The sequence below is a fragment of the Eutrigla gurnardus genome (assembly GCF_963514095.1).
Source record: "Eutrigla gurnardus genome assembly, chromosome: 16".
Classification (NCBI taxonomy): domain Eukaryota; kingdom Metazoa; phylum Chordata; class Actinopteri; order Perciformes; family Triglidae; genus Eutrigla; species Eutrigla gurnardus.
Window position 1 is genome coordinate 22,464,714 of NC_139927.1, and position 72,089 is coordinate 22,536,802.

The window sequence follows — 72,089 nt, forward strand, 5'->3', positions numbered from 1 at the left end:
GCTGTGATACAGTAACAATGCAGCTTCATCAGCCATCTCGTCCTCCCTTTTGTGAACACAGCAGTCTCTGATTGGAACAACGTGTTGTGCTCTATGGAGGCACCCTTATCTTTTGAATGCAGTCATGTATCTGATAGAATGCATGCCAGTTCCTCTGGATTCCTTGTGAACAGTATGTTAAGGACCTGTGTTTGACTGTGACCTGATATTAGTTTTACACAATTCATATCCCCGTCCTAAAAGCATCTCTGCCTATGTCCATTAAGTGTGACAACAATAATTACTCCAGTTATTTCATCAATGTCAGTATTGTGGTAAGATGATTCTAGTAATGTGACGCCATCATTTACAGTTGCTCTCCTTTTTTCTCTGCTCTCAACAGTTTCTACCGACATGGTTGGCTCCCAACCTCATTACATTCACAGGCTTTATGTTCCTCGTGTTAAACTTCCTCATGTTGGCCTTCTATGATTTTGACTTCACTGCCTCGGGTAAGTCCTCCATACTACTGTTCATTTTAGAAACTGTATGGTGCTATTTGATTCCATCCACTGATCTAGAAGGTGCTGAATACACCAGAAGCTTGTATGTTGATGGGTTAGTTTATTAAAGACAAATAAGCAAGGCTCAACCAATCAGATTTGATTAGACAAGGGGTTTTTGGGTCCTGGTTCGATACAGGTTTTTGGGTCCTGGTTTGATACAGGTTTTTGGGTCCTGGTTCGATATGGGTTTTTGGGTCCCGGTTCAATATGGGTTTTTGGGTCCCGGTTCGATATGGGTTTTTGAGTCCCGGTTTGGTATGTTTCCGATGCAATAGGGAAAACAAAGAAAATGCAGACAATAACTTATTTTTTGTTAATTTAGTTTGAAAATGTCGGCATACTGTTTGATGCAAATCGTTGTCCATTGAGCTCGATAAACCCAGCGAGCCAACATCATGTTACAGCTGACTATCATTGAGTCATTCACTCTGTGAGAGTAGTAGACAGGAAGACAAGTCTGGGTCACGGCGTCCCGACCGGATGTCTCATACGGTACGTCCTGTACTGAAAACCTTCAACACCAATATGTGTACCGTTACACCCTGAGATCGTTTAGAGATTTCTTTAGATTCTTAGCCGGGAACAACCTGGCTTCAGTTTGAGGTCAGTTTGTCTGATGGCTGGCCCCCAGGTCCTCTGTTTATGTGTGTGTGTCGGTGTGTCGTGCTACATATCATTGCTTTATTTGTGTCTCAGCTGCAGGACATGAACACGTGCCTAGTTGGGTCTGGGTTGCTGCAGGGATCTTCAACTTCTTGGCTTATACACTCGGTGAGTCCGCATCCCTGTTTGTTGTTCTTTCTGACTGTGGAGAGGCACGGGGGGGGGAATTCTTCTTCATGGAATGTATTCTTTACCACTCTGTTTATAACCAGTACCATATGTCTTCTGCTAGAATATACGGCACCTCTTATGAATATATTTAATTTTGCATCATTACCTTTTTTGACTGTTTAAGAGAAATCTGTAATCCTGGCTTCAGTGAAAATTCATGAACTCAGAATACTCATTAAACTTACATTAAACTCTTGCTTTGTTGCTGAGGTAACTTAAACTCTGGCTCAGTTACTGTGGTCACTTAAACTCTGGCTCAGTTATTGTGGTCACTTAAACTCTGGCTCAGTTATTGTGGTCACTTAAACTCTGGCTCAGTTATTTTGGTGACTTAAACTAGGGATGTCCCGATCCGATATTTGGATCGGATCGGCCGCCGATATTAGCAAAAAAATGCATATCGATATCGGATTGGCCTGCACGGGAAAATCCTGATCCGGACTCCCGATCCAGTTTTTTTTTTTTTTTTCAAAACTCCGGTCCGTGTTTTCCAGCGCACCAATGTAGGTAATCCATTGCAGTTTTTTTTCAGTTTTTTCCCCAAAATCCGGTCCGCGTTTTCCAACACACCTAGCGCACACCTAGCGACCTGTCCAGCATCCCCTAAACAACGACAAGACGGACTTGTCTGTGCATGTCCCACTAAGAATTTAAAGTTATCAATAAAAATGTCAGCTGTGTGGGATATTTTACCCTAAAAGACGAAAAAGACGAAGAGGTGGAGTGCAATACTTGCCACAATAAAGTCAAGCGTGCTGGTGTGGTAATTTGACTATTTTCTACTCAGGTTTTCTGTGTGTTTTGCTTTTTTTATACAGTTTACAATATTTGCACTTATGGCTTTTTAAGCCTTGGTTTACACTCTTGTTGTTCAAGAGCAGAGCACTGATGCCAATTCAGTTTGTGTGGTTAATTGACTATTTATTATTTTGTCTATTTTGTGTTTATTTAACCCTGTTAAGAATAAACAGGTCAGCTTCTCATTACCAACCATTGTGGATTATTCAAACTAACCTAATTAAGTTGGCTAGTTGTTCTTAAGAGTAAAACCCTTTTCAACACGAGTCTGACAACAAAATAAGTAAATATCTCTAATCTTTAATACATGCTTGGATCGGCCGGTATCGGCCGATACTAAAAGCTACAATATCGGTATCGGATTGGAAGTGCAAAAAGCTGGATCGGGACATCCCTAACTTAAACTCTGGCTCAGATATTGTGGTCACTTAAACTCTGGCTCAGTTATTTTGGTAACTTAAACTCTGGCTCAGTTATTTTGGTAACTTAAACTCTGGCGCAGTTACTGTGGTAACGTAAAGTCTGGCTCAGTTACTGTGGTAACTTAAACTCTGGCTCAGTTACTGTGGTAACTTAAACTCTGGCTCAGTTATTTTGGTAACTTAAACTCTGGCGCAGTTACTGTGGTAACTTAAACTCTGGCTCAGTTATTTTGGTAACTTAAACTCTGGCGCAGTTACTGTGGTAACGTAAACTCTGGCTCAGTTACTGTGGTAATGTAAACTCTGGCCCAGTTACTGTGGTAACTTAAACTCTGGCTCAGTTACTGTGGTACAGAAAAACTCTGGCTCAGTTACTGTGGTAACTTAAACTCTGGCTCAGTTATTTTGGTAACTTAAACTCTGGCTCAGTTACTGTGGTAACTTAAACTCTGACTCTGTTGCTGAGGTAACTTAAACTCTGGCTCAGTTGCTGAGGTAACTTAAACTCTGGCTCAGTTGCTGAGGTAACCTGAGACTGAGGTGTTTGTATACAGACATGTGAACTACGCTGAAGTCCGTTCAAATCTTGCTGACCATTTTGTGAACCAGTAAAATGAAGTGAATGTCCATGGCAGATCGGTGGCTTGTGTGTTCGGGAAGCAGGTGAACCTGTGTTGCTGTGTTGCTGTATAAACATGAACTGTCCTTGACCAACTGACTGACCGTGTCTTTTGTCTTATTGGTGGGTATAGATGGTGTTGATGGTAAACAGGCACGTCGCACCAATTCCTCCACACCATTAGGGGAGCTGTTTGACCACGGCTTGGACAGTTGGGCCTGCATCTTCTTCGTGGCCACCGTGTACTCGATATTTGGCCGTGGTGAAAGTGGCGTGGGCGTGGCAACACTCTATTACATCCTGTGGGTGGTGCTGTTCTCCTTCATTCTATCTCACTGGGAGAAATACAACACTGGCATCTTGTTTCTACCCTGGGGATACGACATCAGCCAAGTGGTGAGGACACACACACACACATGCTCACACACACACACACACATGCGCACAAACAAGCGCATGCACGCACACAGACACAGGAGGTAGCAGGTTGACAAGCAGACGTTTTGTGTCTAATATCCTTCCAGACCATCTCCCTCGTTTATTTGGTCACTGCTGTGGTCGGCGTGGAAACGTGGTACCTGCCAATCCTGTGGCGCTTCCTCTACAGAGACCTTTTCACCTTTATGATCATTGGTAAGTTGTGTTCGGTCACTCTTGAGTAGTGTTGGGACGATATAGGTTTATCATAAATTACTTGAAAACTTGAATAAGCTGTCTATCTTGCTATCATGGCAGAGAAGTGAACAATAGAGCTAGAAAATATAGGCTACAAAATTAAAAGGGAGCAAGTAACGTGGAATAAAGGAAATAGAAGGCCACTCAGAGTATGACTGACATTCACCCATTCATACACACATTCACACACCGACGGCGGAGTCAACCACACAGGGCGACAGCCAGCTCGTCAGGAGCAATTAGGGTTAGGTGTCTTGCTCAGGACACCAGGCACTCAGCTAGAAGGAGCCGGGGATTCGAACCGGCAATTTTGCGGTTGCCAGCCAACCCGCTCTACCTCCTGAGCCAAACCCCCCCAGGTATGTCCATTCATTTGTCTTTTCATAACAGAACAAGACACTTTTCACATAGATTACACTAGAAGAAGATGATTTTCAGGGTCAATTAATTTCAGTTGTTTCAAATTTGAACAAAAGTGATACAGACTTGGTAGATCCCTCCGTGATTCAGATCCACTGGGTCCTTGGCCAATGCTGCACCCTTCCACAACTTTTCATGAACATTGGGCCAGTAGTTTCTTTGTCAACCTGGGTGGGTACAGACAGACAGACAGACAGACAGACAGACAGACAACCTCATCCACGCAGGTAGAAATGAAACACAAGGTGGTTTGGTTGCAGTATTACCACTAACCACAAGGTGGCACTGCGATGAGGACATTTCTATACTGCTGCAGCTCTACCATTGGCTGCGGTCATCTGAGGCGACTGTAACTTTGATACTTTGAACACTGTACTGTGTCAGACTGCTGACTAATGAACACAGCACCATGCCAACTGTTTCCCATCTCATCAGAAACGCCACCAATAATGACTGTGTTTGATTTCCAGCCTGTTCCTTCACTGTGACCTTGCCCATGAGCCTCTACAATGTCTTGAAGTAAGTCTAGTGGTGTCTTCATGTTTTATTCGATTGGAGCACAATAACTTCACAGCGCTCTGATCTGTGGTTTTGCAGAGGTCACCGTGGTAACACTCTGAAGCACAGCAGCCTGTATGAAGCCTTCTTGCCCTTCCTTTCTCCCGTCCTCCTCTTCGTCCTGTCCACCGTTTGGGTGGTCTTCTCTCCATCCAACATCCTGGAGCTGCAGCCCAGGATCTACTACCTCATGGTGGGGACGGCCTTTGCAAATGTCACGGTGAGTGTCTTACTTGAATACCAAAATGTGCTGCTGTTTCAGGACATTCCTGCTAACTTTGACATATCTTCTAACTTTGAGCTACAGATACCACCACGTTAAGCAGTTACAAGACTATCACACTTATGTTTAGAAGTTCAATATTTCTTACAGTAGTTTAAATTCCACAGAATGGAACAGGGCCATTCATGTTATTAAGTACATATATGTTGACCCAGCTGTGAAAAAGGCCTCTTGCAGCAGTTTTAGCTTACTTTCATTGGCTACCTGTCCATGTAGATCAGAATTTCCTGTCCCGTCCGACAATTGAGGCAAGTAGTATGAAAACACCACATGCACTGTTGTTGCAGGGATTTTGCTCTGCAAGGGAGGAGTCTAAAACACTCCTCCTGTTGCATACTTGGAATTGTATTTTCTCATTGTGCGAGGCAACTGGGCAAGGAAGGTAAAGTGAAGACAGAAAAGTGTAGGGTCCCACCCAACCCCCCTCCAAGATCCTAGGGGTATATGCGGTGAGACACAGGATGACAGGTAGGCGTCATGGATGGATCCCCACAAGATCACCAGCGTCCCGACTGGGACCTACAATGACAGGGGCACCACCCAAGCCCCATGCAGGAGGTCCACCGATAGCTCTCCAAACCGCCCCACACGGTGGCAGAGATGGGGAAGCCGAGGCCCACCACCCCCCACGAGGGGTGGGCCCAGAGGAGCGCCAAGCCCCAGCAGCACACAAACAGGGCCCAAACCCCAAATGACTTGTAATGGGAATCAGTCACACAAAGGTGTTAAGGCACACTTAAAGTCCCAGTCGGCAAGTCCGGCGGATCGAGGGCACTCAGATCTTAGATCACGCCACCTTTGAAACGTGGGTCCGATGTTGACTCTGGTTTTATCACGGGCACCATCGCCATCTTTCTTTTTTTCCTTCTTTTCCACCGGTGTTTTCTTTTCCTTGGTTGTTTTGGACCTCCTCGTTTTGGTTTTTAACCAAGGAATTGGAAGATTGTTGCTACTTCCCTCAGTCCCCCCCCTGTGATAGTGGTACGACCCAAGGGAATAGGAGCTCTATGCAGGCTCTACGTGCACGTAGAGGCGCACTTTTTTTCTAAAACTGGACGATTTATGTTGTTCTAATGGAGCATAGTGTCGGCTTCGGTGAATATGATCAAAAAAATGTTGCCGACTGGGAATTTAACGTTTTTGGCTTCAAGATTAAATTTTTTTCAGTAATGTTTCGCAATTAATTTGAGCTGAGTCAATTAATTTGACACATATTCTGCACAAAGTCAAAAGTCAAATGTATTTATATCGCGCAATATCATACACTGTTGTCATTCATAGTGCTTTAAAAAAATAAATAAAATGTAATCAAATTTAGATCAAATAAAACAATAATAATAATTTTAATAACAATAACACCTACAGAAACAAAACAAAAAGGTTCATGTAAGAAGAGAATAAAACAAAACTTAAAAAGGACAAGATTAATTAAAAGCAATAGAAAATAGGTGGGTTTTCAATGTCTTTTTGAAAGAAGCTACAGTCAGGGCAGATTTAATTTCTGTTAATGCCATTTCACCCTGCTTAGACTTGACTCTCGGTACAACCAGCTGACCAGTATCAGTAGATCTATATGAACTTACTTAAGTAACTTAATCATTTCGATTTTAAGGTTCTTTTACTGATTTTTAAATGTCTTAATGGCCTTGCGCCCTCTTACTTATCTGAACTGCTTTTACCATATCAACCCTCGCGGACCTTGAGGTCCTCCGGCACTAGCCTTTTATCCATACCAAAACCAAGAACTAAAACCCACGGTGAGGTAGCATTTAGCCACTACGGCCCCCACCTGTGGAACAGCCTGCCGGAGAACCTAAGGTCTGCAGAGACTGTTGACATTTTTAAAGGCAAGTTAAAGACACACCTTTTTTAATCAGGCTTTTAACTAATATTTACATTTTTATTCCATTCTTATGTGGTTCTATCATATTGTATGTTGTTCCTTCTAGCTTGCTTTTTAAGACAATACTAATCTTAAATAATTGCAGGGTTCGACAATAACGGTTGCCCGATTGCCCGGGGCAAGTAAAAATAACCGGCGGGCAGGTAGAACCTGTTCAGACTTGCCCGGTCGGGCAAGCACAAACTCCGACAAATTCGTATCATCTGTCTGCTGCTGTGGAGGCGGCAGTTGCAGTGTGCTGCTTTTTTTCTTTTTTTTTTTGTGTGTGTGCTTCGATTGGCTATGGTACAGACACACCAACTCCGGCAGCGACGCAACGGACGGTCGAACGCACCCGCGAGTGGGCAGTTCTGTGTTCAAGTTGGATCAATTGGATAGACGTCCTGCGAAGTGGGCGGGACTTGAGTTTTGCTCTGCCGTTTCCAACATGGCGGCCGGGCCACAAACGATCTCATTTTACAGTTAAACTACACGCTAAAGCATGTTTCTGAAAACATTTGAGGCGGGAAATGTGTAGTGCAGTAACAGAATCTGGATTCATATTTGATCAACACTGCCTAGTTTGATAGTTTGAACGAAGTTTCTGGAGCCGGCGGCACTGCGTTGGACGGACGGCATTTGCATAAAGTTCAATCCATCGAACTTTATGCAAATTCACGTACGGCGACAGGGCCGTCAATTCGACGTGCCGTATCCATCATGCGGAGCTCCTGCTCTACATAGACAATGAATGGGATCCGTTGACTTGACGTCTGCTGCCGGAGTTGGTGTGTCTGTACGAGCCTCTGTGCTGACGTACCGACGCAGACGTACGGTGACGTTGTTTCACTTCCGCGGGAACGACAGCTATCGCAAACAAAATTTAGACAGCCATAGCAAGTCACTTCCTCACCTGGCCTGCGTACAGGCTAAAAAACACCGAAATGTTCCCGGACCGATGGACCGTTGTGTCCAAAGACTCTACCTGGAGAGCCACAACCAGATAAAAAAATGTCTAACGACAGCTTATCATGTCGCCAAAACGGAGCAGCCGTTCACGCAGTATGCATCTCTTCTAAATCTCCAGACGACAAATGGAGTGGACGTCGGGTCAAGATACAATGTCACAACATTTCTTTCATTGGTTGGAAGAGAGCAGGGAGAAGTTTCATATGAAATGTAATGACAAATGAAAAATAAAAACAGCTTTCTGACAGAAGAAGTGTTGTGTAGTGTCGTCTACAGTCAACAGATAATGGATTTTAGTAAGATATAAGTCTTGAAGAAAATTTGCACAACACCGCGGCGCCACAAAAAGAACCTCTTAGGCAGGGCAAGTAAGAATTTAGGCAGGGCAAGTAGATTTGAAAAGTACTTGCCCGACGGGCAAGTAGGAAAAAACCTTAACGTCGGACCCTGAATTGTATTTGTTTTATTTACAATTATAGGTACAATTTTATTTTATTTATTATCTTACGTATTCTTATCCTTTTAACCGTTCACTCCATTTATTTATCTTTTGTCAAGGTTTTTATCCTATCTTATGTCTTTAGTTTTTAAGGTTTAACTCCAGAGTTTCCTCAGGGGGGTCCTCCATGCTGGGAGCAGAGTCCAGGCTGCTGCTGGGGGTGCTGTCCTTGGGTCCCTTCGGCCCGACCAGCTGTTGTCTGTCAGGGTCGGAGGGCCTGGGCACTGGTGCCCCCCATGGCACAGCCTGTGACTCCTCCCAGCGTGGATGGCCCCAACGACAGCGCTTCCACTTTGTGCTGCACACCCAGTGTATGAAAAGTGCTCTATAAATAAAGTTTGATTTTGATTTCATTTCATTTCATTTAGTGAAGCTAAAGATGTACATAGATGTGCATATTCAGGTGGAAATGAACGTTTCTTCATGTGAATGACTTTGTTTTGCAGTGTAAGCTGATCGTGTGTCAGATGAGTAACACACGCTGCCAGGCACTGAGCTGGCTGCTGCTGCCCATGACCCTGGTGGTGATGTCAGCGGTGAGCGGGGCGGTCGCCAACGAGACCCGGCTGCTCTACCTGTGGACGGCTGCTGTCATCTTAGCACACATACACTACGGTGTTTCAGTGGTACGAACAGTCATATACTTCATACATCAAATCGATTTGTCAAGTAAATGTGAAGTTTACACCTGCTTAGCTTAGCATAACCACCAGAATCAGGGGGAAATGGCTAGCTTGGCTCTGTCTCCAAACTCAACCTAATTACTATCACAGCTTGTTGGTTAGATTCAGTTCAACAGCTGACATGTGAAAGTGTCAATTTGAAATTGAACAGGGTGTCATGTGTCAAACTATTCTCTTTCCTGGAGTAAAGTAGGAACTTACTGCATTCTCGCTGGTTGCCTGGCAACTGGTCTGGTAGATAACCTGTGATAATCACAGGTGATTAATAGATCACAACAGCAGATTTGTGCTGACTAACCAAACAAGATCATCAACTCTTTGGGTTTCTGCTCTGGTGATAACACGCAGACAGATTGACAAAAAGATTGGAAATTAACTGAACTGATATCTTTGAATGCTTTTAAATCCAGGCTGAGAGCACTCGAGACGACCTCCTTTACTTGTAACTGTTTTTTATCATTTTATTTGTTTTATTTGTCTGTATATTGTAACTTTGTAACTTTTGCTGCCTCTTGGCCAGGACTCTCTTGAAAAAGAGGTTTTAAATCTCAATGCGACTTTCCTTGTAAAATAAAGGTTAAATAAAAATAATGAAAATAAATAACGCTGTCCAATCATTTCATTCAGCTGAGTGAAATGATTGGTGGAGGCTTGAAGAGACGGCTGTTAGTGTTGCTGATTTAGATGGAAGGACATCAAATGAAATGCAGCCTGGTTGGCTTTGAGATAAAAGACAGACTTGCATGTTGAGGTCCTGTATTACTAAATGTTTTTTCATTGAATGAATACATGGATGTAGTAGAAAATAATGTTGTTTTCCATTGCTAGGTGCAACAGCTCAGCAACCACTTCAACATTCTGGCCTTCTCCCTGAAGAAGTCCAGCAGTGACTGACAGGAAGAGGAACGCATCTGCTTGAAAGAAGCTGAGGTTTAGGCTCCTCCTATCCTCGGGTTATTGAAACCTCATTCTCATCACCACGGAAACCGCATCCCCTCCCCTCCACCCATGATGACACTGCAAGTGGAACGCACTTCCACTGTCCCCAAACACACACACACACACACACACACGTACACACATATACACACACATACACACACACATTCCCAACTAACTCTGGTCTCTGCAATGGGGCGAGCCCAGGGGCTCTGGCTTCCGTCACTGGTGATTGGCTGACTTGAGCCAATGAGGTGCAATTGTTTCCTACGGAAATGTGCTTCAGTCGTGAGGACAGGAGCCATGCAAACACAAACACACGTATATATGTATTCTGCTTTCATGCAGATCATTTATATCTCGTGTCAGGTATTTCAAATCCAAACACAGCCACACACACTCACATAGTATTATGAATGTATAATAAGCCTTGGGGAAAGTCCATTTTAGTTTTATTAATAGGAATGCCTCAAATAGTGCTGTTTCAAATTTGACCAAGCCTCTAAATCGTGGCTATCCACAGTTTAAAGGTTCAGTCACCTTTAACACACACACACACACACACTTTATGTGTTAACTGGTTTGGGGCATTTTTTTCCCTTCAAACTGAGATAAAACTTAAAAAGGATAATCCTGTAAACATTGTATACATTTGTCTCTGATGGAGTCTGCTCTGTGATGACTTGTCATGAGTAACCAGAGCTGGCTATCCTCTTTAACCAGGACAAGATTATGACCTTTTGATTTGTACTGACCTTCAACGTGAGCCTCTTACAGAGCACCGGCCTCCCGGCTCTCCCTCCCTTCTGAGGTGTGGTGTCTTCATGTTTTTTTTTTTTTTTACATTTTTGTATACATATTTGGTAGTATTTTTCAAATCTGTTGCCATGGCAATGGCCTGTGGTGTAGTTGCGCAGCACTTGAATGAAGAGTGCGTTCCAAAGCCGCTACCGGAGCGGACTCACTCTGAGGGAATGAGCCGTCGCACAGGACACCACCGCCGCCACAGCGCCTGGCATCACCTGGCATCACCCTGCTCACACACCACACGTCACCTTTTATACCGTCACGCCACTGCTGTGAACGTTGTTTATCTGTACGATTCAAACAATGTTTCCATGTTGAAATAGCATATTCAGTAGCTGCAGAGTGGACTTGGGTTTTCATCAAACTGGTTTTCACAGCCAAGTGTGATTGGACGGGGCTCGCTGATCATCAATGTAACCTCTCATTGCAAAAATGTTACATCATAGTCTGTGTGGCTATATTTCAGAGGAAATACATTTTGTTGTGTGCAACTTGACCCTGTGGAATCTTGTCTGTATGCAGGGGGTTTCAGACTGCCACTATTTGTTGACATAGGACGAGTCCCAGCTCTGCTCCAGAGTCTCACACTGCAAGAAGAAGTTCCAGTTTGTCTTCTTCACCAACATGTTCAAACTGTGCTCTGCAACGAGACCATGTTAGCCCACTTTGAAGTGTACTTGTTCGACCTGTCAAAAAGGTGCATCCAGTCAGCTGAACCACAGGTCCCAGGTCAGATCTGAAATGTAAAAGGAAATACAATAACAACTGTCATTGTATTGCCTGTGAAAGGCACTTAACAGTCTGTCTGTTGTGTGAGTCTGAACGTGAACTCACAATAATCGTCATCTACAGTAACCGCGTGATGATATTTTATGAATAAAATGTACAAGGAAACATGATACACTGGGCATGAAAATTATATTTTGAGCTTAACTTTACTTTGACATTTTACCTCTCGCAGACGTTTTGTATATAAACTATTACTGGGCAGCACTGAACACTCAGACGGCAGCCCTGTAGCGTGACTGGGAGATTCAACTCTACTGCCATAAAACCCAGTAAAGGACCCATGTTGGTGTGCAGCACCTCTGCACTGCAGCTTCCAGTCATAAGCACATAATAGTTGACATTTCATTTTGCCCACATCTGTGACTTTGGAGACTTTAGACTGTGATTAGGGACGTGAGAACAACTGACTGAGATTTTGCCACCAAAGAGGAGGTGAAGTGTTTTTTCTGGTGGGAACATGCATGTCTGGGTATGTGCATATCCACGTCTGACAATGTGTGGATGTATACTCTGTATGTGTGGATATCTGTGTAAATACATATATTAATTTTTCATTCTAATTTAATTTTAAAAATGGGATCCGGTTGGCCGATTTCTCCAACGAGGGGCTCCAAACCCCGTTGGTTAAAAACAAATAACACTGTCTAGGTATCACTTCCTAGAAGTTTTTAAAATCCTCACCTCTGCTGCTCTCCTGGCTGATGGGGGGCAAACACTGGATTTCATATGTTAATAGGAAAATGTTTGCCCTTGAAAAAAGTGTATCAAGCCATGAAACTAAAATTCTAATCAGCTGACAGGTGAATCTGTCACTTTCTTTGGAATACATGTAACATTTTTGGAGTGTGCTCTTCAGCTTTACCCTCTACGTTTGAGGAAAACACTCTTCCCCTGGATCAATGAACCAAGCTGTTGAAATTGTGATGAAGTTGTTGTATGCTTCGGTGTGGCTTCTTCTTGTGACGTTGTATTTAACCACTGAAAGACAGGACGGTCCAGAACAAATAAAAGAACATTTTCTTTAACCACTTGACTGCGTTGTCGCCACAAACCTGAACTTCTAGGGTCATTTTTACAAGGTCAAGTCGATCTAAACGTCCTCTCACATCCACCAGCAGAGGGCAGCATTGGCTCTTATGTACTCAAAGTGTAAATGAATACATGAATGCTGTGTAGACGGTCCATCAGCTGTTCCTCCTGTTTCCAGAGACTCATTAGTTGCTAAGGAGGTTTCACCTTCAGTCACTGCTGACACACATATCGTGCTTTCACTAAAACTTCCTCAACCATCAGATAATGCGCTGCTGTCAGGACACGCTCCCAGAATGTTAAAGCTCTCCTCATCAGAGCAACTCACCTTTTCTATTCACACACACACACACACAGAAGAACCCACCACAAGCTCAACACTGCACTCTTTCATCCAAAACACGACTCAAACATGGGCACTTCTGAGGTTGCACTGCAGTATTTGTGTTTTGAAACTTTCGAATATTATGTGTATTCTCGTCAGTCATCGCCTTCATCTGAAGTTTCCCTCTCATGGCTCCTTTAGACAGCAGGTTTCCACGGCTCAGTAGTTCTCTAACATCAGGGAGGGTTTTCCAGACAGAGGACATCATTTTTTAGGGCCAAGTCATGCAATAGCAATTAATTTTGTTTGTCGCATTTTTTAATTTTAGTTTCCATTCATAAAAAAATTTAGTATTTTCCATACTTTAATTTTCTCTACCGGGTTACATGGATCCAGATTAATGGATTTAAAATACTGGGGCTGTTTTTTGTTGCTCAACACAAAGGGGGCATGTTTTATGGGTCATTATAGGTCCTGGAAATTCAGATTTTTAGTCAGTGAATATGGGGAAACAATCGGGGAGTCTGATATTTGACTTAGACCATTCAATTTCACACCATTAATGGCAAATTCCATACAGTTAAAGGGTTATACTTTGATGCGTATTTTAATTGAACTTTTTGCAGTACATAAAACGTGTTGTAGAGATGAACCACAACAGGTTTGCGTTCAAGCAACACAGACTACTTTTAATGGAAAAGAGCCTGCACTATGCAGAACCTCCAGCAGATGGAGGTGCAGAACCACTTTTCTGTTGATGGTTGCAAGAGTTGAGGACAAGTGGAGAATGACAATAGCACTGGTTCTATACCCATTTTGCTGTAAAATGACTTTTGACAGAGCAGAGCAGGTCTCATGTTTACAGCGTATTATGTGTGTGCTGAATTGGACACCTCCTTGCCAGCATGTTGGTCTGGCACTCAACGCTCATGCAAGTGTTGTTTTTATCATGTTCGCCGTGAGCAACTCTTAAACTCCACAGGGAGACGGACGCTCGGGAGGGAGTGTTGACTCAGAGTGAGAAATTAGAAATCCTCCAGTAATCAGGGAACCAGCAGACCTTCAAAACGAAGTAAATGCTTGCGATGATGGGTTGGCTTTGAACGCGGAGGCCCAGCAATGTCATCTTGGATCGGCTCTCTGAGAGTGTTTAGGAGTTCTGTCTGTCAAAACAGCTGGCAGCCGCTGGGCGCTTATCTGACCAGATGTTTTTCATCCAGAAATGTGATGCTGATCAAGCAATGATTCATCCAAACAACGTGCTGGCAGCAAGTCAATGGTTCACTTGTGTTTTGAATATGTGATCCACCTCATTAAGATCAGCATACTGAAGTAAAGGTATCAAATCTGTTCAAACATATTTCTACCTGCACATTTTGGTTTCTCTCATTCCACCATTGTCCAACATGAAAGTACATTACTCCAGTTATTAATAACTGGATGTTGTAAGCGATTTTACAACATAAAAAGCAACAGCAGTGTCATAATACAATAATGAGAAACTAAATTAAATGAAGTGATTTGGAACATTAAAGCAAATAACTAAATTGAAAAGTACCTCAAGATAAATAGTAGTTATTATAACAACAGTTTGAAAAGCAGAAAAAGTAAACAAAACAAAAAAAGAAAAGAGAGAGAATAAAACAATGCAACAAGCTAAAAAAACAACAACTGGATAAATAGATCAAATAAGGAGGAGCTGAACAAAAATTAGGGTCAACTATTATATCTAAATAAAGTGTGATTTAAGAAGTGATTTAAAGGAGGAAACTGATTTAGCTCAGCAGATCATCTCTTCCTGTCTAAAATCCCTTAACCATTAACCATTAATTACTTCTACTTAACAAATAATAAGAATGTGTAATCTAATTGGAGAATTGATATTATCACTTTTAAAAGGCTGGTTCAGTAGTGGGGTTGTGGTATTCATCCACAGTCGGAGTCGTACCTCCAGTAGAAACAGACAGGAGTCCATCAGGATACAGTGATGTAGAACAAACCCTTTATCCACAGCAGTGTACACTAGATTTAGAATATCTGAGGTGAAAATTAAACTTTACTGTTGTTACATCTGGTGGAGAGAGTATATGTCCAGTTCCCTGTCTGACAGCAAGACTGTGTACTGACTGACGTCTACTCGAGGTAATACACTATGGAGAACATACACAGTTCAACTGAAGTATCCCTTTATAAAGGTCATATTACCACTTGTGTATTAAACAGAATGTTGGAGTTTAGTTTACAATGTGTGATTTTGAGCATTAAATGAACCGTAAGGAGGTACAGGGTTCCTCTGTGTAAACATAACAGGTACAAACACTCGTTCATTCCTCTCTCAGTCAAGCTCATCAATGAAAAACGGTGATCATGACTGTGTGGAGGAAACAATGTAGTAAAATGTGGATCTAACTGCACTCTGTGTATGACCGAATTGGAGAATGCAATGTTTTTGATGACTGAATGTATATGCGCAGAGATGGAGTACTGTATAGGTAACTAGGACTAAATGTATAGGGAGTTGTGGAGGGATAATTATGCATACTGTAGTGAATAGGACCTGATGGATGTGTATGTAAGGATGAATGAATGAGACTAGAATGAATAACTGTATGTTGGGTGGGATTGCTACTTTGCACAGGTATAGATGTATGAATGGAGGGACAGTATGCTCAGGATGAATGTTGGGTGGTGTGATTGCTGTTTTGCAAATGTATGAGACAGTGAATGTACAGAATGAATGGGAATGGAATGGCTGGTTAATTGCGTTCTTTGCACAATATCATGTACAACAATTTTTTGCACTGTTGTTCAAATGTTGTTACTTCTCTTTCTTATGTTTTTAATTGTCCTTCCCATACGGCTAACTAGCTGTATGTTGTGTGTTGTATGTTGTATGTCATGTGATATCCTACTGTGATGCAGCAACTAACCCAAAACCGAAACAAATTTCTCCCCTGGGAGACACAATAAAGTGAATCTTGAATCTTGTAAAAACCTGTAAGATGACTTTAACATTTAGCTGTAAAGTTGACTTTTGATGAGTTACTGATGGATTTACCATGTATGCATGGCCGAGTCCTCCACGAGTCTTACATGAGCTCTACATTCACTCAGGAGGAACTGGGCATTAGTTAAGCATCAGTTCATGCTGATGACTGTCTACTTAATATAAAGTCTAACCCATTTGTTAAAGTTTATTTTTTCAATCAAAATAAAACACATTTTCAAGATGTTGATTTCTTTAAATGTGTTCAAGGTTCACTATTGCAATTACTGTTTAAAGTTCATGCAGCATCATATTTTATAACTTTGAGGCGATTCATAAAAAACGTAACTTTCTCTCCTGAGATAACCATTTCCTGATCACCTCACTTCCTTGTCGCTGCCGTGTGTTGCCGTTAAGGTGGCTCCTCTGTGTGGAGGTTAAAGGACACAGTGTCCCTCTGGTCCAGGTGTCTTTTAGTGAATTAGCTGGTGTTGATCCTGAACGGACAGTTAATCAGTGGTGGCATCAATTAAACAGAGTCCGCCTCGGGTTGCTGCTCTGCACTGGACGTTTTGTGTGCTGCTGACCCCTGTGACTCATACCACACTGTCATGGCGAGCAGCCACAGCCCAGTTAACCCCCCCACCCCCCCACCCCCACCTGGGACACTCAATTATGGATGACCATCATTAGAAACCAGACACGCCAGAACACAGATCTACCCAGACTGTCACACACACAAACAGTGTGATGGGCATGGCGATTATTCTCAGAGACACCCAAGACCATTGAAGTGCTAACGGAGTAACACCATCCACTTCACTGGCCTCCAGCTGACCACCAGCATGCATTTTTCATATCAGTATTAGAAGCTCATGAAATCAGTACCACATTATGATATTACCCCAAATGAATCACATTTCATGGCAAAAATTAAAGTTTTTCAGGAAACATTCCGGTTCGTCGTACAATAACAATACAGTATTCCTGTGTTTTATGTGTAGAAGTTGATGTTTGGGGCAGCTGCATATTCCTTCTTATGTCTCGGCTCGTAATCCTGTGATTGTTCTGTGAAAAACACACAATCAGCCCTTAAACCAGGGATTAAGCTGCAATATATCAAATGATGGTCACAAGGTCCACACACACACACACACATACACACACACACACACACACACACACAGTTTCCAGTATATATTTTTGCTGCCACTCTATCCACAACTCTATTGTCTCCGTTGACTTTATCTAAGCCAGGACGGCTTCACGGCTCCCGGCTGGTAAAATATCTCAAAGTCTACTGGATCCGTGACCAAGACATCTTTACATGTACATGTCTCAGTGAGTATTATTTCTAAAAGGTTTGGTGATCCTTGAACCCCCCTGATCCCTGATGTTTTGTCACACAGATAGACAGAGACTAAAGTATGGTGCTCAGAGGCCTACTCAGTGAGTTCAACATACACAGGGTATCTTTCAGTTATCCAGCTTAAGTAACCCTAACAAAGGCAATCAGAGATAAGCGGTCGCACGACGCTGGTTATCAACTCGTTAAGTCAACCCAGGGTTTACCTGTCCAGCTATTAATAGTCATATAATATGACTGCCCATCATAAGGGAACTACTAGATCTGACTGATTAAATTAACATGTTAACTGTGCTTATAGCTCAGTGGTAGAGTCACCGCCCCATGTACCGAGGCTCCCTGCAGCGGTCCCGGGTTCAAATCCGCTGTGCGGTCCTCTTCTAAATCATGTTGTCGCTCTCTCTCGCCCCTCTAACTCTCACGCTGTCCTCCCGCAATAAAAGGCCATAAATATAACTTTAAACAAATGAATGTGTCGCTTAGATGTATTCCTATAGCGTGGTGTACACAATATCAGCCTCATTCTTTCAGCTGCAATCCCGGCGGTGTAAAATTGACTTGGGAGCAAATAAAATAAATATAAAAACATAATTCAAAGTGGTCAGTAGGCTGTACGCTGACACAGAAAAGTCATGCTCTCCGATGAGAATCTGTATCTCTCATATAAAACATTGTCAGGGACAGACAAAGGGTTTTGCAGGTCTCTGAACACTCTAGTTCTCCTAAGAGACCTGATCCACGATCCACCGAGCTTCTTTTTTTTTCTGCAGTGTAAGTTACCATGGCGATGTAAGAAGTGAAACAGCATCGTAGGACGGAAAACCTAGAGTTGACGCTGAAGTTACCTCGCTAAGCCCAAATCCTGCTTCGTAGTACAGGCCTCAGGTGTCTTTAATGAAGATTTCAGAATTGGTACACAGGTATTCAGTCAGAAAGGCAACAGGTCAAAAATCTACAAGGCAGAGGCAAACCAGACCAGGTGAAACCTTGTACCTGGCTCAACCATGTTGGTCAATGTGCTTAACTGCAGACAAGCTCAACTTCATAACCTCAACGATTATCTTTTTAAACACACAAAATAAAATCCATCTCTCTCTCAACTCAAAGCGTCTCTACAACCTGCAGCCTGCCAGTCAGTCACCAGGACAACACTGTTGTTGATGACGCAGACTAAGTTCAAGTTCCTTCCTGTCTTTGTTATTGTGGCGTTAGCAGCACCGCTGCATTAGGATACTGTGATATGGGGAACCATTCATAGTCTGCGTTGTACGGATACTTGTTTCATACGAAGGTCCGACTAATAAATATCACAAAGTGTTGTGATGATTAAATATCATGTTGCTGAAGAGTTTCAGGACTTGGCTAATGGGGGAGACTGTTATCACAGTAAACCGCCCAGTTACCTCCAACAACAGAAACGAGCCGATGAATCACGTAAACATGTGTCTGGGTATAATTGTCCTCAGGGGTATTCTACCAAACTCGCTAATTAAGGCGGCGCTTACCTGGTTAAGCCTGGTTAGAACTAAAGCCAACTTCCACTTGCGGCTAAACCCATTCCATTAACGCATTTCAGCCGCGCCTTGTTAAGGCTAATTCAAGCCAGGTTAACATTGGCTGCGTTTCCGATCGCATGCATTTGCGCCTATGCATGCACGAGACTTGAGAGGATCCGCCGGAACTCGTCATAAACACGTCAAGTTCCCACCACGTCAAGCCGGACACAGGTGCACTTCACGGACTTTGCACAAAGAATATGGCCTACCCAGTGGCGCTGGCTTTTTTCGTCGCGGAAAAATTCAAGGCATTGGAACTCCCCTTGTTGATGGAGGCTGAGGAGCAAAGGTGAGGAATTTTCTCACGTGGGAAATTCCACGTGGTAATTCTAACCGACTAGGGCAACGTTGAGGGAGTGTCTTACGTCCGCACTTATTTGAGACCATCTGCACAGAAAAGCATGCGGAGGGAGGTACCCTGGAGATCCTGCGAGTTTTTAAAGCCATGTGACATGTCGCAAAGGTAAGTTATCACCAGCATTTCTGACATTTTTATCCCAGAATCCCTGGTCATGCGAGGCAAATGCATGCGCATGCATGATTTGAAACGCGCCTATTGTCGTGTGTTACGCACATTCACTGGATATAAAGCCAGCCCAGAACCGTGAATGTCGAATCATCGAGAAAATGGAAAAAAATATTGATGGAACTGTACGAGGAGTACAAACCCATCATAACCAAAAAAGGGAATACTGTAGTGATAAATAAAAATTGCGAGGCTGCTGGGGCAAGAATTGCCGAGTGATTAAATGCGCAAGTACTGTCAAGAGTAACATGTTCTAATATAATACTGACAAGGACTTCCTGAGCGTGAGAATAGTGTAGAGGTAACGTGCCGGCCAGGGTTCAATTCCTGACTATGGAAGTTTGTGAAACTTCTTTCTAAAACAGAGTTTTAGTGTGAAGTATTTCTCTCTCTCTCTCTCTCTCTCTCTGAGAATGGCGGAGGGTGTGTGGAGCTGAGAGCGTGGTGTGTGAGTTTGTTGGCGGTGTGAATTTTCTCTCAATCTTTTCTATCTTTATGTGTACGTGTTTTCTTTACAGTTAGTAGTGTGTCTAAGTGTTTTTTGTGTGTTTTTGTGTGTTGGTGTTTGGTGGAGGCCGAGCGGAGGGCCTGGTTGGCACCATGCCAGTGGCGGAAGCCGCTGCCGCCGAGTTTGAACGGCTGACTCGGCGGCATGCCATCAAGCTTGTCCCGGCGATGCGGTGCTCGGTTGGAGGAGGCGGGTTTAGCGGTGGGAGAGGTGGTCGGGTACGGCAGCGTGAAGTCTGCCTCCCGAATGAACGGAGCAATCGTTATCTTCCTGGATAGTACGGATAAAGTCAGCGCGGTGGTGGAGAGCGGGGTCGTGATACAGGACACCTTCACCCCCGTTCTCCCGCTGGTTAGTCCGGCTACCAGGATAACGATCTCCAACGCTCCTCCGTTCATTAAAAACGAAGTGCTGGCCAAAGAGTTGTCGCGATTTGGCCAGTTGGTCTCACCCATAAAAATGGTGTCTTTGGGCTGCAAGGCCCCGCAGCTGAAGCACGTCGTGTGTCACCGGAGACAGGTGTACATGATCCTCAAAGACACAACAAGCGATCTCAACCTGTCGTTTTCCTTCAAGGTAGAGGGTTTTAATTACATGGTCTTCGTCTCATCGGAGACCATGAAATGTTTTGGCTGCGGAGCGGAGGGGCACCTGGTCCGGTCCTGGCCGGAAGGGGGTGCCGGGAGGCAGGCTGGCGCTGCCGCGGCGGCGGCGCCCGGGGCTACCCCTGCCGTGGTCCCCGCGGCGGGCCCGCCGGCGGTGGCCGCGGCTGTGCCGGTGGCCGTCGTGGCGGCCCCGGCCGGCGCCGCGGCGATCCCCCGCGGTGGTGCCGCGGCGGTCACTGTGGTGGTGGCTGTGCCGGTGGCCGTCGTGGCGGCCCCGGTCGGCGATCCCCCGCGGTGGTGCGGCGGCGGTCCCTGCGGTGGTGGCTGTGCCGGTGGCCGTCGTGGCGGCCCCGGCCGGCGCCGCGGCGATCCCCCGCGGTAGTGCGTCGGCGGTCCCTGCGGTGGTGGCTGTGCCGGTGGCCGTCGTGGCGGCCCCGGCCGGCGCCGCGGCGATCCCCCGCGGTAGTGCCGCGGCGGTCCCTGCGGTGGTGGCTGTGCCGGTGGCCGTCGCGGTGGCCGCGGTGGCGGGTCCTGCGGTGGCGGGTCCCGCCACCGCGGTGTCAGTACCGGTGGTCGTGGCCGAAAAAGTTGCACCGTTTCAAAATAATGACGAAAATGAAACTATTGACACAAACGCAAATGAGCATGTTTCAATGTGCGTGGATCTGATGGATGATGACATGTCTGATGATGATCTGTTAAGAGTTTCAGAAAAAAGAAAAACATCTGAATCAGGGAGCCTGGAGTCAGCATCTAAAAGAACAGCCGAGTCGGAGAGTGATTTCTGCCTGACTCAGGAGGAGCAGCAGACTCCATACTCTATGGAAAAAATTAAAACGTTTTTAGGGATTACAAAAGGAGCCAGGCTTCCTGTTGTAGAGGAGCACTTTTCCGACCTGAAACTGTTCATTTAGTCAGCTCGCCCTCTCACCAGGAAGTCTGACAAGTCCAAAGACGGTCCTCCCGGGCTCTCGGACCGGGAGGTCTTCCGGCTCAGAAAACTTGTTTCTAAGGTAAAAGCACAAATCAGTAATGAAGGACAAGAGTGTTAATCACAACATCCTGTGTTTTTATTTACTGACATGTTTTATCACTGTCATCCCCTTTTTAAGCTTCTCTCCATCAATGTGTGATTTTAACATCAGCATTTTAAACTTGAACGGAGCCAGCTCTGATTTTAAAAGAGCATCTCTTTTTAAGTTGATGGAGTTGAACAGGATAGACATGATGATGGTGCAGGAGACCCACAGCACAGCAGACAATGAGAGTGACTGGAGGAGGGCTTTTAATGGGGAGGTCGTTTTAAGCCACAAATCCAGTCTGAGCGGAGGGGTGGGGATTTTATTCACCAAAAACTTTTTACCCATTTCCTGTATCACTGAGGAAATAATCCCAGGTGTTTTATTGAAAGTTCAGGCACAATATGAGAACATAAAACTTGTGTTTTTAAATGTCTATGCGCCCACCAGTGGGGTGGATAGGGTGGCATTTTTAAACATTTTAAGTGATACTGTTAGAGACTGTGGAGGGGATGACTTTCTGTTTTTAGGGGGGGATTTTAACTGCACAGTTGATCCAAACCTGGACAGGAATCATCCTGAGCCACATGCTGCTTCATCCCACAGGATCAGACAGCTAATAGAAACCCACGAGCTGTCTGACCTGTGGAGGTTTTTTAACAGAGACCACCGGCAGTACACCTGGAGCCACACAAGGGGGAACCTTTTATCTCTGGCCAGACTGGACCGCATCTATTGTTTTAAACACCATTTAAATATTTTTAAGGGGTGTTTTATTCAGCCTGTGGGTTTCACTGACCATTGTCTCGTCTCCTGCTCTGTTTTTATAAAAAATGTTCGTGTAAAAAGCGCCTATTGGCATTTTAACACGGCTCTTTTAAAAGACCAGGCTTTTAGAACTGCTTTTAAGTATTTTTGGTTTTCCCACAGGGAGAGCAGACCTGCCTTCACCAACATTCAGCAGTGGTGGGACTTCGGAAAGACCCAAACCAAGCAGCTCTGCATGCAGTTCACTCGCAATGTCACGAGGGACTTAACCCGGTCTATGAAGGATCTGGAGAGTCAGGTAGAAGAACTACAGTCTCTAGCAGCTTCTACAGGAGATCGAGGGCATTTAAACTCCCTCAAGTCCAAACAGTCGGCCATTGCCAACCTGCTGGGTTTTTCAGCACAGGGGGCGCTGGTCAGGTCGAGGTTCCTGAATATATCACAGATGGACGCCCCCTCCCAGTTCTTCTTCGGGTTGGAGCAGAAAAATGGACAAAGGAAGATCATTCACTCTTTACGAACGGGTAGCGGCTCTGAAGTCTCAGACTTGTCTGGGATCAGGAAGTTTGCTGCCGGTTTCTACAGAAACCTCTTTAAGAGTGAATGGTCAGATAATCCAGATGTGCACAGCAGTTTCCTCAGTGGTCTCCCTCAGGTCAGCACAGAGGCCAACTCGCAGCTGGCAGCAGGGTTGACCCCACAGGAGCTGCTCTCTGCAGTAAACAGCTTGGAGAGTGGCAGAGCTCCAGGGATAGACGGCCTTCCTGCCGAATTCTATAAGTCCTTCTGGTCCATCATAGGACCAGACCTGCTCGAGGTCATCAACGCAAGTCTCCAGGATGGAAGACTCCCTCTGAGCTGCAGGAGGGCCGTCATCACCCTGCTGCCGAAGAAGGGAGACCTACAAGACCTGAAGAACTGGAGGCCGGTCTCCCTGCTGTGCACGCATTATAAAATCCTGTCCAAAGCTCTGGCCCTGAGACTGAGAGAGGTGATGGCGTCCATCATCCACCCTGACCAGACCTACTGTGTGCCCCGCAGGCTCATCAGTGACAATGTCACTTTGATTCGAGATGTTTTGGACCTCTCCAGTTCATTGGGTATAGAGACTGGGCTTATTTCCATAGACCAGGAAAAGGCTTTTGACCGGGTTGAACACCAGTACTTATGGCAGACTCTGTCTGCTTTTGGGTTCAACCCAGGCTTTATAGCCATGATCCGGGCCCTCTATAGTGACATTGCGAGTATCCTTAAAATAAATGGCGGGCTGAGTGCTCCTTTTGACGTCCAGAGGGGGGTGAGGCAGGGCTGCTCTCTCTCTGGTATGTTGTACTCTCTGGCCATCGAGCCTCTGCTTCACAAATTAAGAGGAAAATTAAATGGTGTGTACTTCCCCCAGTGTGATAGCCCTTTTAAACTATCTGTCTATGCAGATGACCTCATTGTGATGGTCAGAACACAAAGTGACATAGACGTTTTAACACAAACTGTAAAAGACTTTGGTTTTATCTCCTCTGCAAAGGTGAACTGGGGGAAGAGCGAGGCTCTGATGGTCGGAGAGGAGCTGGGGGATCGGCTCAGGCTGCCTGGTGGACTGGTCTGGAAGAAGGAAGGGCTCAAGTACCTAGGGGTCTTTCTGGGGGATGAGACCTATAAAGGTAAAAACTGGGAAAATGTGGTTGAGAAGGTGAAGGGGCGCCTCTGTAGATGGAAATGGATTTTGCCTAAAATGTCCTACAGAGGTCGCACCCTGATCCTGAACAACCTGGTCTCATCCACCCTGTGGCACCGGCTGGCCTGTGTCGATCCTCCAGTTTCTCTCCTAACAGAGGTACAACGGGTTTTAGTAGATTTCTTTTGGGACAGGATGCACTGGATACCACAGAGTGTCCTGTTCCTTCCCAGGGAGCAGGGGGGGCAGGGCCTTATCCATCTGGCTAGCAGGGGCGCCGCCTTCCGCCTCCAGTTCCTCCAAAGGATGCTGACTGGGCCAAAGGACACTCTGTGGAGACCCCTATCACAGTGCATCCTGAAACATTTTAACAGTCTGGGTCTGGATTTTAATTTGTTCTTAATGAAAAACAACACGGTAATGGCACCCTCTCTTCCTAGCTTTTACAAAAGTGTTTTTACTGTTTGGAGCATTTTAAACAGGGAGCGGAAACAGCAGGGGGACTCCCTGCACTGGCTGCTGCGATAGCCCATCCTGTACGGGACCCGGATCAACCATCCCAGTTGGGCAGCGGCCACCCTGTCCAGGTTGCTGCAGACTGCAGGGATCTCCACACTGGGCCAAGTGGTGGAGTTGGTAGGACCCAAATTGGACAACCCTGCTGAGCTGGCAAAAAGACTGGAAATAACATCTACCAGAACTACAGAAAAGATCCTGGATTACTGGAAGCAGCAGCTGACCGGGCACAACATCCAGCTTTTAACAGACTTCGCAGAAGGATCCATCTCCCCCGACCCTGAGGACCCCTTTCCTGCCATTTTTCTGACTGTGGATTTTAAAGACTGCTCTGGTCCCCTGTTAGAGCCAGGACACCTAGTCCCCCTGGAGGGGGCCCCTGGTAAGGCTCTTTACAAACTAATGGTGAAAACACTGAACCGGAAAAAACTAAATGAGCGGGCAGACACTCCCTGGAGGGGCTACCTGTGTCTTGCCCCGGAATCCAGCCCACAGTGGAGGTCCTTGTACAAACCTCCACTGTGCAAAAGACACGGGGACCTGCAGTGGAGGGTCCTGCATGGGATTTTAGCAGTCAATTCTTTCCTTTCAGTTTTAAACAGGGCATTAGATGACAAATGCCCATTTTGTGACGAGAGGGAAAACATTTTTCACTGCTTTTATGAGTGTCATCGTCTGTCAGCACTGTTTCTCTTTTTACAAACTGTTTTTATCAGTTTTAAAGAGAGTTTTAACAAACAGGTTTTTATTTGTGGTTTTAGATACACTCGCCAACAAAAACACAAAAGCCAGCTTTTAAACTTTGTTTTAGGCCAGGCCAAAATGGCAGTGTACATAAGTCGAAAGAGGAAGGTGGAAGAAGACCTCCATATCGAGCCGGTCCCTGTCTGTACAGGTCTTATTAAATCCAGACTCCTAATTGATTTTAATTTCTACAGAACAGCAGGCGACCTGGACTCTTTTAAAGACCTCTGGTGCTGGCAGAACGCTCTGTGCTCCATAGAAGCAGGAAAAATGTTTTATGCGAATTACCTGTTGTGATTCTTTTATTAATTATTTATTTGTGTAAATGTGTTTTTTTTAACTAACTTTTTTGTGTGTTTTTTTCTGGAAAACCAAATTGTGAACTAGTTTTTTAAGAAAACCTGCCACAATAAAAGTTGGTTTCAAAAATCAAAATCTCTCTCTCTCTCTCTCTCTCTCTCTCTCTCTCTCTGTCTCTCTGTCTCTCTGTCTCTCTCTCTCTCTCTCTCTGACAATTGCATGCAGCAATGCCTTTGTCATTGGATTCTATAACATGCTATTAATAATAACATCTTTATGCCTATCATGTTTTTTGCAAGTTATATTTGGGTTCTGGGGAAATTGTATGACATATTTATCATAGTTAAGGTAAAATGTTGGTCTAATTCTCTGATCTAAAGACAATTATGCAAGCAAAAAAAAAGTATATGAGACATCCTCACTGGGTTGTGAACACGGGCTGCCCGCGTTTGTGGGTAGGTGCATCACCACTCACCTAACTGGGGGATAAACAACATGTGAAATACATATGTGTTTACATAATAATATGGCCAGTCGGTGTTCAGGAAATAAACGATTTATTTATATTTTTTTAATTGCAAGCATGTATTCTTAGACACTTGATGAAAATATAGTCTGTTTGTACTTCATATATGTCATTTTGGTCATTTTTGGTCTTTCACTAGGACTAGGCTTGGCAGAACCTTCTGCTGGTACAGTTGTTTCCGACAGACGGACTTCTCTGAAACCCCGCTCAAGTAAGCCTGATGGTTAGCCTGCCCCGCAGCAGGCTAGTTTGGTCGGATAAATTCCCATGGTTACTTAGCAGAGAGTGCCTCAAGTCACGTTGAAGGAACGCAACTCTCACTACAGGTAGCGAGGCTTATCGAAATTAGCCCGGCTTTGCGCTTAGCGAGTTTGATGGAATACCCCTCTGGTTAGGTTGGACTCACAACAACAACAACAATGCTCTTTATTCCATCTTCCGTTGGTGTGGATGTGGATGCGTCAGAGCATCACATAGAGGCTACACACAGTAACTGCATGTGTGGGTAAACAAGAAGTTGAATACATGTCCATATACCAATATCGTATTCTTATGTCATCTCAGTGACGTTCTAGAGGTACTATGACTTGTTTTTACTCTTTTATGACATACTATACTAACAACATTTAAATTCAATTTTATGACATAATACAGAGGCACAACAGTGGCTGAGACTTCAATGTAACTTAATTTACATACTGCAGCATTCACAACTGAGAGCTGGACGTTTGTGTGGAGGGAGGAAATCTCCCTTTGGTTTAGACAACAAACCTACTTGGTTAGGTTTAGGAAAAGATCATTTTGGAGGGTTCAAATCAAAATAAAAAATTCGGGCAGAAAGCCTCAAATGTGTACAGTAGGATGTGAGTATAGCCAACACTCAACGGTGGGAGTGGATCTCAGGACGAGTGAAAAGAAAGTGGATGGAGAGGTGTGAACACCTGCTGCTTCTTATCTTCCCCATGGGACCTTGTGAAAAGCCTCCATGCTTTGCTTCATTCTGTTCCTCAGCAGCACTGTAGAGGTAAACAAGGCCTCTGAAACCAGCATGGTTGTTTAGGCCTGTAAAGTCTCACTTCACGGCTAAGGACATATGGATGAGTTGAAGAGGTAAAGGTTGTCTTCAAGATATCTGGAGTCAAGTCTCAAGAGTTCCTTTTCATGATGCAAGTGTGACTGGAGTCAATGTGTCAAGCCTTCCCTGAGATATGAATTCTCACCTCTGGACACAACCTCAAAAACATAAACACACATTTGGACATGTCAACGTGTGCTGGCTGGATTCCTCTTTATTCAACAGCAGGTTCTGTAGGTTTGAAAGACAGATGCACAGTCAAGGGTGATTAGAATTTAACGTACAGACTTGTAAACTATGGGTTGGCCTACGCTTTACTCTTCTGATGGAGCATACTCGCTGTAGCATGAATGTTAACTCAATATTCCAGTAGCCATGGATACATCTTTATGTGCAACATGAATTATTCATTGATTTTCCATACCGATTCTTATTCACACGTACCATTCAGATTCGGCTTTGTTTATACCAAACATGTCCGCCATTCATGTGCTACTGTTTTTAAGAACAAGCTGCCCTGTATTTCGTTCGGCTTACTTAACTTGGTAAGTTGAGTGTCAACCAGACAATCATGATTAGTGACATTCATTGTGCAGTGTGAATGTGTGTTAATGTATCCAAGCTCACTGGTTCATATCAGTGTTAAGTAGCCAGAAGGGTAACTGGATCCACCTCAGTGGGCTCAATCTGTCCTTATTAGGCACACACACACACACACACACACACACACACACACACACACACACACACACACACACACAGTATGTCTCAGGTAACAGCCCCTCCATTATTTAGCAGAGTGCCACAAAGCGGCAACCAGATTCCTCCACGTCTTTAATATCTGTATATTAATGAGGCAGTGACAGTGGCATGAGGAGGTGCAGAGACATGGAAGGGAGGAGATGCTTGTCTGAGCTTTAAGGGAAAGATTGTTTCATTTTGAATTGAGTTGTAGAAATGATATTTACAGTAATACAGCACAACTGCCACCCTGACAGTGGTGATAATTAGCTTTGTGTAGGGAAAATCTAAAGTGGAGATATTCCAGCTGAGCATGATAGGTTGAGACAATGGCCGCCAATTGGATGATGGTGGTTTAATTTGCGGCTCCTCTGGTCGGCCTTGGGCATGATACTGAACCCCAACTTGGGGCTGGTTGGGTGTATGTATCAGTGTATGAATGTGTTTGAATGTAGACGTAATGTAAAGGAATGTAGTGTAAAGCACCTTGATCGGTCGAAAAGACAAAACAACTGCCATAACATCCATATTTGTGTGTTTGTGTGTGTGTGTGTGTGTGTGTGTGTGTGTGTGTGTGTGGGTGGGTGGGTGAATGTAGACATGTAGAGTACTTTGAGTTGTAAGAAGACTAGAAAGGTGATATGTAAATGAAGGTCCATTTCATATTTACCATGTAAATACCCATTTTTGCCTGTATGAATTCTTAATTGAGAAATGACTTTAACAAACAATTTTGCCACAGAGACACATACCAACACGTTCACGTTGAATTGAGACTTTTTTTTTACTTTGACATTCAATGCTAGTACAAAAATGTATTCCAGAACAGTGACTTCCTGTGACGGGTGCAGATGAACATGAATCCAGTGGAAACCCGGAGCGACCCGAGACCAAAGGTTGATGAGCTTAGTTAGAATCTTTGGCACTGCAGTATATAAGGGATGGATACTGCATGTTGTTTGTTGGTTGGTGGGCAGGGCATGAATGGAGCAGTAATAGCTTCAGCATCTTTGTGTAACTTTGTCTCTACATGTCAGCCCTGCGATGGACTGGCGTCCTGTCCAGGGTGTACCCTGCCTTCGCCCAATGATAGCTGGGATCGGCTCCTGTTTCAACACGGCGAGTACTTCTAAAGTGCTGATCTGCTGTCTAAACATGCCTTTCCACCGTGTCCTCCCATCTTTATACTGTATCAGTAGTCCATGGTGTGTAGCTGGTTCTTCCTGTCCGTCTTCCCCTGCAGGTCTACAGGGAGCAGCGGCAGATTCAGGTCCGTCACCTGACGCTGGAGAGATGAACGTAACTGAACGGAGTTCCTCTTTGCTCCATTCAGCCTTCCTCCTGCTGTACCTTTCTCCCCTCCTCCTCCTCCTGCCGACAGATCCCTTCTCTTGCTCCTCTCCTGTCTGAGACTCTTAATCATTAATGTATGTTGTCTCTGTGAAGGGAAGGCAGGAGATTTAGACCCATTTAGTCCTGGGGACGCGGGTCGGTTCAACCCTACCCATGTCATCTTTCTACTTTGTCCGTCTTTTAGTCCAACATTGCGCAGGCGGGGCAAAGGGGCAGGGGGTGATGTCTGTGTCATCTTTATGGTACCCAGGTGGTCTCTGTTTGAGGAGTGCGTGGGGTGCGTGTCAGCCTCCAGGTGCATCCTGGGAGAGATGCCATTCCTCTCAGAAGCATAAAATGTCTGCAGCTTCTCCAGACGCTCGTTGATGCTCAGGTGATGAGAGTGGTCATCCTGGTGACGGTTGTCATGGAAGAAGTCTGACCCAGTGTCTGCTGCCCCATCTGATTGAGTGGTCCTGAGCAGGTGTGTATGTCGAATTGGCCTCGATGTGCTGCTGGCTCTGATTGGCTCAGCGGGTAAGGGGACTTGGCAAGGGGCGGAGTCACAGAGTTGAGATGTAGAGCTTTTGGGAGGAGAAAGATGGACAAGTTCTCTGTCTCCAAACACAGACACTGGAACAAAGAAACAGCAGAGTATGTCACACACTGTATTGTGGATGTGTGCACCCTCTGAATCCGGCATGCTGTAAATCCTTACCTTCAGGAAACAGAGTCTCTCTGGTGTCCAAGGTGATGGCAATCCCCTCATCGGTGGCCCCGTCCTCTCTAGCCAGGGGGGCTTGGGGGGGGAGGTGAAGAGGTATTGACAGGGAGGCAGAGTGAGGCAGCTGGGGTAGAGATGGAGAGGGGGGGCGGTTCTCGGCGTCCTCTTGGGGGTCGTTTCTGTTCAGGTCCTCTGACCTCTTCCTGTTCATCTGACATTCAGTTGTCCGTTGGGCTCTGAGAGGTCTGCTGGACGGCTTTGATCGGATTTCATTGGTCGGATCATTCTGAAAACAATCTCTGATTAGTTATCAAGAGAACTACGAACGTTTCTACATAAAGTCCTCTCATAGGGCCCTAGTTTTGTAGACCAGGCGTAGTCGGGGCGCAGCACACCTGGGCCACGCCGACGGGGTGTGTCCGCCTGGACTTTGCAAGTTTCGTGCATGGTGCAGTCGGGCGCAGGCACGCCTCCCGTCACTCCTACCCCCGTGAGTGGGAGACGAGGAGGAGACAAGGTGTGGACTGAGATTAACACAGCCGATTCAGATCTTCACCAATCAAATGAGCTCCTCTCATCCCCTTTAATGCGTTAGGGGAGGTTCAGTGCAAGTTTCATCACTTGACAGCCCAATGACAGAAGCAGTGCCGCCGCTCCCACCACGCGCATCACACGCTGTGCGTGCGTATAGTCATAATAATTATAATGCCGATATTATATCACTATAGAAATTGTAGGCACATTTTAGGCATGTCTATCACAAAACAGGGTCAGGGCGCACAGCAGTAGACATAATGGTGGTGAGAACCCGGTGCCTGCACGAGCCGGCCGGGCCATTCATCATCATCATCACCGTCTTCATCATCTGCGCTCCACAGCTGCACCGGGTTCCCCGTCCAACACCAGAACATCGGGACACCGGGACCTCGTGGGCCGCTCAGACCAGCTGCAGCCCCAACTCCGGTTCCAACTCGCAGCAAAGTTGCGCGTTCAAATTCACGTGTCGATTCAATTAGTTGCATTAAATAGTGTTTGTTGTGATTATTTATTGCATTTAAATGTGCCTGGAACTGTGGAAACCTGCCTGTGAGGTCTTGGTGACGTGTGCGCACTGCGCGCCGGTGAGCCAAACTGACACTCTGCCAGCTGTAATTCGCCTTGAATGAATGGACTTTATTTGCGCCTTGCGCCACGAGTAGACCAGGTTGGAGCTGGCGAGCTTTCGGCGCAGTCTCGGCGAGGCTTTTTGCCACGAAACTTCCGCTGCGCCAAGCTGGTTCTGTGACGCCTCCCCCTGCTGCGCTGCCACACCCATCTTGGCGCAGGCGATCCACCAAACTGCCAAACTGACCGTGCGCAAGGCTGTGCTGGTCGAAACTTGCATTGCGCCGGCTCCGCCACCCTGCGCTGCGCCACGAAACTAGGACCCCTAGGCATCTCATGTTACCTCAAAAGGAAAGTTGACTGACTAACACTTCCTCTGCATTTATGCTGTGTTAACACCAAATACCAAGCACACGTGCATTGCAATCTGCAAGTTAATGCAAAAACGCTAATAGACAGAAACTGGCGCCTAGCGGTGATACGAGTAATACGTGAAATTTGCCTGATTCAGTTGAAATATTTCGACTCGAGTGAGAAATTTGCATGAGGCTGTGTCACGACAGTCTATCAGTGTCGAGATTCTCCTCCTGTCACCCTGACGCTGAATCCTCAATGGAGGAAACTAATGTTGTCTCCTAGTCTGTGGTCCCCCAGAGGTCTAGATAGTAGCTCACATTAGTCCATAGACCAGACCAGACTATGTGGAGAAACCAGAGACTGTTTGTGGTCCCCCAGAGGTCTAGACAGTAGCTCACATTAGTCCAGAGACCAGACCAGTCTATGTGGAGAAACCAGAGACTGTCTGTGGTCCCCCAGAGGTCTAGATAGTAGCTCACATTAGTCCAGAGACCAGTCCAGACTATGTGGAGAAACCAGAGACTGTCTGTGGTCCAAACAACAAGGTCTCTGCTGTATTTATGTCTAGATTACCTAATTTGGAGTGTTGATGGAGCAGCTACAATGTTAGCAAAGCCTAGCACCCATCAAAACCAGACTCCATTCAGAAAACAAGCTTTTTAAAAGTAGTTAGCTTGTGGTCTTACAGACAGACCTAACAAAGTTTGACCTCAGACTGTTAACGAATCATCATCATTATGGAGATATTTCAGCATCCCTTTTCATCTGGTTATTAAATCACAGCTAAATAGTTTATTCTGGGTTCCTCTCGCTGTAGTAAATCAGCTGATGAGCACCTATAGATGATGTCATGAACGCCGTTTGGTACTGAGCAGCAATATTGGTGATTTCAGCCTTGATGGAGGAAACCTGGTTTGGGTCTACAGCGCATAGTGTGACTAAACACAATGTAAGTAAGTAGTAAGGGACCATTTGGTATTTATGGAATGGACCACCGGAGGAACATATTCTTTGTTTTTTTAGTCTGGGGGACATTCATTTGTTTAAAGTTATATTTTGGGTCTTTTATTACGGAAGGAGAGCATGAGTGTTAAAGGGGTGAGAGAGGGACGACTTGCTTTGAAAGAGGACCACAGGGCGGATTCGAACCCAGGACCGCTGCAGGGAGCCTCAGTACATGGGGCAGTAACTCTACCACTGAGCTATCAGCACAGTTAATACATTTGTTTAATCTGTCAGATCTAGTAGTGCTCTCATGACGGGACAGTCAAATTATACGACTGTAAACTTACAGAGCAGATGTTGTTGATGTGAAATATTAATAACTGACCATTCGTCATTCAATATTTGTGATGTGACATATTGAGTTGATAAATTGTTGGGGGGTCATATTAATTCTGCCATGTCGATTGCAGGGTCATGTTAAAGGAAAACACCACCGCATTTCCATACTGAACTATGTTCTGCTCTGATCTTAGACGAGGTGATACATACCTCCCTCTCCTCTGTGCGTGCACTCAATGGCTCTTGCACGCACTCCGCGCAGCGCTAATTTGCTAGCATGTAGCTTGTCCCAGTATATTCCTTAGGATCCAAAGGGGGGTGAAGTTAGAAGCGACCAAGCACTTCCACGTTGTCCCTATTTAAATACGGTTACGTGAGTAGTTACACGACCCAAGTTTGGTTACACAAAATGAAACATGCCAATTTTTCTAAGCGGATAACAAGGATAACTATATAGTATGGCGGAATAACAACTGGAAGCACTTCGACGTCGGCGCAGTAATATCATCACTCCGCTCCCCCTCTTACTTCCGTCAATAGAACCTACGTAACCTGCACGCCGTCGCCTGCACTACCTGTAGTAGTTTGTGCACAGTTGAGGAAGCATCAGGTTGTAGTAAGATAGTTTGTGAACAATCAAACATCATGGTTATAACGTGGATCGTACAGGGTTGTGAAAACAAGCAGAAGGTATATAGTCCCGTCATGTTTTGAGTGATGATATTACTGCGCCGACGTCGAAGTGCTTCCAGTTGTTATTCCGCCATACTATATAGTTATCCTTGTTATCCGCTTAGAAAAATTGGCATGTTTCATTTTGTGTAACCAAACTTGGGTCGTGTAACTACTCACGTAACCGTATTTAAATAGGGACAACGTGGAAGTGCTTGGTCGCTTCTAACTTCACCCCCCTTTGGATCCTAAGGACAAGCTACATGCTAGCAAATTAGCGCTGCGCGGAGTGCGCGCAAGAGCCATTGAGTGCACGCACAGAGGAGAGGGAGGTATGTATCACCTCGTCTAAGATCAGAGCAGAACATAGTTCAGTATGGAAATGCGGTGGTGTTTTCCTTTAAAATAAATGATATCGCTGGGGGGGTTATGCATAAAGTGATCAGAGGTCCGAAAAAAACCTTAAAATAAATAATGAACAGCCCCTATTGCAAGAGGAAAATTAGCTTTGTGTTTGGTGTGAACACAGCATGACACATATGAGGCTCCAGCATCTGGCTGAGTCCAAGCAAAGACTATGGACTGTCCTTACTTCCATTCTTCCATCTGCATTTAGATCAGCAGAGGATCCAGTTCATCTTTAATTGAGTATTGTTACTGTTATGATAGCTTCTCTCCTCTGTCATCCTCATTACTGCTGAAAATAGTCCCCAACAAATGCACCACTTCCTCCTGTTTGAGTCACATTTGCTCCAACTGTTTTAGGAAGTTGCTGAGCCTTTATTTTAAATAACACTGTGTTTGTGACTCTTTGTTTAAAAAAAAGAAGGAACACAACCAGGCGCTGGGTGTTTAACATATCTAATTGATCACTGTATTTGTGTTTATGATGATATTTATACGATTACCTGTTGCTGTGTCTTTGATTCATTGTTATGCCTCTCTCTCCATCTATTCTTGCTTGGAAGACTCCAGTCATTGCTCTCTAGTTTCTGCCAAATCAATCATTTGTATCCGTTAAAACCTTCCAGCAGAACATGAGACTGGTTATTACAGTTGTATAAACCCACTGCTGTGTGTGGATATGAGGTGTGAACCTTGCTGGCCTTGGCTCCCTTCTGGCTCCTGCTGAGCTTGTTGAGCAGCAGGTGATAGGAGGCCATGATGGCCGAGGGTCGGTTGATGGTGAGTGTGTGTATGATCTCAGACAGGGAGTAGCCCAGCGTCTCCGTCATGTAGGCCAGCACAGATGAGTTGAGATCCTCTGGACACAACCTGGGAAAGACCGAGAGAGGGGAGACATTACAGGGATGAAGAGTGAAGAAAGAAGCAGAGAGAAATGTTTGGGTCATTTGTTGAATTGTAGGGCCAAAAGGATTTCAGTTTATAATACACAAAACTGTTACCAAAATGACCACAAACATTTTTATTTTGTTAGAAGACTTGCATTAATTTTCCTTTTAGTTAATTTTCTAGCACTGTAATGTTTGATGCAGGATTTTTATCCTGAGGAGAGTCTTTGTGTCTCATGGTGCAAACATACATATTGAGGTTACAAATATGGTGCAAAATGAAAAGAAAAAATGGAGTGGAAAGTGGATTTGCATGTGAGAATATATTCTGCATTAATAACCTTATGTTCTGATGTTTCTATATATTGACAAAAATAAGATAGTGTAGGCTTTGTAGTAAAGTAGAGATGAACAACTTCTCTCTTTGACCTTAGAGGTGTCATAGAGAGACACTCTACTAGGGGGCCGTCTGTCATTATCAGTGTGAAAATACAACGAACACAGAAATGGCACATAACATACTGCTTGTGTTGAACCACAGATTATGGTGGATAATGTCCGTTCAGTCCGCCACATAAGAAGAACCTTTTACAATGAATAAAATATTTAAACTCTGCTAAATATTGCATCAAAGGTGTGTCAATATATCTGCATACAAATAAAAATGTGTGCATTACCTTTGGGTGTGTTTGCAGTGTCAAGGTGTGATGATACAGTGGATCCCTACCTGTTTTTATGAGAGATGGTGTATAGTGGTTTCTTGGTGTGTCCCTCGTTGATCCATCGGTCCTCCATTGCAGCTCTGACGCTGGGTCTCTTAGCCGGGTCCGGCTCCAGCAGAGACAACACAAACGACACTGCACCTGAAGCAGGAGCACATATGCAGTGTCATTTTAATTATGTGATTTCTGCATTTGGTTTGGGGAGTTTTCATCGCTCAGGTAAATTGAATCAATTGCGTGATCCTCTTTAGTCTCCGGCCACAACATTAATGCTCCAAGTTTCAACGGTCAAGGTTCAATTTATTGCCATTGTACAATTTGCACAACAGAATTTAGTTTGTAGTCCCATTATTGCTACATAAGAGAAATACACAATAGGATGAGTTTAAGCAGAGCTCTGAAGCCTGCTGGTTCATCAGCTGATACTTAGAACTAGAATACGCTCATGATTTTGAGTTAATACATTTAACAAGTCCCAACATCACCAGGGGCGTTACTGCGACAGTGGCGAGAAAAAACTGCCTTAATAGGCTTTTCGGCAGAAATCTCGTGCAGCCCAGGCCCTTGGGTTCCATCTGCATTTGGTGTGTTGGTAGTAGTATAGTAGTAGTAGCATTAACAGTAGCAGTTGTATTAAGAGTAGTAGTAAAATCAACAGTAGTAGTCCATGACAGCAGGCACAGCCACGCCGAGATGGATCCATCCCAACCAACCCAAAATGTGGGAACAGTGTCTGAGCTTGATGGCTGAAAGCTCTGGCCCCTGTTCTAATTTTGGAGACTTTAGGAACTTTAGGAACTAGTAAGTAACCCTTTATTCTGAGAGCATAGTGCTCTAGCAGGACAGTAGGATTTAATGAGCTCTTTAAGATATGATGGTGCCTGACCATTAAGGGCCTTGTAAGTGAGGAGAAGGATTTTAAATTCAATTCTGGATTTTACTGGGAGCCAGTGCAGAGAAGCTAATACTATTCTACTAATTCTAGTTTTAGTCAGAACACGCGCTGCAGCATTCTGGACCAGCTGGAGAGCTTTAAGAGATTTATTAGAACAGCCTGATAATAAGGAATTACAATAGTCCAACCTTGAGGTAACAAATGCATGGACGAGTTTTTCTGCATCCTTTTGACACAGCATTGGTCTAATTTTAGTAGTAATGCAGAGTGAACAGTCTGTGTTGGAGGGTATAGGATATCTTTGGGCTCTGTGCAGGCACCTCCTATCACCAATATCTCAATCCGCATCCACCCGTCTCCAGCTCACCCAGCCTGTCAGCCACTCCCACCGTATCACACCAACTCCACTCACCTGTTGCACGTTGCTGCTCTGAATCACTAATCAGGCCAGTATAAAGACTGCTTCACACACTCTCTGTGCTCCTTTCCAGCATTTTCTCGATCCCCCCCTTGCCAACCCTGCTGGATATCACCTGAGCCTTTTGGCCCCGACCTTGAGATTTGACTCAATCCTGTTTACTGTCACCCAGCCCAAGGTCCCAAGGTTGACTCAACACTTTTGGCTATATCCAGTCTGGAGATAAGATGCCTGCATTTCCCTGTGTCTGTTGTGAAATTACAAGGTCATTACCAACAGTTTGGTTTGGCTCTGGCCAGCTCATCAGCTAGGAGTCTGGCCGGCTCATCAGGCAGGGCTCTGGCGGTCTCACCAGGAAGGTCTCTGGCCGGCTCACCAGGCTCACCAGGCAGGGCTCTGGCTGCTTACCAGGCAGGACTCTGGCGGTCTCACCAGGAAGGTCTCTGGCCGGCTCACCAGGCAGGGCTCTGGCCGCTTACCAGGTAGGGCTCTGGCCACTCACCAGGCTCATCAGGCAGGGCTCTGGCCGCTTACCAGGTTCATCAGGCAGGGCTCTGGCCGCTTACCAGGCTCACCGGGCAGGGCTCTTCCAAATCATCCAAGATTGATCAGTTTTCTCAGTCGGCCAACTCTGCAACTGATAGAATCACTATTTATTTGCAGTGATCAAATCTAAAAATCCGACCAATGGAAACACAGAAGTGGCAAAACTAATGAATGGTCTAAAGGTAAAGCAGAGTTTGAAAGAAAAACAAGCCCATTCAGAGACAGGATGACGTCTGAAAGTAGATGTCTACGATCCGTGGCAGCAATACAGCCACTGATCCCATATTGTCACTGTTTCAGAGCTTTAATCCACGTTGGTTTTCCCCACAGTAACAGATGTGTGTTGTGGTGACATGGCACCATGATAGTGTAACTGTGTGAGAGAGACCAACATGAAGCAAACATTAGAGACACTAAGGCCACTGTGTACTTGGTACAGAACAAGCTTAAGAAGTAAGAAATAAGTTCAATGTTTTTTCCTGCAGTTCTGTCTCGTGGCAGATCTGTGGTCTGTAGAGAAAAGATGAATCCCAGTTGGTTTGCAAGGAGTCATTTCCAATCCGAGGTGATGAATGTATTTACTAATTTAAAATACTTCTCATTACTCTAAATTTGTTTTGTTTCATATCATTTATTGTAGGTATTTCTTAAACTCAGGTATATGTTGCCAAAATTGACTCAATTGTGCAAACAAAAAGATATAGCACTTTTTTGTAAAATGTGGAGTTACTTTTGCTGATGTCACTGGGGATGCTGCTGATCTCTCCATTGACCATCTTCTGGTGGAGCTGCTTGATGTTGAAAGGCTCGACGGTGAAGGGAAGAGACCCTGTTAGCATGGCAAACATACTCACACCTCTGCGCACACGTACACACACACACACACACACACAAGCAAAATGCAAATGTACTCAGAAATGCAGTCACTGGTTCAAATAACACAACAAAAAAACAAATCCCCACTCGTGCCCTTTATGACAAAGCAGGCCTCACACATGGTCACTTACATGGACCAGACATCCACTTTGGGTCCGTACTTCCTGTGGGCCAGCAGCTCGGGGGCTGCGTAGGCAGGACTTCCACACTGGGTGTTGAGGAGCTCCAGAGACAACGATTCAGCCTTCAGAGTGTTACTCAGGCCAAAGTCTGTGAGGAACATTATCATTTTAACAGAAGAGCACATTCACAGATGCACTAGATAGCTAAGACAGGTTCTGCCATGCTGATGTGTTCAACACGACAACATCAACATACCCACAATCTTTATGTTGTTATGTTCGTCCAGCAGAAAGTTTTCAATCTTTAAATCTCTGCAGAAGAAAAGAGGAGAGAGCTGTTTACTCAAAGGAAGACTGTGGTTCACTATTGTATTTTCATGAGCTCCGTCCTTAATCCAACAGAAATTTCTAAACTGATTTTTTCCTTCCTTGTATTCAGAACCGTTTTGCAGCAGTTTTGGAGCAGCCATGGTGGTGGTTAAATTTCTCTGTGCATTTATGGACAACCAGATGAGATGGGACCATACTGGAGCCACAGAAAATAAGAAAGCGCCAGCTCAATCTTGGATGGATGTAGGTCTGTAGGTCAAGCATGGTCCCATCTCGACGGGTTGTCCATAAATACACAGAATAGCTCGTGTTAATTCAGGAGATTAGTTGGTTTGCTACTCCTAAAAACCTGCACACGTATAACGATCTTTAAGTTGCTCTTCTCTGACATAGTAATATTTCTGTGTTCACCTGGGAAAGTTGCCTCACTTCGCTAGAAATACCGCAGCCTCACCACCAACCACACTGCCTGCTCTAAAACTACCGAGCTAAATGAAAATCTGCGGTTAGGAGAGAGAGATCCCCTATAAACTATAGCCTGGGAATCAGCCATGTTCCTTTCATCTGCCTTCATCTAACCAACAGACACTCTGGGTCCTGAAAATCAAGAAAACACTGCTCACACACCCCAAATTAAGTTCAAAGACAGACGGAGGAAGAAAGAGGGAAAACAGGCAAGAAAGAGTGAGAGCAGATATTGTCATAAAGGAGAAAATGTATGTGGTAAACCTACTGGATGTGGGTGGTAGGAGGTGCATTTAAGTGCAAATTTTCCATTTATTTCCAGTTTAATCATCTCTATGTGGGACTGTGGTGGAGAGTGTGCGAGGGAATGTGTGCATGTGTGTGAGCACATAGGTGTGTGTGTGTGTGTGTGTGTGTGTGTGTGTGTGTGTGTGTGTGTGTGTGTGTGACAGAGAGAGGTGCTATTGAAGGGTTGAGAGCGCCATCGTTTAGGGACTTCATTAGAGAGGAAGTCCATGATGTTGTGATGATGTGTGAATCATGGCGCCGGCGCAGGATGATGAGGTCATTGCCTGGTAATCACATTCCCACCTTCAGAGTAGCCAAGATCTTAAACCAAAGCCCAGCACTGTGCGTGTGTGGTTGCAGTGTAACTGTGCCTGTGTGAGCATGTGTGTGTGTGTATGTGTGTGCCTGTGTGAGCATGTGTGTGTGTGTATGTGTGTGCCTGTGTGACCGTGTGTGTGTCTGTGTGTGTGTGTGTGTGTGTGTGTGTGTGTGTGTGTGTGCGTGCGTGCGTGCGCGTGAGAGTATTGGGTCTCTCACACCTACACATACTAAAATGCCACTAAAATAACACTCTCACCTCCCACACTGCACTTTGTCATGTATTGCCTTTCTTGCAGGGTTTCCTGTTAATGCCCTGCAAACTGTGTTTGCCAGGGCAACGGAGAAGCATGGAGCTCCTGTGAATTTCGCAACATTTTTGTCTTAAATTGTTGTTGTTATGTTTGTATTACTGGATCCCTGAATGGAATATGACAGAATGCCTTCATCAACATCATAACAGAAAGATTTGGGGTTGGATTGAGTGCAGCAGACCTTGCAAAGCCCACTGTGACCGATCGCCCAGCCAGACTTACCAAACTGAAAGCAAGTCGACTGCCCCAGGAGGAGAGCCGACATGGATGTTGCTGGTTTTATTTGTCAGGACTTCTGCCATATTACCAGAGTGACGTTGCAGTTAATGTGAGGGTTGAAGTTGATAACTGTACAAGCCAAGTGGCAGCAACATGCTTAATCATGATGGCAGGATTTTATTATATACCCTCTTTGACCACAATGTGGTTCACAATGGCAGAGTTGTGCTGTTCTGCTGGTTGACTCCACGGGAAGGCAAGAATCCTTCCTTGGTAGGCTGGGTCCTACATTTGGGTTCTACAAAGGCAAGGACTATTTTTAAGGTGGCTGACTATTGATTAAACTAATTGACGAAAATTGGCATCTCTACTGTTAATAACTTGACTACTCCCAGGATTACTCCCGCTTTCTCCCGGCTTCTAATTAGTATGATACATTTATTAATCATATTTATTCGTACAAAACATTTTATTGTATTTATCTGAATAAAGAAAAAAACAATTACATTTCTTTTGTACACTGGCATCATCACTAGAATGTTTTACAGTTTTTTTCAGTCACTAACAAGCGTTTGTCCAACCAGTTGTCACATTTTCAAAACTCTAAACACAATTAGCACAGCATCGGTCTTTTGTGGCCATACCATTCACACATTTCATGTCGTGTTCACACAATATGCAGTCAGTGAACACACTTCCACAATGCTTACATTTTCTTAACAGACAAGCTATACCTCCCAACAAAATGATGGATTGTTTTTGTATTATTTACGAATGTTAACACACAACATCCCACAATAGCAAAAACAATATTCAAAACCTTAGATACAGTATCAAAACCTCTGCTTCTGCAATGATATCAGTTCAAAAACAATATATATCAGCTGATAATAAACAAACAATTGAATAATTAACACACAGGTGATTTATGTTGGGTAAATTGGGCTGGTTTAGACTCAGTGGCAGGGGTTATTTTTTCTTTTACATTGACACTTATACAGTAAAAGGAGGACTTTGAGGATGTTTTCGGAAACAGAAAAAGATAAACTTTTTATCTGGGCTTTTTGTTGTTTTTTGTTCAGAATGCTCTTGTGTGTTTCATGGATATTTTGTTCAATGTTAGTAATACTGTAAACCTTTTTCTGTTCTATCATACTGTAAACAGTATTTCTACTGTACCTCCTGTAGTAAACAGTAAAGGGGGGAAATGATTTGCTTTTTACTGGAATGCTTTTGAATGTGAACATTACATGTAGACATACAGTTCCCAACCAAGAAATGTAGTGTAAAAACAATGGATTGCATGTTTTACAGTTTTTCTCAATTGTTTACACACAAATACTGGTACTTGAGACACAATGACTACAACATGTAACTCATGCACCAACACCCTGAACTAACTCTGCTAAACTGCAAGCACAATTCCTGCTTTACACTCAAATTGCAGTTTTAAAACACACTTTTTTCAAAACACTACACACAATTCTCTGCATTTGGCACAATTTTCATGAAGAAAATCTCTTGTTTTCACAAGGAACACACTGCCATTCAAAATTCTAAAGTTAATTTCCCTACTATGCACACTGACTCATCACATGGGAAAACACCTGCAACACAGTTTTACAATTTGCAATCAGAGCATTAGCATAAAAGTGCAACAGGTGAGCTCTTCTGTTTTGGAGCAATGGATGCCAACATTGGCAACAGAGGCAGAGCCAGAGGAGTGAGAGTACGAGGAGGAGCCTAGCATGGATTTGCCATGCTAGGCGATATTTCCCCCGCTGCTTGGCCATCGCTTGCATTGCCTGTGATGTGGATGAGGTGCTGTGGCCAGACCGAAACAGAAGAGAGGATGCGGGATAGTTGTTGTTTTTTTGTTTTTTTGTAACTGTATAGTCATTTCTTCTGGTTTTGTATGTAGACCACTGTATATGCAACTTTGTGTTGGTTTGGATGAACACTGTGTACATTACAGTATTCTTGTGGGAAAAATAAAATATATAAAAACAATATTCTAAAATATTTTACAACACATTTATGTATGTACTGTCTGTAGTTAGTGTAACACTGAACAAAAAAAGGCCTAAGTCATTATGGTAAATGGAGAAGAAGTGTTCATCGTGTTTTACATTGAGCACATCAGTGTTCAACTGGTTCTTATAAATGTCTATTCATATGATGGTTTGTGTGTGTCATTTGACAACAAAATACCATTTTGAGAAGAAATAACATTGTTTTGAATGTAAAGTTTCATTTCGCAGGAGAATTGAGGGGTTTTGCGCATTGTGTGTGTGTTTTTTTGATTTGTGTGTAGAGTTTTGAGAGTATGAGGCATGCTTTCAGAAAATGTGTGTAAACGATCGAGAAAAACTGTAATACCTGTAAAACCGAAACATAAAAGTCTATGCAGTTATTGTAATGTCAACAATAGCCTGTATTTTAAAACCTGGTGTACTTTGATTGACTGCATGTACCTTGTTAAGTAAAAAAGTGTTATTCTTTGACAGAATCATTTCATTTTGAGTCAGATTTCCAGTGTTTTGGTAAAGTGTGTGTGTGCAGAGAAAGATGTGTTCTATTTTGAAATGAAGAGTTAGTATATTTAACAAAATGTGTTTTTGAGAAGAAAATGATCCATTTGGCCAATTGTGTTTTGTAGGTGTGAGTCTGTGTTAAGAGTTTAGAAAAAGTATCTGAAGTATGGGTAAGTGCTTGTTAGCGATTGAAAAAAACTGTAATACTACCAGTATTGCTACTACTACTACTACTACTATACCACCAACACCAAATACAATTGAAACCCAAGGGCCTGGTCTGCACGAGATTTCTGCCTAAAAGCCTATTAAGGCAGTTTTTTCTCGCCACTGTTGCTGTAACACTTGACCCTGGGTGATGTTGGGGCTTTGAAAATGTATTAACTCTCACAATCTTTAGTGTATTCTAGTCCTGCTCTGGGGATGAACATCATTCGTAGATGTTACCATGCGCTCTTTGGACGGCATGGGCAGGCTTTGTTCACTTTGCCCTCAGTGTTTGAGGCCCCAGAGTCGGTTACACAAGCACTGCAGAAGTGCCATCAGGCCAGCGGACAACCCCTGCAGCGTGTCACAGGGCAGGTTAAGATTCGGGGTAAGAAGGCATGCCGTATCCCTGGTGGTACAATGAAAATCGTCACAGCAACATGTTCTAAGCAGTACTCGGGTATGAGTGTGTTGTTTGAGCCCCCCCAAGTCTGGCTTGCCTGCTGGACTGCTTGCCTCCTCTGCTTTGGTTCAGGTAGTACAAGGCACTGCATACATCCCGATTGTAAATGTTGGCTCCACTAGTGTTTTGCTGTACCCTCGCACTGTTGCAGGCACCTTGGACGAGGTCCGGGTAGTCAGTATGCCTGCAGGCATTACCGACATGCCAACTAGTGATGCTACAACGGCTTCTCAGACTGCATCTGAAGTCTTGCCCGATTCAATTGGGGCCATTGATTTGTCCACCTTGTCAGTCGGAGATCAAGTAAAGGTGCGATCCCTTCTTCAGCAGTACGCTTCAGTCTTTTTTTCCCATGAGGGAGACTTGGGGTGCACCAACCTGATCAGCCATGATATTACCCTCTTGGATGATGTGCCTGTTAGGCAACGTTATAGGCGCATCCCTCCATCAGAGTACGAGGTTGTTAAGGAGCACATTAACCAGCAGGCTCAGGTCATCAGGGAGAGTAGCAGCCCTTATGGTTCCCCGATTGTATTGGTGAATAAGTATCTGCGTGGACTACCAGCAGCTCAACAACAAAACCAGGAAGGACGCCTTTCCCCTTCCTCGCATCGAGGAATCTTTGGACGCCTTGACTGGTGCCCGCTGGTTCTCTACCCTTGAATTGGCCAGCGGTTACAACCAGGTCCCTGTCACAGAGGCTGACCGGCCGAAGACGGCCTTTTGCACTCCATTCGGCCTCTTCAAGTGGAATCGCATGCCGTTGGGCTTCTGCAATGCCACCAGCACCTTCCAGAGGTTGATGCAGCGGCTGTTCGGTGACCAACAATGTCAGTCGCTGCTCCTTTATCTGGATGACATCGTGGTCTTCTCCACCGTGGAACATCATCTGGAGAGGTTGGAGGTGGTGCTGGGGAGGTTGCAGGGGCAGGGTTTGAAGGCCAAGCTCGAGAAATGTGCGTTTTTCCAGCGGGCGGTGCGGTACTTGGTTTCCGACCAGGGGTCTTCACAGATCCAAGTAAAGTAGATGTGGTCGCTGACTGGCCGACACCCACCACCATCTCTGACCTACGCTCACTTCTCGGTTTCACCAGCTATTACCGCTGCTTTGTGGAAGGTTTTGCCAAGTTTGCAACCCCTCTACATAAGCTGGTGGCTGAACTAGCTGGCAGAAAATCTAAGGGGTCAGAATGAGCAGTGGTGGAAAATTGGTCAGAAGAGTGTCATCGCAACTTTGAAGCCCTGAAGTCTAAACTTACCTCTGCACCAGTGCTCGCTTACGCCGATTTCTCCTTACCTTTCATTTTGGAGGTGGATGCAAGCCATGGTAGCCTTGAAGCCGTGCTTTCTCAGGAACAAAACGGGAAGGTCAGGCCCATAGCTTATGCCTACGGTTGAGGCCTACGGAGCGCAATATGTCAAATTATAGCTCCATGAAATTGAAGTTTGTCGCCCTCAAGTGGACTATGTCGGAAAAATTCAGGGAGTACTTGCTGGGTCACAAATGCATCGTCTTTACCGATAATAATCCGCTCAGTCATTTGTCCTCGGCCAAGCTTGGTGCCACCGAGCAGCGGTGGGCAGCACAACTGGCAGCTTTCGATTTTGAGGTGAGATATAGCTCTGGAAGGAGCAACAAGAATGCCGATGTATTATCTCGAAAGCATCCACCTGGGTCACTAGGGTTGGGCATCGTTTGGATTTTGCCGATTCCGATCCCGATTCCGATCCTCTGTTTCGATTCCTGTTCTAAACGATTCTCGATTCCGATTCTTTGAGGTGCAGGTCAACAGGTCCAGTGTTGCCACAGTTACTTTGAAAAGTAGTACTCTTGACTTCACTTAACTTAAATAATTGTTTGCATATTGTAATGGCAGTAACATCATGAATGAACATTTTTATGAATATTGAACCAGCATTAGAGCAGCAAGGAGTGTTTTTTATGGAACAAAGGATGAACACAGTCCTCAAGTATGAGCGGCGTGATGATGAAGGGAGGGGGCGGGGCCAGCAAGCAGCGAGACATTTCTCCACTAAACACTCAAGACAGACTCCGCTCGCATTTCAGCACAGACTGAGTTAGCAGGAGCTCCGTGAAATTGAGAACTCGTCTTGTTTATTCACACGCTGCGCCTTTTCACCATCACCGGGCGGGACCTGCTCGTTTAATGTGGTTGTGCCATGCTGCGACTCTAAATGTTTTTTCAAGTTTGACGTTGTATTCTTGAAAGTAGACAACACTTTGTTGTTAACACAGAGTGTACAACGAACCTTTATGTTGCCATCTTTTGCTGAGATGAAGTCGAAATAATGCTTGTATTTCCAGCTGGAAAATGCGTATCTCTCCCCCTCCGTTGTTTACGTTTCTGCCGGTATAGCAGACTACACGCGACCGTCCGTGAAGGTGTCGGCTAACATACGTCACCCCCGAGACGCACGAAGAAAGCAGATCTTTTTTTTACTGACAAAAATAGTAACGCGCCGTGTATTTGGATAAGTAACTTTAATCTGACTACTGGTTTGGCAATAGTAGCGCAGACTACTCGTTACTGATCGTTCTATCGCGGAGTCTCCGCACGCCGGGCGGAGTAATACAAACAAACTAGTGCGAGCGGAGTAAAACAAACAAACTAGTGCGGACGTTTAAGAACCAGAACCGGAGGTTAGGAACCGGTTCCTAATGGATCTCGATGCCCAACCCTATGGGTCACAGGACCTAGAAGTTATGGTTCCTGCTGCTTTGCCCCATCATGCATCTTCTGATCTTCAGGCACTGCAAAGAGCCGATCCTGTTCTCCAGGAGGTTCTGGTATTTTGGGGGCAGAAGCAGCATCCCAACCCTCAGGAGCGGAAGCACCTGTCTCCTCCTGCACTGACCATTCTACGCCAATGGGCCCGGCTGGTAGAGCGGGATGGTGTTCTCTTTCGGCGGATCTTCCGTCCTGATGGTGCTGAAGTGTTTCAGCTGCTGTTACCTGCTGCATTAAAGCATGAGGTGATTGCTCAGGTCCATCAAGGGCATGGGCATCAGGGCGTGGAGAGGACATTGGATCTATGCGACAAAGGTGCTACTGGCCCGATGTGTCCTCAGAGGTGGCTCAGTGGTGCAGAGAGTGCAAGAGGTGTCAAGTAGCAAAGTTAACTACTTAGCTACTCGCGCTTTCATGGGGCATTTGTTGGCTTCCCAGCCCAACGAAATAGTGGCCATCGATTTCACTTTGCTGGAACCCAGCCGGAACGGCTTAGAGAATGTCATTGTTATGACTGACGTTATCAGTAAATACACTTTGGCTGTTCCCACCCGGGATCAACTGGCTCCCACTGTGGCCCAGGTCTTGGTTTCTCAGTGGTTCTTCAAGTTCGGTGTTCCGGCACATATACAATCCGATCAGGGCCGCAACTTTGAAAGCGCTCTCATTCGGCAGCTTTGTGTCCTTTATGGCAGTGGTCCCCAACCCCCGGGCTGCGGACCGGTACCGGTCCGTGGATCAATTGGTACCGGGCCGCACAAGAAATAAATGATTATTTCCGTTTTATGTATCTGTGTCTAAACAATCTTTTATTTTGAAATTTTATTTTGAAAAATGACCGGATTCTCTCCGTTACGTCTCCGTCACTTGAGCGCCAAAGTTTAACCCACAAGCTAGCAAAATGAGTAAGAAACAGACGTCTTTGGAAAATTTGTGGTGAGTTAAAATTTTCTTTCACTTTATATTAATTTTTGTGGTGTATGTGTATCAGATTTTGAAACGTTACCATAGCGACCAGAGTCAGCGAGTGTTAGCCCGCCCCCCCCCCCCCCCCCCGGGCCGCGGTAAAATTGTCAAGCGTTGACCGGTCCGTGGTGATAAAAATGTTGGGGACCACTGCTTTATGGCATCGAAAAATCTCTCACTACTCCATATCACCCCACTGGTAACGGACAGTGCGAGCGCTTCAATCGTACTCTCCACAACTTGTTGCGTGCCTTTCCTGTGTCTCGGAAACGAGACTGGCACTCTTGCCTGCCAAAGGTGCTCTACTCCATACAACACAACTCCCCATCAGTCAACTGGCGAGTCTCCACTCTACCTAATGTTCGGGCAGGAACCTAGGTTGCCAGTTGATTTTCTGTTGGGTAGAGTCGAAGACCCCGGTGGTGGTGAGGTCCACGAATGGATCCAGGAACATCAAACCCGCCTCCATTTTGCTTTTGAGGGGGCCCAGGAAAGGTTAAAGGTGGCGGCAGAGCGCCGAAAGAAGAATCATAACTGTCATGTTCAGGATGCACCATTAAAGGTAGGACAGTCGGTGTGGTTGCGGGATCATGGCGCAAGAGGACGCCATAAGATCCGGGATCTGTGGGGCCCTGTGGTGTACAGAGTCATAAGGGCACCCCAAGAAGGAGGATCAGTGTACACCATCGCACCTATGGACAATCAGACCAAAATTCGGCAGGTTCATTGCACCTTGTCGAAAGCTGTGGCCGGAGCCGCCCCTCAGAGTGGTGCATCTGCCCTTGGTTCACCTCCTCTTGACCGGCCCCCATCAGAGGATGAGTTGTCATGCGGTGCCTGGGAGCCAGCGGGTGCCCCACCTTTCCTGCACACCTGGGCGCCTCAGCTAATCGCCTCGCAGCTGGGTCGCTCTGCTTGGGTATGTTGCAGTCGCTGCGCGGCTCGTTGGCGCTTTTCCTGAATTTTAGCAATCCTCTTAAAATTGGCTTTTGTCTCTCATACAGTTTTGTGCCTGTGCCTTTCCTCTCCTTTGTTGGAGTGAGTTGGGGCGTTATTGAGTGTTCCTCCTGTTAACGGCTCCCGTGTGCTGCGCCGGAGAAAGGGGTAATCATCTGTGATAACGATCAGCTGTTTGGCCACGTTGGTAATCGTTCCGCTGTGGCGCCTCTTCTTCCTTGCCTTTTGTGATGTTCATTCAACACCTGACGGTATGTAGATGTGACGCTGTTAAATTTGCCAACGTAGTTATTGTTTAGATGCTAATGTGATTTTGTTTATGACAGGGTTCAAAGGTGCGTGGTCGTCTCTGCCCGCACCGACAATCTCCCCTCTCACGCTGCTGTTGGCTGGCTGCTATTTTGCTTCAGCTGTTTTGCCGTTTGTGCGGTGTTTCATTGCATCAACTCTGCATCCCTATTGCGCATGTCTCCAGATCTTAAAGTATGTATGGACTGATTTCTTAAAGGGAGTTTCTTTTGTTTTATTTTTTATTTTATTTTATTTTATTTTATTTTTTTGCTTTAGCTTTGCTTGGCTTGCCTTTGTTTTGCTTTGCATGTTCATTTGGACTTGACTATTTTGTTTGGGGGGGTTTGTGCATGTTGCTTTGGGCTTGATTAATTTTGCTTAATATTGAGCTACTTTGAATGTTAACCTGAATTCAAATAGTTGTGCTTTCTTTGACGTTTTGCGTTGCTTTGCATGTTTGTTTGGGTTTGATTATTATATATTTTTTTGTTAAATCTTATTAGCGCAATATTTATATATTTATATTAAAGTTCCGTTTGTCGTCGTTTGTTTTTTTCAAGTTATGTGTGTTTAATTGATTTAACCCTCATTTCAAATTAAATTAGTTAATTGTTTTCTTTGGGGATGGATTGTCTAAAGAGTGAAATGTGTTGAAATATCCACCTTGCACATTTGTGATACGTGTGTGTGTGCGTGTGTGTGTGTGCGTGTGTTTGCAGGATAGTTTTATGGAATTATTGTTAAAATAACGTTTAATAATAGCGTTTTTTTACGCTGGATCCAGTCTCAAGCCTTCATTAGTATAACGAACTTGTGCACTTTAACTTCGCAAGGAGTAACATTACTCCCCAGGTGAAATTCCTGGGGTGGCGATGTGACAACTGTTAATTTCTAGTACACTTTTTCACTAGGTATTGATCAAATAGTGATTGTAAATTCTTTAAAGTAATCAACTAAATTATTACACTTTATTAATATCCTCCCTCCTGAGCACGCCACACCCGGTAAGTTAACCAGCGTCATAGGACGGAAAACCCAGTTAACCCTGAAGTTACTTCGCTAAGCCCAAATCCTGCTTCGTACATTAGTACAGGCCTCCGGAATTCAGTCAGGACCAAATTGACACACTCACAAAGGAAAACAAGTCATTATAACACTCTGGGCCCTAGTTTCGTATACCAGGCGTAGTCGGCGCGCAGCGCACCTGCGCCACGCCGACGGGGTGTGTCCGCCTGGACTTTGCAAGTTTCGTGCACCGCGCAGGCTAGCGCAGGCACTCCTCCCGTCACTCCCACCCACGCAAGTGGGAAAGAGGGAGGAGAAGAAGGCGTGAGTGGGAGACGAGGAGGAGACAAGGCGTGGACTGGGATTAACACAGCCGATTCAGATCTTCACCAATCAAATGAGCTCCTCTCCTCACCTTTAATGCGTTAGGGGAGGTTCAGTGCAAGTTTTGTCACTTGACAACCCAATGACAGAAGCAGCGCCGCCACTCCCACCACGCGCTGTGGGTGCGTATAGTCATAATAATTATAATGCCGATATTATATCACTATAGAAATTGTAGGCACATTTTAGGCATGTCTATCACAAAACAGGGTCAGGGCGCACAGCAGTAGACATAATAGTGGAGAACCCGGTGCCTGCACGAGCCGGACGGGCCATTCATCATCATCATCATCATCATCATCATCATCATCACTGTCTTCATCATCTGCGCTCCACAGCTGCACCGGATTCCCCGTCCAACAAATTCACGTGTTGATTCAATTGGTTGCATTAAATAGTGCTTGTTGTGATTATTTATTGCATTTAAATGTGCCTGGAACTGTGGAAACCTGCCTGTGAGGTCTTTGTGACGTGTGTGCACTGTGTGCCTGTCAGCCAAACTGCCAATCCGCCAGCTGTAATTCGCCTTACGCCAAGAGTAGACCAGGTTGGAGTTGGCGAGCTTTAGGCGCAGTCTCGGCGAGGCTTTTTGCCATGAAACTTCCGCTGCGCCAAGCTGAATCTGTGATGCCTCTCCCTGCTGCGCCGCCACACCCATCTTGGCGCAGGCGATCCACCAAACTGCCAAACTGACCATGCGCAAGGTCGAAACTTGCATTACGCCGGCTCCGCCACTCTGCGCTGCGCTACGAAACTAGGGCCCTCTGTCAGAACTATAATCACCCAGCTCGCCTGTTACCATCCACATAATTTAAAAGCATGCAGTATGAGAGACAATGTAGTTTTCCTGAACAAATTACAGCTGACCCCCAAAAAATCCCCCAAAGGAATTCATGTCCAAACACCATAAACTACCTGCAGAAACCATCAACACATTCCACCGTGTACACAGAAGAACAACAATAACCAACCACGGCCGATCATTGCGAAATTCGAGAGCTTCAGACAAACAGAATATATTCAATGACAAGGCAGGCATCTTAAAGGAACAGACTATGTACTAAATTACCATTTCCAATCTAAAAAAAAAAGATTATGAAATAAGACAATAAAGACAAATATACATAGAACAGTTGTACCCTGTTGAAACCCTAGACACTTAATTTAAAAATTCACTCATACCTAGTATTTCAGACTCAAAGATCGACCCCGTTCATTATTAGCGTCCATGCACCAATAACATTTGCATAGAACAAAATCAGTTCATACAAACCCATTACCTGATGGCGCTTAACACATCTCTTCTCAAAGACCCAGAGTTTGCCTCCTGTTTTGCTTTGCCTATTATCTTCTGCTTTGCTTTACTTGGCTTTGCCTTCTGACTAGTGGCTGCCTTGTAAGAATGTTTAGCTGGACGGGTGCTGGACGGGTGGACTCTTAACTTGTTTTTTTTAATGAATGCATGCATAGCTTTGTTTCGCCATCCCACGCAGATGACCAAACTGTTAAAGGATTCATGTATTGTCGTTGTCGTAGGCTATATTTGTGTTTTTTTGCTTTTGGTTCTCTTTTGTGTTAGCATTAGATTTTTCTTTTGTTTAGTTTAAGTGTCTTGGGTTATCTTAATAATTGATTTATCATTTATTGACTTTACTTTACTGGTGACAGTAGGCCTAGATTTGATTGATCTAAGGATTTCTTTTTGTTTTGCTTAGTATTTTACTTTTTTGGTTCTTGAGGTAATCCTTGGTTATTTAGGTTTGGCATCTTATTTCACTAAATGTGTTTTGTATATTCTGTGTTTATTTGGTTTTGACTGATTTTTATTTGTGTGTAACCCCAATAATTATCCCCATCTTTCCCTCTTTAGTTACTGAGAGCTGAAAGGGATAGTTCGGAATTTTGGACATAAGACCTATTTTCCAACTCAGCCAGTGTGTTCGAGACGTCTGGAGACGTTTTCAAGACGTTTTCAAGACATTTCATTCAGTTCTTCTAGTTGCCAAGTTCGCTTGTGCTATGGCTAGCGCAAGACAATGGTTCTAGTTAGCATGGCATTAAAAACAGTCTTGCCCACTCCACAGTGCACCCAACCTCACGCAAACACCGGGCAGCCCACGGCCCAGTCAACCCACAATTACGCACCGTGAACCCGAACCTCTGCTCCGTCCGGAGAACCGTAAACCCTTGGACGCCTTGCGGGGATTCCCTCCGGTAAATAGACACATGGACACCGACGAATAGTTGGGCCTCGTGCCCTCAGTCTCCGCTTGTTCGGCCCCGGTTCTCAGCTCCAGCGGGGGTCTCATCTCGGTCTCCACAGACGCTCGTTCACGTTTTGCCCTTTGAGCATCCCTCTCGCGCAATTCTTCCTCTATATATTCAGGCTCGTACAGGTACGGTTGGGTTTGGGTGGAAAAAAACTCCTCATCAGAGTCTTCAAAAGTTTCAGTATATTCTCCAAAAGTGGCCATTTCTGTGAGATTGAAGAAACTAGCATTGCAGGCTACTCTGCGTCTGTAGCAATGACAGCAGGTAAACAAACTATTATAGAACCGCTGCACTGTGGAGTCGGTATGAGTGTTTTTAATGCCACGCTAACTACAACCATTGACTTGCGCTAGCCATAGCACAAGTGAACTCGGCAACTAGAAGAACTGAATGAAATGTCTTGAAAACGTCTCCAGACATCTTGAACACACAGGTGGTGGTCCATCCAACACTTCCAATCACCGGTAAGCCTCAGCCCCAAATTTCCTGTTTTCATTTGAAATAATATTTTAACAGTTCTAATAAAGTTTAATTGTTCCCCTACAGCATTACTGTTGTCCAGTAATGCTTACTGTTGTTTTGGACAACTGGCAACTATAACAACATAATTTCCCAGGTTGGGATTAATCTATCTATCTATCTTCAACAGGGGGTCCAGGACCCCTAGGGGATTGCAGAGTAGGGGGTCCCCAAAATGATTTGATCCAAAATGTAAAATGTCCAGCACTATACATTAAAATTGGCCTGGCGTATAAGCAACGGCATTTTATACAAGATGTAATAGGGGACCCCCTAAATGAATATAGGTAAAACATGCTGGCACATCCAGACGTTCCTGTCCATCTGGCAACATATTATCATCTACATCACAACGGATATCATCCCTTGCAATGCAGCAAGGAAAGTATCTCCTGGAATGAGTGAAAGCTGAAGTTCCCCTGAGAGCAATTGTTCAATTTCGGAGACATTTCCAGGAAAAAATGATAAAGAAAGGTATAAAATTTTCTTGACAGAATTTGATAACAATTTTTTATGTAATGACTCAAGCAATGAAATGAAGACTATTAGTTGTATTGGGAACGACTATTCAGCATCCATAAGTATAGTTCATTTTGACTGACATGACATAAGCAAATGATAATGTTATAAAACAGCAGATAATTGTCATGATCTGTGTTTTTGTCATGTTCTGTGTTTCCCTGGTTTTGATTTCCTGTTTTATTTAGTAATTTTGTCCTCAGTGTGATTTCCTGTCTCGTACTTCCTGGTCCTTGTTGTTTCTGCTGTCTTGACTCCCCCACCCTCTCGTGTTGATTACCATGCCTGCCCTAATGTGTTTCACCTGTTCCTCGTCAGCTCCCTGCCTCCCTGTGTGTATGTGTGTGTTTCCCCTGTCTCGTTGTCGGTTCATTGTCGCTGTTTTGTCTTCCCCTGCATGCTGCACTACGTCTTGTCTCTGGATATTTTTGTGCCACGTCTTGTCTCTGGATATTTTTGTACCTCGTCCTGCCTCCTGTGTCCCTTCGTGTTTTGGTTCCTTTTTTTGTAAGTGTTTCTTTAATGGTCGTTTTTGCCGTTGTGGTTTTTTGGGTTGATACTTTGTTCTTGTCTTTATTATTTAAATAAATCTTTCTTTTTTAACTGCATTTTGGTCCTCACCTCCCCTTTTTCCGAGTCTCCGTCTTGCCCGAACCTTGACAATAATTGTATGAAAGCAACTGATATATGTCCAAAAGCATTTGCAATTTGTTCAGAGGAAGGAGGAATTGCTACTAAGATGTGCACAAATTACTAAATGTCGTGGAGGTTGAACTAAGTTATGAGAATTTTCATTCTGATCTGAGAAAAGCACCAAAGCGACTGAGAAAAACTGTAATACTGCCACTACTGTTAGTACTACTACTGCTGTTAATACTACTACCAACACCAAATGCAGATGGATTCGAAGAGCCTGGTCTGCTCGAGGTTACACGCTGTAACACTTGCTCCTGGGTGATATTGGCACCTTGAAATTCATTGACTCTGACAATCATGAGCATGTTCTAGTTCTAGTTATATATAGATATAACACTCTAAAGGTAGCCACACCCTAAAGCATACCTTGCTTTCTTGTTTATTTGACCCCAAATGGGAACATAATTTGAGTTGATAACCTTATGTTTGTTTACTGAGATAATAAATCAAGTCAGATGTCATTATCTCATAGACTTCTATACAATCAGACTATGCAACCAGAGGAGTAAAACATAATACAAGTTAAAGGCACTTCAGCTTTGGCTTCACGTTTCAGAACCAGATGTTGCCAGCCTGGTTTAGGCTGAGGTACACCTATCATACAAATGCTTCTTTTACATAAAGAATAAATAGTTTCAGTCGATAAAGATTTGGATCTCAATAGTTGGATTGCTGCTATATCAGCACTACATTACTTGGTTAAAGGGAGGTGTCTCTAATACATGTAGAAGTACTGCATATTGTATTTGTCATGTCACCTGTGTACGATGCCGTGTTTGTGCAGGTGTTCCACTGCAGAGAGGATCTGACGGGTGTAGCGCCGCACCTCCCTCTCCTCCAGCCTCTTCCTCTCACAGATCCGATCCATCAGGTCTCCTCCAGCACACAGCTCCATGGCCATGTAGTAGCTGTTCTCTGTCTCCAGAGTCTGACACACACAGTTGTTCATGTCCATATGAATTGGAACAAGCTTTTTCAAAAGGGGCAGATTTATGATAACCTTTGAGGTATAATGTTGTGAGACTCCATCATTGCTTTCTTTGGACTGTCTCAGCAATGAATACATGACTATGAATATCAGTTTCTATTTTATTTTACCTCCAGCAGGACTACAATGTGAGGATGTCGGACCATCTGATGAATTCGAGGTTCTCTCTTCATGTTCTTCAGCACATATGAGTCCTGTCGTGCTTTCTTCTTGTCAATCACCTTAATGGCCACCTAAACACACATGCACATGTGCACAAGTTACATTTTTTGTTTTTGTAACCTCAATTTATCAAGGGTGACGGTCTTTGCTCCAGGTTCCAAATTGAGTTTACATGTTCAGATGTTAACAGGAACGGAACCTCTTGCCCCTACCATAAGGCCATGGGCTCCGTTTTTCATGTTCATGCATAGCGTAAGGGGATCTGAGTCTGGGTTGTGATCGATGGCTATGGCTCCTATTTAGCAAAACCCTCAATCTGTATTTTAAAGTCCCAGTTGGCAAGTCTGGCAGATCGAGGGCACTCTGTCAGATTTTTAATGTTTACAACTCTCACGCTCCTCCCCCACGACCACCGAGCTCCTTCCCCTCGATTTCGTGCCCTTTGAAATCCCTTAGATCACGCCACCTTTGAAACGTGGGTCCAATGTTGACTCTGGTTTTATCACGGGCACCGTCGCAATCTTTCTTATTCCGGTGTTTTCTTTTCCTTGGTTGTTTTGGACCTCCTCGTTTCAGTTTTTAACCGAGGAATTGGAAGCTTGTTGCTACTTCCCACTGCCTCCCGTGATAGTGGTACGACCCGAGGGGGGAAACACTCTGTGTGTGCACGAACACAGCCCTGTGTGCTGATTGGACAGGATGATCAGGGCGCTGTCGATTTTTTGCAAAACAAACAACAGACTCTACGTGCAAGTAGAGGCGCACTTTTTTTTTCTAAAACCGGATGATTTATGTTGTTCTATCGGAGCATAGTGTCGTCTTCAGTGAATATGATCAAACAAATGTTGCCCACTGGGATTTTAAAGATAAGTAACTGGAAAGAAAAATAAGCTTATAACAAATAAGTGCTGGAAAATAGCAAATCCTCTTTGGATAATGGAGAAAAGAATAACATCTGAATCTCACTGAATTGTCAAATTGTAGGGCTGTAAATTGGCAAGAATCTTTAACACAATACCAACACGTTTTCATCCCAATGTGTAAAAAACTGCAGCCTGATCAGTTTACCTAAACTTCAAACTCATGATGCTTTACGTTCCCCTCTCATGTCAGCGTTGGATGTGTCAGTGATGGTAAGTTAGGTTTAGGCAACAAAGCCTCTTAGGTTGAGGTTAAGTCTAGGAAATGGTTGACTTAGTAATGACACATGAGACTAACTTGAGGCTTAACGAGTCAAGCTACTCACTCATGCCATGTGACAAGAAAAGTAACAAGATCTTAACAGAAGGAAGTGAATGTTGTAACAAAGTAGAACCAAAAGGAAATGATGGATCAGATTTCCAAATTTCAAGTTTAAGCACCTTTTCAGTATTTTTGAAGGGAGAGGGGGAAGTAAGGGATACAAAAATGTTGACAGTTAAAATGTATCTCAAATGTAAGAAATAAGAAACAAATAGCCTAATGCACATTATCAAATGCTGATGTGTTGTTTTTACACACAGTTGGCACACAGTAATATATTTGTCACAGCCAGGCCAGGTTCCCCAGAAGCCACACCCACTCACTCCTCCTCAGCCACACCCTGCAATCAGTCTCCCACAGCTCATATCTCCCGTTCACTCTCCCCTGATTACTGAATCCCCTACACCTGTGTTTCACTGGACTCCAGCCCTACTTCACCTCACTTCCCCAGCATTCCGCGTCTGGTCTCGTCAGCAAATGACACTAAGAACTCGTGCTCTGCACTCTCTGGATTTCCCCTGCCCATGTCCTACGGATTCCTCAGTTAAGACGTTTTATGACTACCTCAGTTGCATTATCTCAACGTTGGACTTTTGTGCTGTTTAAGTTTTCTCAATAAAGCCTAAGAACTGTTTCCAACCACTTTGATGTGTCGTGACAATATTCCTTTTCTCTCTAAGATCCTTGAGAAAGTATTAGCCAATCAGCTGTTCGACTTTCTAAATAACAACAGTCTACTTGAGGACTTTTGTTCCTCAAGGTTCTGTGCTCGGACCAATGCTTTTCAACTTATATATGCTTCCTTTAGGCAATACCATTAGATCACTTTATACACATCCATTGTTATGCAGATGATACTCAATCAAGTCTAAAGAAACCAAACAGTTAGTTAAACTCCAGGCATGTATTAACGATATTAAAACCTGGATGACCTGCAATTTCCTGATGTTAAACTCCGATATGACGGAAATTATTGTTCTTGGGCCTAAACTCCTCCGAAACTTGTTGTCTAAAGATATAGCTACTATTGATGGGATTGCCATCGCCTCAAATGCTACTGTGAGAAACTTCGGATTCCTCAGCACCTGTCCTTTGACTAACATATTAAACAAACTACAAGGACAGCATTTTTTAATAATTTATTAGCTAAAATAAATATAAATATTATACTATAAATATAATTGAATTGACCTTGGGTGTTTGAAAGGAGCCAATAAATAAAATGTATTATTATTATTATTATTATTATTATTAAAATCACTATCTTCATTCATCCTCATAAGCGAAAAATGTCTTTTTTGTATTTACATTGAACGGGTAAGTCCTCGGGAGGCTTCAATGTTGTTCTGCCATTTTGAAGACTATAACCACTGAGGAGGGACATGGCGCCTAAACGCGATTTTGTTCAGAGCCAGCGTGACTGAAAAGAGATCACATCAGCAAGAGGCGCTTCTGGACGTGCAGGGTGGTGCGCAGGACCGGTTTCCATTCCAGGACAACGGTGCGCCCACGTCCCGCTGTCCCCCCTGGAGCTCCCAGAGAGTGACTTTTACCCAGCTTTTTCATCCGGACGTCCCGGACACGACCTCTTGCTTGTCAGTGTTGTAGAGCAATATAAGCACTTTAGTCACATTCGTTTGTGTTGTGTCTAGTTATTAGCTGATGCTATAGGCTATGATATAGTAATGGAAGGCTACCAAAAATAAACCAATATTAACATGGTAACATAAATCAATACCTTGCTCGAAGAGTAAGTACTTTTACATGCTCACACATGTTTGTTTGAAATATCACCCTCATCACCTGAAAGAATACTGGTGAAGTGGTATTGGACATGTTGTCAGAGCTTCTTGGTACATAACGGCTACGGTAGTTACAACAAAGCGATGCGATGAAAGAGCACTATTCATCTGAATGCAAAATACAATTTCACCACTAGATGGGATTAATTCCGGCACACTACTCAAAATTAAAAGGATGTCTGTGTTTACATATTTCCAATCTTCCACAGGTCTGGTACCTGCAGAGGGTCACAGCGGTTAAGAGGAGCAAAACCCCCTGGAGATAAGTTTGGTTATTACTATGGCAACCGGGTCGGGGACCGGAAGAAAGTTACACATACATTAACAAACACACACACGCTCTGCCTCAACTGCACAATAACCGCACATCCATATCTATGTCCGTGTTTAGGGCCACAAAACAAAATCTAAAATATGAACAAACATTCCCAGCATGGTTGTTTTTAGCCTATCAGGAAGACTTTGTTTGCATTGTAGACATATAATAGGAACATAAATCATAACTGTGACCTTGCAATAGTGTTTACATGGCATTTGATTTTCTGCATTTGCTGCATGCATGTGTTGTTTTTCTTTTATGGAAGTCCAGATATATTGAGCAGAAACAGACCTCTTTAAATCTGTTGAAGTTCTGTTCCTGTAAAATACGTTTAACAGTCATGCTTGTGAAATAAAGTAATTACAGATGGGTCTGACCAAGTTTAGGCCACTGTCTTCTTAAAACACAAGTGAGTATAATAATAAGTTACAAGTTATAACTGTGTCATCATAAGGTTGCATGTGTGTGATGCTCCACCACTGTGAGGCACGTCTCTTTATGTCTCAACACCAACCTTTTCCCCCATGCCGATGTGCAGCCCCTCCATCACTTTAGCAAACGATCCCTTGTTGATCATTTTCCCCACCAGATAGGATCCCACTCGTTTGGAGTGGGGGAAGCTCCGCAGCAGCTCTCTTGGGACCTTGAGGAAGGGCAACTGCTCCCGGCCCGGCCCTAAGGCTTCCCACTGGGATGCACCGCACTCACCTTCACCCTCTCCCTCTGCCACCATGTCCTCTGGAGAGGGATTCAATGCTGCATCTGGCATCCCGGACAGGGAAGGAGCCCCATTAGGCCACCTCTATCTCTCTCACACACACACACACACACACACACACACACACACACACACACACACACACACACACACACACACAATCAAATCCAAACACAGGACAGTCTCCATAGAACACACATGCTAACACACACAAACATACTGGCTGATTGAGGAAGGAACAACACTGCTAAAAAAAAGCCCTTGGGTTAGGTAATTGCGTGTCCTGGAATCCTTACACCCTCAGGTAAGTAGATCCTTTACTCCAGCGATGAAGACTCCTCTTTTCTTCTTCTGTTTACAGATGCAGGTGTGTCTATCCCAGTGAGCAGCAGCTATGCTAGCTTCCCTCCCCTTCTCCGACTATGTCTCTCTTTGCTGGCTAGTGGATGATTAACTTTTGTGTTCGTAGGTCAGCTCCAGTGAAGTGGAAGACATTCAACACCCCCCCCCCCCCCCCCTCCCCAGTCACTAAGGTGCACACAGATACTCAGAGTTAAACAGTAACTCTCCAAACTGATACTGATACTTTTCTAATTCAGTTCCTCATCGTCCCAATCCGATCACCTTCTCCACTGTCACGTCAGAAGGGTTGTTATGACCTTGTGTGTAAGAAGTACAAGGTGACATCAGTGAAGTCTGTCTGCTTTTCTGCTACTGTGTTTATTAAAGTGTATGAATGAACACATCAGGGTCAGATTGCAGTGTTGCTGCCCGATTCTTCCTCACTCAGCTGATGAAAGGAGGCATAGAGCCTTATATGAGCCATGTAACCTGATATACTAACCCGCACACCAAACCTCACACAACCTTTAACTGAGTGACTCTGGGAGCCAAGTGCAGCTTCTACAGTTACCTTATTTTGTTTGAAACATGTTGTTACTGTATCATTTGGTTTGGCATTAAGAGCACACGCACAGTTGCAGCAACCATGACTGTCTTCTCCTCTTTTGTGCCCTCGGCGCCTTTAAACTTTATATAATCAAAATCAAAACACTATTTCCACCACTTGTCTCCCTTTAGGTGACCAGGTCAACATAATAAAACACTTTATGACATACAATCAGCAACATTGACCAACTCAGGTCCAACCTGTCTACGCCATAATGAAGAAAATATCAAAAACACACAGACTGCTATTGAAAGTTTATCCAGAATATTCTGAAATGAGCCGCAAAACACAGGAGCAGTCCACCATTAGTGGTTTCACATCAGTAGAATCCAAACTGCTGTAAAAACATTCAACCGAACCCCTGCAAGATAATCACTCATTTTCCTTCACAAATCAAATCTCACATCTTAATCTCTTTCTTTGTCTTTGTATGGTGTGTGTGTGTGTGTGCGTGTGTGTCTGTGTGTGTGTGTGTGTGTGTGTGTGTGTGTGTGTGTGTGTGCGTGCGTTCATACACCAGGAGCCCTACACTTCATAAATGGGTCTTAAGGCCTGGTGTGTGTGTGGAAGGAGGTGTTAATACACCCTCCCTAATGCAGGGGAAGGGTGTCAAGCTGTATCTGGCTCTGAATGGATGGACAAAGAAGAAGAAAGAAAGAAAGAAAGAGAAAGAAAGAAAAAAAGAAGGTGTGCTGTGTTCAATGGCAGGCAAAGTGACAGTTGAGGGACAGGAAGTGAGTGAATGACTATAGACAGACACAGGATGAGTGAGAAGGAGAGAAACTGAACTTCACAACCAAAAAACAAACGTGAATTAATAAGACCTCAAGAGGCTTTTTATATAACCTCAGCATTGCCATGCTTCAGTGTTTTGCAGAGTTTTTCTGTGTGTGTGTGTGTGTGTGTGTGTTTTCATGGTTCAGAAAAGGTCATTCTCACTGCCAGAGAGCACAGTGTGTGTGTGTGTGTGTGTGTGTGTGTGTGTGTGTTTGTGTGTGTGTGTGTGTGTGTGTGTGTGTGTTTGCTTGTATGCATAGAATTTTGTTTCTGAAAGCACAAAGATGATGTGCCTTTGCATCTACAAACGTGCATGTGTGTTGCAGCATAATTATGCATGTATAAATAGTCGCACGCGTGTGTGTGTGTGTGTGTGTGTGTGTGTGTGTGTGTGTGTGTGTGTGTGTGTTATGTTGGCACGGAGGAATGCTGGCTGCTTGTAAGACTTGGCGACCTTCTCAGTGGTCACATTAAATGAGAAGAGAAACCCCCTTCTGCTTCCTGCCTGTAATAAATAGATCCCCAGCAACCATTAAGGCATATTTTAACACCAAATAACTCCCCAAAACCACACTAGAACAGACACAGTCGACCCCCACCCTCTCGCCATCTCTCTCACTCTCTCTGTCTTCTACTCTGTTTCTTTCATTTCTCCATTTTTACCAAAAGACAGCAAGAAGCTAAATTTTAAAATAAGCTTCGGTGTCATAGCTTTAAGTAGTTCACGGTCTTACTGTGTAGCATGTTAGAGGGTTGGATGCTGAAAGGTGCTGATAACACTTAAGAGCCAACATGATTGTTGGGGACATGACCGGGAGTAAAGAGGGTAAGGTTTTGGGTAAAATCTGGCAAAGTAGAATCGGTCATTTCTGATACTTGGTTTGATTCCTTCTAAGCTGGTTCTTTATGAACTCATGTCTTTATAAGTCCACTCAGTGAGAAGCCTGGTTTATATTCTTCTGAGTCAAAGGAGCAATGCATGTCATGCAAAACTACGAGCTAAAGAAAGACCACACGGATTTGAAAATGTGTTTGATTCGCATACTCTCCACTGGCCACCAGGGGGTGACTCTTCTGGTTGGAAGTCAATGAGAAAATGAACTTCTCTCTTGATGTATTATCTCAGTAAACATTGTAAACATGAGTTTTGGTCTCAATCTCTAGTTTCAAGTCTTCTTCAATCCAAACAGTTAGCTACTAAAATGACTTTGACACTTAGCTGTAAAATTACAAGATGGCGACGGCCAAAATGCCGAGCTCCATTGGGTGACGTCACCATGACTACATCCACTTCTTATGCACAGTCTATGAATACAACATCATCTCAATATAGTTCATCACACTGGTCGATGGAACAGAATCATCGTCCAACCTGACGACACATCTCGTGACAGCTTAGCAACATGATGGTGTCAGCCTTCTCTCTGGCTTCCACCTCTGCAGGGAGACCAGCGCTGCTGTCCATGTCTGCCCTCCAGTGGACACAGAGACTCATACAAGGACTGCTCTGAAACCCAAGAATTCCACTAAAAGAAAGAACTGATCAGCAGATGAAGACAAAGGAGGGCAGTCGCTTGTCTAGTTCTCCTCTCTTCACTTTCTCTTTCTTTCTGTGTCTTTGAAGAGCACAAGTTTCTCCATCTCTACAACAAAAACACCAATCAACTCTGATGCAACAGATTGAGCAAAGTTTTGGTATCAGCCCCACGTTTCCAAGGCCTCACACACCTGCACATGTAACCCACAGCTCAGTAACATTCACTGTGTGAGGCATCTTGCTGCAGATCTGGAGGAGATAATGAAGTGAAGTAAACGATGCAGCTTGAGGGAACGTGAGTCAGTCCATCACAACAGAACTCCTGCAGAGGAGGAAATAGCACAGAGTGATGCTATGGAACAGCATGGGAGGATGGACGGGGAGGTCAAAGTCAAACAGCTGATCACAAGAAGGAACACTGACAAAGCACTGAAAAGAGGAAAAATAAGTACTCCGCTCATGTGCTTTGAATTAACTGATATTAAAAAATAAATGTGGTTGAGTTTTATTTCCAGGATTGGACCTTGTTGTGATGATGTCATTGTCTGCTCCTGCATCATCACTCATCTGTTTTTTTTTCATTAGGGAAAGGGGGTAGCTGGCTGTCAATCCCTGATGACTTCATCCATGGTCGCCGTGGCCTCCTCAACGCGTCATCGCGTCAGTGACACCCGCCATCGCTCCGCCGCCGTGTCATCGGCAGTCACTGCAGCCGGCGGGCTCGGCGTGTCATCGGGCAGCGCTACACGCTGCCGCGGTTCCATCATCTTGTGTTCTGTGGTCTCAGCTTCAGTGATGCTGATTGGAAATGGTGCTCCATAGTTTCTAAACAGACAAACAACACACTGCAGTCTGAGACGTTAAACCGCATGTCTTCCACGTCGGAGTGCACCAAACCACCGCGGCCCACGGTTCTGTGAGCTCAAGTTGCAGCAGCGCTGCGGTCCAGCAGACAGATGAAATCACACTGGTTGGATGCTTTGATGTAAAGCTCATGTGTAGGCATAATGTAGAGACATTGAAGTGTTGCTGTATCAGATACATTTACAGCATCAGTCCGTCTTATCCAAGTCTGTTGGTGTTTAGCTTGACAACAAGTCTATTGTTTTACATTTCACAATGCACTTCTGTGCTGCCTGAAAGTTCTCTCTCTCTCTCTCTCTCTCTCACACACACACACACACACGCACACACACATGCATACATATCCATAAAAAATCACACTCTGCTAATCTCACAATCCTGACCAAACTAGAAATGGGAGTTTCTGCAATGCGTGGTTTGGAGGTTTTCTACTGTCAACAAAACAGACAGTGAGAGAGAGAGACAGAGGGAGAGAGAGAGAGAGGGAGAGAGAGACAGACTGACAGTGAGACAAAGACAGAGAAACAGACAGAGAGAGAGAGAGAGGTTGGAGGAAACCCCAGAAAGAAAGGGATGCAGAGGCCCCTCCCCTTTGAGCTGAGAGGCTGAAACCAGAGTGTTGTAACACTGAAGGTTCCTCCCACTGCACTAATGTGGACCTTGTGTGTCTGTGCCTCAGCTCATGTGTACAGCTGTGGGTCCACGTGTGGTTGTGCATGTGCACATGGAGACGTGCGTGTGTGTGCGTGTGTGTGTGTGTGTGTGTGTGTGTGTGTGCTCGAGCAGCCTGCTGCGCCGCTCCCAAATTGAAATGTGAAAGAAATGTGTTGGAAGGTGATGACAAGAGTGAAGTGAACCAGTCGTTTCCTGAAGGCTCAGGCCAGATGTGTCGCACACAGAGCCTCAGAAATCTGCAGCACATTTCTGTTTAATAACCAGGATATATAACCAGGGTCTGGGTGTGTGTGTGTGTGTGTGTGTGTGTGTGTGTGTGTGTGTGTGTGTGTGTGTGTGTGTGTGTGTGTGTCTGTCTGTCTATCTATGTGTCTGCTTACCTGTGTGCACAAATGTGTGTCTTAGATGTTTGTGTTTGCTAGAAAAAATGTGTGTGTCAGTGTGTGTGTGTGTGTGCGTGTGTGTGTGTGTGTGTGTGTGTGTGTGTGTGTGTGTGTGTGTGTGTTGGGGCTGGAGGGGATGTGTGGTTTATTACTTTAATTGGACTTTTTCAGACTGCAGTGCTGCAGAAAGTGAAGGAAGGAGAGGAGGAGCGAGACAGCAGAGAAAGAAGCCTGACAGACTGATGACCACACCTCCGATCACCACTCAGGACACACACACACACTTACACACACACTTACACACACACACATACACACACACACACACACACACACACACACACACACATACACTGGGTCTATCCCATACTGTACTCAGCTACTGACCACAATGCCCACTATTTCCTCCAAGAGAAACCCTGGCGCCTAGAATAACAAAGAAAATATCCAGCTCCATACTGTCTGATGTCTTAATATTTCCAACCTCTCTGTTCTCATATATGCATGATTCATGGATTATAACTTAGAAATACAATCGGATCATTTTCCACCGAACCTTCTGCTAGCTAAGTAGAGCTTTTTTAAAGGAGGAACTAATCCAGGGTGACTGCTGATGCTAAAGCCAGTATACGGTGCATATTACTGCACAGGGTCAAGTCAACTGGGATGAGACACTATGAAAACTGAATGTCTTAAAAGCATCAAGATGATGAACACACATACTTATTAGTTGCTGTTATTGTTTTCATTCCATCCTTTTATAAGTGCACATGCAAACAGCCACATAATGGACAGCTGCTATTGGGCTTGTAAAAAATGCAGATGGGTTTAATGAAACATCATGTGTTGTTACAAGATCATCCTGGTCTGTTGACAACATACACGTGAGCAAATACAACCCTGACGAGTGTTACAAGATGCATGATGGGAACCGTTCAGTCCTTTGGCAGATACGTTATTCACTTTGTAGACGTCAGATCAAAGATCTCTACCTCTCCCATCGCCGTTGTTGAATCCATATACCAACAGAAGTCATGGGTTTAGAAGGAGTAACACATTCAGGGAGCCGTGAGGAGCAGTCACTTGTTGGAGTCTTGTCACTGTTGGGACACCAGGAAAGCAAGCTGATGCGGATGTTTATAATTGAGCTTTAGAGTTGATTTTACAATAACTTTGGAGCCAGACTAGCTGCCTCCAGTCGTTGCCCTAAACTAAGCCGAACCCTCCGTAAGCTCGACCAGACACACACAAACAGTGTGGTATCGGCTAAGCAAGCATTTACAATGAAACCTTTAAAACAGCACATTGGTGGGACATGGTGTTAAGTCACCATGAGACAATGAATGACAATCCAGGAAGTAAGAGATAAATGTGTTGAAGGGCTTATGAGATGCCAGAACACTGTGCCGTTTACAACTCGGAAAGTTAGCACTCGTATTTGACGGGCCGACGTGGTGAATTCCCGTGCAACATGGAGCCCGGCTCTCCGGTTTGGCCAGACACTGAAGCCTCCGCCATGGCTCTATTCCAGCCGCTCCCAAAGGGTTTTATTAAAGTCGCCAAATACATCAGCAGAATATCTTCCATCATCTTTTATTTAACATATATCTGCAGTTCATCTTTGAGCCACACGAGAACGTTCGTATTGTTGTTAATTCTTATAATAATAAACTTTAAACATATGACATTAAATGTAATATGAAAGGCTTCTTTTTGTTTTACTAATGGAAGCCGGCCTGAATGTATCTATTGGGGCGACTGTGGCTCAGTTGGTAGAGCAGGTTGGCCAATGTTCGGAGGGTCGGCGGTTCGATCCCCGCCCTTGTCACTGTGTCATGGTCGTTGTGTCCTTGGGCAAGACACTTCACCCAGCTTGCCTCGTGTGAATGTGTATGACTGCTGTATGTTTGAGGTGGTGGTCGGAGGGGCCGTAGGCGCTGAATGGCAGCCACGCTTCCGTCAGTCTGCCCCAGGGCAGCTGTGGCTACTATTGTAGTTTACCACCACCGGTATGACTGTGTGTGAATGAATGGAAGCCGGAACCCTGTCAGAGCGCTTTGAGTGTCTTGAAAAGTGCCATATAAATCCAATCCATTATTATTTGGTCTCATTTATTTATAATAATATTAGTATTATATTTAAGATGTATTCATTAACACATGCATGAAACAAAGTTGTGATTTATCAAATGTATATCTCTTTAAAATGGTTGCTATATAACTGAATATTCTATAAGGTGATGTGGAAATGGCAGTAATGGTCAGAAATGTTTGTTTATGCACACATTTGCTCGTTTCACAATTTCTGAGGCCTATTGTGAATTGTATCACAATGGTTTGTCATTCTTGAAAAGTGGGTCTGCAGACATGAAGGAAACACTCAAATGAGTATTTTTATGCAGGGCTACTCTCTGTCTAAATGCAGAAAGAAAGCAAATAAAATTCTGTATTTCCCAAAATGTTGAACCTGTTTTAATTAATTTAAAACTGAATAATTATGTCATTAAATGTACTCATGATTTCCCAAGCATCCAACATGTCTTGGCCTAAAACTGCTAAAACTCTTAATAAAAAAAATAAAAAAATAAAAAATAAAAAAGCACACTGGTCCAGAGTCAGTTTGACTGCTACTGACTGGGGCAAAAAAGCAGATCACAGTTCCAAACCCTCGTGGACCCAGGCAACAACTGGGACAGTGTGTGTGTTTGATCAGCTGTTGAATGTATATATCTAGAAATGGTTGGACTTTCATCAGCAGCAGGAGTGTGAGTGTCGAGTGAATGGCCACATTGTGTGTGTTGGAGGAGGAGGTGCAGCTTGTTTGTGCAGGAGGAAGCTGCTATTTACACAAAAGGTGTTGGACCAGCACACATTTCATTGCCTTGGCTGGTGCATGTCTGTTTTTGAGTGTGTAATGGGAGTGTTTAGCTGTGTAAGCCTGTGTGTGTGAACATAATCGCCCATGATATACAACATTATGGCCATTTCTTAATAGCAGTGTTTTAAGAACAGCCATTAATGCAGCTTGTAAAATATTCCCTACACCACGCCAAACACTCACTTCGGCTTCATCTCCCTCTCTCTCCACCTCGCCTGCCCCTCTCTCTTTCCCTCACCTCATTTGTGTGAGAATTTATTTAACTTGTTAAAAACAATTCTCTGAATATTCCCAGCTGAGTGACCAGGCTTCCGTTTGTTTCCTTCCTTCATTCTTTCTTCCCGTTCCCTCTCTGGCTCCATGTTTTTCCTCTCTTCTCTTAAACCAACCTGTATGATGTTGTCAGAGCGGCTTGAGAATGAAGTGCTAAGTGTTGCTTTTTATGGGGAGGAAACAGACTGGAACAGCGGGCGTGTTTTCTGATGCCTACTCCACACACACACACACACACACACACACACACGTGTGTGTGTGTGAATCACAACCTGTTCACTGATGAGATAGCCCCAATGCTTCCAGCTCGTGATGATGAGTGTGTGTGAGTGTGTTGCATGTTGTGTGTGAACATGTGTTGTTGCTGTTGTTAAGGTTGACGGTATCATTATGGCACCTTGGTGAAAATCTGTTCTCAATTGTTGTGGTGATTTCTGCTGTTTTAATTTGGACAGTAAAGGCACTGCCAGCTCTACCCGCCGTGATGTTGTGACCACTTAGCAATGTTAACTCCATTCCCATGCACACAAGTCCAGCACTCACACACTCACACACGTTTCATTTCATGTATTGTGTCCATAAAAGCTCGACACATAATTTGTTTTCCAAAATGGTGGTGTGTCATGAGTGAGGAGTCTTTGTTTAAAGGGTGTGAATAATGTGCAGAACATTACTTTCAAAGCATTGTAAAGCAAAACCTGATGCCCTGCTTCTTCTCTGAATAGAGCTTTTCACATCCAAACATCCAACAATCATCTCCAACATGGAAGTGCAGCAGAACCAGCACGGATCAGCAAATCTGCAGTGATCTCTAAATATTTGCTTATTTGAATTGTAAATCAAAATAATATAATAATAACCTTTATTTGTATAGATAATACAAATAAGTTGGTTCCATTATCAATTCTGACATTGATAATTAGATAGATCAAATACTTAATAATAAAATCAACCAAAAGATTCAAAACAAAGACACAGAATTGCATATTCATAAAAAATTTTTTTTGTGTAGATATAAAAGAATTCAACAAGATGAGCAAAACCAGAACAACAGGAACACCAAGAACAATAAGAACAGGAACAACGGGAACACTGAGAACAACAAGAACAACAAGAACGATGTAAACAACAGGAAGAAAGGAATGATAGGAAAAATGACAAGAAGAATGGCAAGAAGATGGGAACAACAGGAACACAGAGAACAACAGGAACAATGGGAACACCGGAAACAACAGGAACAACAGGAAAAAAAGAACAGCAAGAAGACAGCAACAACAAGAACAACAGGAATGACAGGAGCAACAAGAACAATAGGAATGACAAGAACAAAATGAACGATAACAATAACAGGAACAAGAAGAATGACACAAAGACAGGAACAACAGGAAAAACAGGAAAAACAGGAACAACGGGAACAACAAGAACAACAGGAACAACTGGAATGACAGGAATGAAAGGAACATCAACAATGATGCACAACAAGACAACAACAACAACAACCATAGGAACAACAAGAACAACAGGAACAACGGGAACAACAGGAACAACAGGAACAACAGGAACAACGGGAACAACAGGAACAATGGGAACAACTGGAACAACAAGAACAACAGGGACAACAGGAACAACGGGAACAACAGGAACGCTGCTGCAGACTTGGGGGACAACAGCAGCCCATCTCTGTTTATTGAAGAGACCTGGTGCCCCTTGAAAGCATGTTCAGGGTTGTTCCTGCTTCACTCCCAATACGTCCTTGAGTCCTCAGCAACACACCACTCCCGACACAGAGCCTGCAGTTAAAACAACCATGGCTCAGGGTCATTTACAATATAAAAACATATTTGTAATATTCCTTTTAACACTGAAGCAAGGCCTCAGGACTTACTGTGAAACATTTACTTTTTATTTACATTCCTTTTTTAGTTCTTTTTCTGCCACAACCACTACCAACATTAGAGAAATGCCCATGAAGGCTGTGTGTGACTGAGTTGGATGAGATCACACTGTATGAACGAGTGAGAGGGTCGACTGAAAGTAAAGCGTCTTGAGTACTTGAAAAAAGACGGCTAGAAAAATCTCTAGAGTAGTTTATGGCTTGAGACTTAGATTTGAGGTGGATGACTTGAAATTACTTTAAAAAAAAATTAATAATGACACATTGTTCTTGATATTGATTTCATTGTAGAATATTGTAATTCTATAATCAGGATTATGTGTATATTCTGATGATATTTTTTCCATTTAAACCTCAAGATTTTCTTAAACTAAACTAAAAGTATAAGAGTATATAAGAGTAAATCATCAGAATTTTATCATTTAAATTTGTGTGGCTCTGTCTCTGCTGATGGCTGTTCATTTGTTTCTTCAAAAGTTATTACAAGTAATATTGAATGGCTACCAAATTCAACAAAGCACTCACCATAGAGTTCATTTAAACAGGTCTGAACTACATTGATGATCATCAAAAGAAAGATTAGATTCAAAGATGACAACTCCATGTCTGTAGGCTTATTGTGTCAGGTTATCATATTTATTATCAAAGTCTGATTTCAGATCCTGAGTTGTCAACCTGAAAATTCTGCATTCATGTGTTTTGATCATTTGAGTTATTTGGATTTGTCATAAAATGACCTCTAATCTGTGAGGGCTTGAATTAGATGAGAGTTTATTTGTTCTTCCTCCTCCAACTCCACGAGCAGCTCTCACATAAACTCAGACGTGATTGGAGGAGCTGAAGGGAATCTGTGCAGTTACATCAGAAAAATAAATGAATACCAGTTAGAATTGAAGCCATGGAGATTAGTTCAATCCATTTATTACATGAATTGTGTTTGCACCAGATTCCTTTTAGTTGTGATTTTACTGCAGCAGCGGCCCCATCAGTGCTGGTTCCCTTGTCACCCTTGCCTTTAGCTCCAGCATGGTGGTGTTGTTGGCTCCACCGGGGGCCGGTACTAGCGAGGTGAATCTCTGCTCCAGGCTGGAGGAGGAGCTGCTGCTGCCGGCCACAGAGAGCTCCACCACCCGGCAGGCCCCGACTGCAGGCCCAAGCCTGCTGCAATGAGCTGCTGCTGGAGTACGAGCTGAAGGAGGGTCTGACTTTTGTGTGGAATCAGACCTGGTGGCACAGATGACAAGCATTAACAATAACTATATTAATGATCTTCTCACTGATGACCTTTTTGATTTAGAAAGATCGTAGAAGCATCCAAATGAAAACGAGTGTTTCATAATATAAGTTCATCACAGTAACTTTGATTGATTTGGTCCAAGAATGCTGCTCAGTCTGCATCATAATGGAAAGTGAGTGGGTGTAATGGTAGTAATGGTGGTGCTGGTCAAGCTGTGAGGGATTCAAAAGGAAACCAGATGGATTTTTGGAGGGCACCGAATTCCTTCACCTCCACCAACAGGAAATGGAATTACGGTCGATTATTCACGCTGCTCCCAGCCTGCATGTCTATGATATCTTTGTTTTGACTCGGTCAGGGAACCACGCATGTGTTTCCGTGTGTCTCTGTGAGCGTGATCAGGTATGTGGGGTGTTGGCCATTAAAAGGAGCTAATAAAGTCTGGTCCCTTTCATTAGTGTCGGTTCATATGGCCCGGCAAAATTATTCTGCGTGTGTTTAGGTGTAACTGAGTTTGACTGCGTTTACGGGGTAATATTTTCTATGTTGAGGCAGCATGCCGTTTCTGTGAGTGTGTGTTCATTAAGCATGTGTTATGTTGTTAATAGCACACCTCGTTGGCCAGGCATAATGAGCTCGTTAAACACACGTACAAGTATGCTTGTGTACTCCGACTTAACAAGGAGATCGGTCTATTTGTGAACGTGCAAGTAGTGTGTGTGTGTGTGTGTGTGTGTGTGTGTGTATGTGTGTGTGGGTGTGTGTGTGTGTGTGTGTGTGTGTGTGTGTGTGTGTGTGTGTGTGTGTGTGTGTTTCTGAGTGAGTATTGCTTCACCTTCACACAGCTGTGTTGCAGCATGTGAGACGTTAGTATGATACACTGGCAGCTCACTTTAAGACTTTTACTTCATTGATTATAGTTTGAGGTGAAAGAAGTACTCGGAAGTTTTATGTAAGTTAAAGTAGTAATACCACAGTGCATAAATACACTGTTACAAGTAAAAATCCTTGATATAATCCATGATATTATATTATTTCATATTATACTATATCATATTATATTATTAGATTAGTGATTACTTTATATACTGCTGGGTATTTTCATCTATAATTATATACAATCATTCCATTATATTTGGCAAAGTAAAATGTAAAAAAAAATTGAATTTTAGAATAAAAGGTAAATTTCCTTCTGAAATGTAATGGAGTAGAATTATAAAGTAGAATGAAATGGAAATACTCAAATGAAGTATAAGTTCCGCCTTCATGTTAAATTCATGGGCCATTTTCTGATGGATCAACAGGTAAAGAATGTTTTCATGCATATTGATCACATGAGCTCAACCTGCCTGGATGTAATTCCCACTGGCCACTTGGGGTCAGTGTAACACGTTGTAAACATCACCTGTTTACATATCCAGCAGACATGCAGCACGTTCATTTACACGCTTAATATTCACTTCTTTGAGCTCCGTCTTGGTGACATCTTAGCTGCTGATTGGACCAGCTGGTCCTGTGGTGGTGCTGGGCAGCAGCTACAGCTGACTCCTGCAGATGAGAGTGGACCC

The 72,089-nt window shown here is 44.2% G+C and overlaps 2 protein-coding genes across 2 annotated transcripts in view; one reads left to right on the forward strand and one right to left on the reverse strand.

Annotated features, from left to right (window-relative positions):
• Positions 1-12,747, forward strand: part of selenoi (selenoprotein I) — a 16,298-nt gene extending 3,551 nt beyond the window's left edge. Inside the window, exons 3-10 of the mRNA XM_084031093.1 lie at positions 383-491; positions 1,242-1,316; positions 3,352-3,614; positions 3,743-3,851; positions 4,784-4,832; positions 4,911-5,091; positions 8,951-9,130; positions 10,016-12,747. Of these exons, the coding sequence (XP_083887219.1) occupies positions 383-491; positions 1,242-1,316; positions 3,352-3,614; positions 3,743-3,851; positions 4,784-4,832; positions 4,911-5,091; positions 8,951-9,130; positions 10,016-10,123 (1,074 nt within the window). The 3' untranslated portion in view covers positions 10,124-12,747. The remainder of the gene's footprint in view (positions 1-382; positions 492-1,241; positions 1,317-3,351; positions 3,615-3,742; positions 3,852-4,783; positions 4,833-4,910; positions 5,092-8,950; positions 9,131-10,015) is intronic.
• Positions 12,748-29,093: 16,346 nt separating this feature from the next.
• LOC311027265 (uncharacterized protein) lies at positions 29,094-59,187 on the reverse strand. Its single transcript, XM_084031197.1, has 11 exons — positions 58,852-59,187; positions 54,923-55,045; positions 54,583-54,752; positions 38,585-38,640; positions 38,338-38,476; positions 38,061-38,188; positions 35,477-35,612; positions 34,555-34,732; positions 34,366-34,449; positions 30,035-30,326; positions 29,094-29,949 (listed from the first exon to the last, which is right to left on the reverse strand). Exons 1-11 carry the CDS (start codon positions 59,104-59,106, stop codon positions 29,177-29,179), a joined length of 2,334 nt encoding a protein of 777 aa, XP_083887323.1. The 5' UTR covers positions 59,107-59,187; the 3' UTR covers positions 29,094-29,176.
• Positions 59,188-72,089: the final 12,902 nt, after the last annotated feature.

Excerpts from the sequence above, each read along its gene's own strand:
- LOC311027265 (XM_084031197.1), bottom strand. The coding sequence starts at position 59,106 with ATGCCAGATGCAGCATTGAATCCCTCTCCAGAGGACATGGTGGCAGAG. Across the intron at positions 38,189-38,337 it reads AAAGTGGATGTCTGGTCCAT|AGGTGTGAGTATGTTTGCCA; the intron begins GTAAGTGACCAT and ends ACGTGTGCGCAG. Across the intron at positions 34,450-34,554 it reads AGGGAGCCAAGGCCAGCAAG|AAACTAGAGAGCAATGACTG; the intron begins GTTCACACCTCA and ends TTGATTTGGCAG.